The sequence below is a fragment of the Saccostrea cucullata genome, unplaced genomic scaffold, assembly GCF_032062105.1.
Source record: "Saccostrea cucullata isolate Sc308-1 unplaced genomic scaffold, CSIRO_AGI_Scuc_v1 ctg5009, whole genome shotgun sequence".
Classification (NCBI taxonomy): domain Eukaryota; kingdom Metazoa; phylum Mollusca; class Bivalvia; order Ostreida; family Ostreidae; genus Saccostrea; species Saccostrea cuccullata.
This window is the reverse complement of record NW_026938020.1, coordinates 13,347-80,782: the sequence shown is the minus strand read 5'-3', so window position 1 is coordinate 80,782 and position 67,436 is coordinate 13,347. Positions and strand designations below refer to the sequence as shown.

The following is a 67,436-nucleotide window of genomic DNA, read 5'->3' as shown; positions in this document are numbered from 1 at the left end:
ATGACAAAATCCCGCCGTATGTGTTTTTTTTAAATAGATATGATACATTGTACATTTTTCAAAGATTGACAGCCAATCAGTTGCATATAGTAAAACGTAAAAATTATAACAAACGCTGATTTATAAAAATATATATGATACAAATATGGAAAGAGCGCAAATAACAATGACCCCTGGAAATTCCACAGGAAGAATATATAGTGAATAGGAGAAGAAAACCTGTGGATCGGTTACACCCGCCGTGATTTATTATCGGCCGCAGCAGCGGCCGATCTATTTGTGGTTGTGTTAGAAAGTGCACATGGGGAAATGAGATTTTATTATTTTATTAGTTCAGTAAAATAATTCTCAAATGATAACATGTTTAAAATCATGAGTAAAATATTTTAAAATCTTGCTTTAAATTAAGTTTTAATCGTTGTTATTTTGTTTCAATTTCATTATCATTTGGCATCAGATAATTGATAATTTATGATTAAATAAAAAGAGTTTACAATAGGTACTCCCCATACAGGGCGTGCGTAAGATACGAAAGGAAATCGTTATGATTTTCCGGATAATAATGACGTGCACGTGGTAAAAGTTCATAGTGAATAAAAAATTGAAGAAAAGTTGCTCTACTAGTATAAAATTGTTGTTGAAAATCCTACAGCTGCGAATGACACAAAGATTATTTTTATACATTTTGCAGCCCACCATGCAGCATAGCCTACTCTGCAGAAACCATATAGGCATAATTATCACGTGACAAATAACGAGGGTATCAGTACGTGGTGTATCTTGAAAGGCATAAATCTTCATTTTGATGACAATAATTTCTCATTCATAGGCGTCGGAACCGGGAGGGGGGGGTTGTTAGCTCCACCCACTTTTTAAAAGCAAAAATATACATTATATAGGCATTGAAAATGGGCTTTACCATTTTTTGTTGGTTAAGCCCCCCCCCCCCCATCCACTTTCAATTAGCCAACCCCCACCCCACTTTCGATTTGTTTCCGACACCCATGCATATTCATGATAGACTTTTTTTACACCGATAAATCCATTGGATTAGCAAATGCGCTAAAAATTTCTATAGTTTAAAATATATTTTATTCATTGAATTGGATTGAACAGCAGGCATTATACTAAAATTTCTATCAAATTTTTAAAAATATTTATCTATTAGTATTTATTTTGCTTTGAAGACAAGACGGCCTGAAATAAATTTGATCACTATTTCAGCTTTGAATATCCTGTTCTTTTCTTGCATGAATGCTTTGAATTGTGAAAGTACTTTTTTGACATGTTGAATATGTTAGCGGCCGATTTGATGCTTTGCATCAATTAGCTTGTGTATATTGAACAAGTGTAAGAAACTTTCCGTAGTTAACACTGTATACAAAGTGCTAATCGAAAATCTACTTGATTTGGATCACTAGCTATATTGCTTTGGGTACTCTGATGCATTATGGGTAAAAAAGAAAATTCAGCAAGTAAAATATGGGTAAAAGTAACTTTAAGAAATTAGGAAACTTATTAAACCTTTATAGAATCAATGTAAATTTATTTGAGAAAGTTTTTAAGTGGAAACATGTTAGAAATTCGATACCGTTCTCATTTACTAAGTTCTTAATTTTTTCAAGCTATATTCTGTTGTAAAAGTTATTGTATATAAGTTTTCTCCTCAATTCACCCACGAAATATTATCTGATTTCTATAGATTACGCTTTTTAGAGAAATTGAGGTATTCTTGTTTTGAGTGAATGCTATAATATGTTTGCAATTTATTTTTGCGATGGCTACACTTTTTTCTGGTCCTTTTTGTGATTTGCATGAAATCAAGATTTATTGTTTTTTGATAAAATTATCGCGATTTTAACAGTTTTGAAAAAATATTGGCATTCATAATCACTAGAGAAACATTTATCAGTCGAATATTAAACAGAAATAAATAATTATAGAATTTAATGAAATGTGCTGTCATTGCTGGTGTTTGTGCGATACTTGATTTGCGTTTTGTCGAAACTGATACAGAAATGCTATGTTTGATTTGCCTAGAATACATGTACTTCTTGAAGAATGGAGGCGTACATAGGGGAGTATAATCCAAAGACACTTTCTCAACTTTATGTCATTACTTGATAAATACACGTTTTATATTTTCACTTATGTTTTAAAGGTATGTAAGAAGGAAAAAAAAGGCTTCACAAACTTTTAGAACTCTCTCCAAAGCTCATGATAGGCGTAAGACTTAATTCGTTAACCACTATATGCTACGGTGTCTTCTTGATGGTTGTGTGTCAGTTTGCTTTAAATAAACGAATTTGTTGAGACAAATGATATTTTTCAACCTATTATTTAATTTATCTTGGGTCGTTTTTTGGCCTACTTCTTTCAACCAAATGTAAGACTTCGTTTTTATACTAAATTTGATTACGAAATGCTCCGTTTACTTGATCAATACGTAGGGCTCACAGCGGATGTGACCGATCAACAAGGGATGCTTACTCCTCCTAGGCACCTGTTCCAATCTCTGGTATTCCGGGGAGGGGGGGGGGTCCGTATTTATGCGATACTCACATTTTGGTTGTAAATTTTCGACATAAAACAATGTTCATAATCCTCACTTTTTCAAAATTCCAGAAATATTTGACATTTAAATATTAAATAGAATGGGTTCAGACTCCATTTAGAAAAAAAAACACACAATGCAGTTACTTTTCCGTAATTTAAACACAAGACTTTGAATAGAAACCTGATCCATTCATATTCAAAAAATAAATTCTTATAACTGGAATCATTGATATAAACGTACCCATTTTCCACAAAATAACCTTTAAAAGGTAATTTTCAATCAATATGTCTTTCAGTACAATACTAGTATATGAATAAAATATGTTGAAGATGACATTACCGACATAATTTTAGAAAAGTCAAACTTTTCCGTCATAGAGCGGGTGATTGTCCTCGCCATATACACTTTTTATTTTTCTTTTATAAATCTATGATAAAGAGATTAAAATGCAACTTTTGTATTATTTCACCTATTTTCACACTATCCTCAGACATCAGAACTTTAAACTAAGAATCTGAAACAGAATCTATGAAGATTAAAGTTTAATTAAAATTTGGCATTATATCATAGACAGATCAAGAAAAGCGGAAATAGGCCAGGGGAAGACCTGATAAGTTTTTCAATTTCACTAAAATTTAAGAATACTAAAATAACCATATAAAACTAACTTTGCTCCCCCGCCCTTAGAAACACTAACTCTTAACAGTCAGTCTACAATAAAAGGTCAAATTCAAAAATATATATATATATATTTATGGGATTTGATCACGTGACCAACCAGTTTTGTATCCCAATAAAACTCAAAAAATGATACCTTATTTAATAAATTAAGTGATACTTTCAATCTATTAATCAATGATGTATTTCTTAAATGTTAAAAAATTTCCTTTATAAACCACATAGTTTTTGAGCTATTGTAAATATAAACATGTTGACCTTTGGCAAAACCTTAATATTTGATTTATTTTTCTTTAAAATAATTGTGTAAAGATAACAAAGGCCTTAAGTCGCTACTATTCGACATCGCTCTAGTGTTATATTTCTGTCTTCATAGACAAAGTTGGTCTCTGATATACATAATGATGATTGTATTTTCTGTGTTTACCAAAATGTGAAAAATAAAAACAGAATTCAGAAAGGCTACAAAAGATTAAAGTGGACATGAAGAAGGTGAAGGCCTAGTCAAATCTAAATATGGTTATAAAACAGCACGTGAGTTTTGGAATATTTTTTTTCTTTCATGTGAGAAATAAAACCAATTTATAAAGAGTCATGCCCATATAACTGTCCTGGACAATTAAATGAACCAATCAAACACTGTTAAATATTTCAGAAAATATAAAAAAAAATGAAGAATCAATTCTTCGCTTGAAATGGGAGCATGTGATTGGCTGAATAAGTAGGTTATGTTCTAATTAATAGTAAGATCTTATTAAGAGAAATCTTTGTCATGAAAAATGGCATTCGTCCCTTCTTAATGGCTAATTTCTCCTAATATGATTTTACTGACTTAGAAAGGAATCACAGTCAATAGTCAATTAAATGAATGAATCAAAAATAAACTCCTCCCATGATTATATTATATGTAATGCCTGAATTGAACGCTCGCCCGACATATGGAACACGCAATCAATATCAAGCACACGCAAACTATTCAGACTAGCAAAGACGTGAAAATATTTAAGTTACTGGGCATATGAATATCCTTGTAGCTAGTGTCTTTCAAAATAATTGTGCTAAGATTACAATCTTTACAGGTGTGGACATCGCTTATATAAATCATATAAAAATATTATGAAAATTGGATCTTAAATCTGTCCTCAGAGACAAGGTTGGTCTCTGATATATATGATGATGATTGTATGTACTGAATGTAAAAAATAGTTTTCAGAAAGGCTACAATTACAGATTACAAAGAAAATAAAAAAGTGAAGTTAGGTTCAGAAAAATTAAATATAACGTTAAACAGCACGTAGGTTTTGGAATATTTTTATCTGTTTGTGTGATAAATATAACAAATAAAGACACACCTATACAAGTTACATAACTGTCGAGTGGACGATCAATCAACAGCGTTGTGGTTTCTCCAAAGGTCAGCATATCCAAAAATGTATTTTTACAATACCTCCAAAACTATGTGAAGTATAAAGTTAAAACAGTGAATAAATATATGATAGAAAGTATTAATTGAAAAAAATATTTCAAAAATATATTTTTTGAGAAAAAATATTTTAGAATTACTGTATATGTTGCACCTGTTGAATGCTGTACTTTAAGTGATAAATATTTTATTGTAGAAATATATGTTTATCAATCAGGGCAGTCGGACATGAATGGTCTCTGAAAGGCTGTCATTGAAAGCAAGATACATGTAACCTATAAAATCCGCCATTTGCATTGTACTTTTGGTTTTAAGTCTTAACATTTGGGCAAAGTAAACAAGGAAAACAACTTTCCAGGGGCTATCGAAGTCCTACTTGCCCTTCATTGATAAACATATTTTGTTTCTGCCGTGATAAATTTACTTAAAGTTCGGATGTACTAAGGTTTTTTTTATAAAAGTATAGGTAATTGTTTAAAATATTTTTTCTCGATAAATATTCTTTTTTGAAGTAATTGTTATCAAGTAATGCTTCTATCTGTTTATCAATTATATACTTTTGGATCTATTGGGTTTTCCATCGGTAATTTCCTTACATTACTAATTAACACCTAACTTTAAGTATGGTTTTCCTACTGATTCTATAAGCAATAGCAAGCTAATATTATTTCTTACAAAAGCCTGTTAAAAAGGATTACACATGCATGTTAATTAAAGTTAGCATTTTGCAAATTCTACGGAATTTATTTAAGGAATGAAGCTAATTTCAACCTTTGTGATACGATATAACATAACTTGGGGCAGTGTACGCTTTATAAACCGCGAAAGCGTAAACTGCCCCAAGTTATGTTATATTGTATAATATAAGTTGAAATAAGCTTCATTCCTTATAATTTAATTTCAATGTACACAATTAGACAATATTCCATTTTTTTCCTTCGGGAAAACGCTTCAAATATAGTATATTTTAAAATTAACGTCAAGCGGAGTAATACATGTACGTTTTTTGACGTAATTCGTTGTGACGTAGGCAAGTTATGTTATACAAAATGGGTAAAACCGTTTAACCAATCAAATGACGTGTTACAACTGAAATTAAATTATAATAAAATATAAATTAGCATCGAATCAAAGTTTGTCTGACATGTATATTCAAATTGTAAAGCAATGATTTTAAGATAAAACTTTTTTATGCATGCATTTGAGGAATAGTAAAGCTAGCATCACTCTACATATGGGTGTATGTATGAAAAATGCATATGTCGAGAAGCACTTTTTAAATTGTAAATCATTTAAAACATTCAACAATTTTCAACTGAAAGAATAATTACCTTGCAGAGTGTAGAGCAAATTTTTGAAGGCGGTTGAATTTTTCCTTGCAATTTGGTTCTCTCTTTCACAGTATTTTGTGTCAAAATTCTTTGAACTATTTTGATTGAAAGTCTTTTTAAAAAGATTTTGCAGTAATATGAATGCTCCGAAAAAATCAACTTTCTTTTTTTGAAATTCTTCCTCCTTAGAGAAAATACATAAATTTCAAGGTTAGTTACTGGCTTTACTTTGCCTCAGCCCTAAATAAATAGACTTAGATTAAATTTAAAGCTAGTTTTGATCTGTTTGTTGTATAAGGACTTTCAAGAAGTTAATGGTAATATTAGATATTGATTTGTTTTGTTTTAGAAACAAAACCTCTATAATGGAATCCTACACTGATAAATAAACGCATGATATGAAAAGTGGACATTCATTCTCTCTGGATTAATGTTTGAATTGTGTATGATTTATTGAAAACCAATTAAAATTTGAAACTGAAATTAAAAATACTTAACAAATTAAAATAAAAATTAGATGTATTTCTTTAATCAAAAGCTGTTAAATTTTACAATTATATTATTTCTAGAAAATTAAATGTTAAAAAAAATGTGGGTTAATAAAATACATTGCATCGTAGAGGTGGAATTCCTTAGGACGACGAGAAGGTACTTTTTCTGGTCAGCGTGTAATTTCGATTCCTTTCCCCAGTCGACCTTTTAAAAATACCTGAAAGTTGTTTAATCGCTATGGGTACACCTGTTTAAACCCGCGAATCATACTACCGAAACCGAAACCCAGACATCAGAGGTGTTTTTGATTTCCTCTGTCAGCTCCTTGTAAATAAAAGAATCGCGTTGAAAATAGAGAAATATTGAAACGAAAGTACATGATGTAGAAGATCTTTTTGAAAAATAAAAGGACGATGGTTTCTTGGTTTCATCTCCTTCTTATAATTTGGATCTTACAGCAAAAGGCAGAAGGATCACATTTCCGTGGAGGAATTTTAATGTGGAAACCGACAAACAATGAGAATGAAGTGAGTACAAGGTTACATTCCTTTATACGGTCTACATGTAAAGTGTATTACATTTAAACAAGATGCGGAAAAGTATTAAGATGTGCAGCATTTTTGCACGAGCATCGCATAATTCGATCAAAAAAAAATCACGAAAAGAAATATTAAAAAAGAGAAAATGTTCAGTCCTTTCAGTGTTTATCGAGAACATAAATAAACAGAGAAATAAAAGCGAATATCTGAATTGGAATTTTCTGTCATACGATATCCATTGAAATATGCCAAGATTGCACTCAAGGACACATAAAGCTAGTGAAGGTTATGGATGAAGTAGCGTTTGTAAACAACAGTTACACGAATTAATAGTAAATTCTTGTTTGATGAGCGAGCAAAAGTACTCTAAATGAATGTAGTTATACAGCATTAAAATAATGCGTAAATGCTCATTACATGACACACGTTTACAGAGCGGTTCAAGATAAACTGTTGTTTATGCAGGACACAACTAATTTGAAAACAATATCCTCCGCAGAAATGATAATTTAAATAGGAAATATTTCAGTAAGGCTATGTCACTTCTGTTGACATAATGTAACCAACACGAACGGTGGAACCTATACACTTTATGATTTTTATGCCCCCGTAATCGAAGATTAGGTGATATATCTATTAAGTTTTGTCCTGTCCTGTCCGTCTGTCTAGCTGTTCGTCTGACAGGTGTATCTGTTTGTCTGTCTTTCCACAAAAGACTTATTCTTGTCCATAACTTTTGAGTGGGTAGAGCTATGGCTTTCATATTTCACAAGTGTATTTCTTGTGACAAGGCCTTTCTTTGGGTAGCACCAAATTTGACCTATTGGCCTTGACCTTTGAGTTTGACCTAGTTTTACAAACAAACCAAACATTAATCTTGACCATAACTTTTTATTAGTTAGTGCTAGGGCTTTCTCACTTCGTTTGTGTATTTATTGTGACAAGATCTTTTTTGAGTTCTACCAAATTTGACCTTTTGACCTTGAGCGTAAACTTAGATTTTGACCAACTTTTAAATCTTGGCTATAACTTTAAAACAGTTTGTACTTGAGCTTTAATATTTCACAAGTTTTCTTCTTATGACAAGGCATCTCTCTGGATACATAGTATTTTGGCCTTTTGATCATGACCTTGGAGTCTGACTCGTATATCAGAAACTTCAGCCTTGGCAGCATGCTGCCATACGGAAGTATCAGTGCTTCACAAACAAATCTTGATTTTTAGTTTCCTTCAGAGGTGAAATTATGCTTATGACTATTATTTCCTGGTCTGACCTTTTCATATATACATCCACTAAATATTTTCTCCTTTTATTTCCTTCTAATAAGAAGACCGTTGCCGTTTATCAGTTTATAAACAACAGTAGGTATATCACCGGTGCAGATTTCTTGATTAGTTGCTTTTCCATCAATGAAACGTACTATGACGTACATATCAATAATACAATAATAAATTAATCCTTTTAGTCCTATTTTAAATGATTATTTATATAGATTAAGGAAATTTTCAGTACCAACTTTTATTCATACAATAATATATTGCCCTTATTTCATTTTACTGTAACAAAAAAGGGAGTACCATCCGGCCTTTCAATAAACGTTTTCAACAGTAGAAGCTATGTTTGGAAAAAAACAGGGAGGCCCCCTGCCCTCTGTTGCTATGTACCTGACGTTAATATTTTAAATCTCGCTCAATGTGAAGCCATTTTGGAGGAAAAATTGTCATATTGACTACACTGAAATTAAGTTATAAGGAATGAAGTTATTTAACCTAGGATATACGGTATAACATAACTTGGGGCTGTTACGCTTTTTAAAATGTCTCAATGCATAACATAGGTAAAAATATGCTTTCTTCCTTAAATATTTAACTAGATAATGGTGGATAGTATCGCTGCTTAACTTTCTTTTCGTTTAAGTAGGTTCCATCCTGAGCTTTTGAGCAGATTTTGGTCAAGGCTTTTATTTCTTAAACTGAAATTCTATGTCATTTTTTAAGTTCTAACATTGAATATGAGTTCAATAATGCAAATTGAACTATATCAAATGAAGAAAACCACGATAAAATTCTATTCAAATAGGATTAAGCCCTGAACTATATTTTGTGTCGGAAGATTTTTTAGAAGAAAATGTTCAGTTTTTCCTTTTTAAAATATATACAGTACCATTAGTTAAGATTCTTATTATTCCATTCTGGTTGCACTCAGAGCTGATTTTGGGGGTAAAATCTTTTATGCTGGTTCTGAAAAATCTATTTCATTATTTCATATGAATTTTTTCATTATATTGTGATCAATATAGTTAATATATTTTGAAAGTCCAGAGAAAAATTGAGCCAATTTTAGCATAAGAATTAACACCTTTTAGTAGTAATACCATTTCAATATACAGGTGATAAGAATATATATTGCTGAAAAATAAAGGGAAGCTAATGATTGAAAAAGTTCGTCTTATAATAAAGCTTTTGTTGTTAGGTTATTATTATCATCTTTTATAGTAAGACATCCATATATGGATATAGGTATGTTAATTTTAAGTCATTTTCATTGTTGGGAATATTAAACATTTTCAAAACTGACATATGATTTTGAAAATTTTTCCCCTTAGAAAGGAAGCTATATGTTTAAGTTGGATAGCTCCTTTTATGATTAAATCCCAGTCTTTCCTAATTAAATGTTGAAACTTTCAAAATAAAGGTTTATTCGTCAAATATGACCAGTACAAACTGTACAAACTGAATTTTTTGTCACATTATTTCGAACAGTTTTATATCGAACAGATATTATTTTTTTTAAAATATTGTCGTTCGGTAGAATGCTTTTCATAAAATCTATGCTCTAGGTCATAATTACATTCCGGATGGCATGGAGACGTACGTACAACAGTCGAACAAGATGTGATAGGACAACTGTTGAAGACGGTGGTATCATAGCTAATCTTGGAAATGTGGTGTGCTACAATTGTTCTCCTACAACGATCTCAGATGTCGGAATTGTTTGCACGGATTTTAGTTTACTGGAAGATTGGATGCAGGGAGAGCGAAGCTTTACATATACTTTCCAGAAAAAATCGGCTGAAATTGGGTGTGTATGAAATCTATGAATAGCAAATATTGAAAGATCTTAAAAAATACTTTTATTCATCCAAAGATTTTCAGCCATAATGTATTACAATACAACACAAGTTACATTTAGATATAAAACTTATTAGATTCGAGGGAGGAGATTGGATATCGCTTGTATCTGGGGGTGGAAGCTGGCAAATGCGCACAACTGTTGACCTAAACCGGCGACGAGACACCGGTAAAATTAATTCATCCCCCGTCTCTGCTATGCCTCCAATCATACGTCTACAGCAAGGATGTGAGCACAACATAACTATACCAGGTACTGTTTTTTGTTGTTTGTTTTCTTTTTGCGTAAAAAATGTGTATTAAATGATGACCAGACCTTCTTTCACATTTGTGTGCATATTGTATGTTCTCACAAACATGTGAAAATATAATGAAATTAACTAAACAGCAAACCTTTGAAGGATTCTGATGTATATGTATATTCCAGTTTTTTGTTCAAAATTACTAGCCGTAACTATAAAAATCTCTGAATATTTCTCAAACAAATTTTAGTTTATGACAAAGATAATGACACGGTTCGATGTAGATGGGCAGAATCCTCAAAGAGTGAATGTGCAGGAGTCTGTCGTTCTTTTCCAAATTCCTTTCTTGATGAGGTAAGAATACCAGTTAAAGGTGTTTGAATTTGAAGTATGAACTTGAATATGATATGACTTAGGTATGATACTTTCTGGTATCACTGGACAATTTTTATATTTGTAAGTCTGAATTACGAAATATATTTTACAATTGTAATGCGGTCTACGTACATCCGTTTGTAATACAACATAAAATTTAGTCCTTTTTTGAAAGACAAGTATTTATGGTTTCCTTTTTAGCCATTATGGTTTTATTATTTGACTCTAGATTATTCTGTTTACTTGATAATTATTAAAGGCTTAACACAGGTGTGATCCATTGACGAGGGCGCTTAAATTCTTCTACGACCCTTTATCCCAACTCTGGTGCCAGGGTTTTAAAGGACCGTGTCTTGCTCTATTGACGATTCGTATTGTGTGGATCGAAAAGTAAAATAGGAGGTGCACAATAGCAATATGATAAAAATTCTGTGAAAGTCTCATCAAATTTCATTCAGTGGTATAAAAGGGATTGCGGATAATAGATGGGTACCACAGTACCCCAAAGCGTAACAGACGGACGGACAGATAGACAGACGGACGGATATCCCGATTACTATATACCTTCCCTCTTTTCAAGCGGGGGGAGGTATAATTATGCATTTCAATGTATGAAATAAATGGAGAAAATAACCGTATTCAAGCACAAAAGTCCATTTAACAGTACAAATAGGATCAGAGCAAACACGAACCTCAAAACTTCAGAGGTGGGATCAGGAGCAATAGAAGAGTGAGCACCCCCTGACGACCGGACACAGCAATGGTGTATTATTTGTAATGAACAGGAAATAACCGAAAATTCCGTCGACAATTCAGTGTGTAAATAATGGTCTTAAAATTAGTATGGAAAATTGTTAGTCAGCATTTGATTCGATGATAAATTTTATTTTCTGACAAGCTCATTGTATCGACCAAAGAACTTACGAAATGATGACTTTAAACGAGACTGTATATTTTCCTGTTTCATTAATTTATTTTTTAAACCTCGTTTTAGAAATTGTACATTAGCTAGATCATGTTCTTGTGTATTGAATCAACTGAGAGATATAAACCTCATATGCAGGTGAGGGACGTATATTGCTGCATAAGTAAGGGAAGCTAGAGACTGAAAAGTTAAAAGTCTTCAAGTTCAACGGGATAAATCGTGTCGACGCAAGAATGGAAAGATAAACTTTAAAACATATTTTCTCAAGAATGAAAGAGATACATTGAGACATTTTGATATATAAGCATTCCACTGCCTTGAAAACTCAGCTTATCTAAATCATAGCCACTGGGGTAGGGCAAGATCAGGGTGGTGGGTAGTGATTTTTTTTATGAAGTACTACGAATTTAAGCAGACATCTTAATTTTTTTTAATGTCCGCTAATTAAGAGCAACATAACAACAGCACGTTTATCTAAATAATTATTTCTAAAAGGTGAGGTGACTGAGGTGAGAGATGGGTGTTTTTTGTAACAACATACACCGTTATCTATGGTGAGCTAGAAAAGTTAAATGAATATTTTTATTTTCAGAAACGATGCGAAATTTCATACATTGCCAAGTACAGGACTGGATGGTACGCTGTTGCCATTCAAATTGAGGACTTCAGTCCACTAAACTCTACGCATGCGCTTAGTAGTGTTTCTCTTCAATTCCTGGTGAACGTTTTCTCTTCTGATAAACCTTGCCAAGACAAACCAAAGTTTATTATGCCAACACGACTAGATGGCGCATGTGTCGGTATTCCAATCAATTCTACTTGGACAGAACAAATCATAGCTCGGAGCGGGGCGGATGGAGTAAAGTGAGATTTCTTATCTATAAAAGTACCTTTTGTTTATAATTACTTGAACATTTTAGCTTACGTTCATCAGGTAATTTAAAAAAAAATTTCAGTTTCACAGAAAAGCACTGGACATGTACATAATTTAGCGTATTCAAAATTTAGCACAGTCTCCATGTATGGAGTTGTTGGCGTAATCATGAATTAAATATACATATGCTCGTATCTCTCTATCATGTATTGAATAAAGAAGGATTTAACGCTAAAGTCGCTAAAAATTGAAGCTCGCTTTTTCGTACACATACAGTATTTTTGGATGTAATACTGGGCACAGATGTATATATTTTTATTCTAATTCACATTCATAATTTTAAAATTATATGCCTCGTGTTTCAAAAAGGTCCACATTGATTCTCGATATAAAAGTATTGTGATGTAGATGTATGGGGTAATGGTATTTTAAAATATACTAGAGATCACCACGTTTTGATGTATATAATAATATGTTTTAGCAGTGCTTTCTTTTCTATGACTCCATAGTATCACTGAAATAACCACTGTATCACCACCTGGGCTGACGACCTCAACTCTACAGAAATACGCCATGTCAGGTCGGGAATGGTATGTAAATGTTACCTGGACCCCAACACCAAGTCAAGCCGGTGAAAAAACTTTCTGTTATACTGCAAGCGACTCGGACAGGTTAGTGTACACTTCACACATCGGTCAACAAAAATTCCACTAGTTGTTACTAGTAGAGAACCTTCTTTGTCTATGCAGACAATTTACACATGCTCTATTCTCATTCATTATTGCGTATAATTGCATCTTTGCTTCTTAACATTTTCTGTCTAGCCTTGTGTCCTCTATTTTTTTTTCCAGTTTGGTGTCAGAGAAAACCTGTGTCAAGCTTTTTGTAGGAGGTATTTCAATTTTTGTAATGGTTGCGTTTAGTAGAACATCTACATAATGGAAAAGGGTTTTTAATCCAACAAATTATGGAATAAAGAGTGGGCAAGGCTTCCATTACTGAACATATACACTAAGACTACAATTCTTTATCCACATCTGCTTTCATATTGAAATTTTAACATCTATAGCTTTTTTTCCAAACTTTTTCATAGTGGAGCCCCCTCAAATCATTTCTTATCAGCCGGTTGGAGAAATACTACCCACGCAGAAGTACTTCACCATAAGCTTTGATTTACAGGTACTTATAAAATGTTTTTCGTGATCGCTAGGTAATAATAACATGTGACATAAGAAGAATCAGTAATTATATGATTTAACCCGATTAAGTTACAAAAGTGAAATGTTTCGAAATATATTAAATATGATATGTTTAATTCTTTCTTTGACAAGTATTCATAGTTAACTATATTGGGACACCAGTCGGATATTTCATAATTCGCTTTGTAATTAAGAGTTTCATTTATATGTCAGAATAATTCTATTCAATTTCACACATCATGTATTATACAAAATAATTGGACATCATGTTTTCAGGTCGTGCAACCACTCCAAAGAGCCTTTATTTATTTCTATACTAAAAATGGCAATCTCGTCTCCAAAATCGACGTTTCACAAAGTGATTTAGCTGTATATTCCTTAGATAGCACTGGTTCAGGAAACTGGATTCTGAGAATTTCAATAGATTTTAACCTGAAAGAAAAAGAACATTATTACATCAAACTTGACCCAGGTATATTTTTTCCTTCTGTTTACAATACACCTTTATATATTAGCTTTAATACAAAAATAACACTTTCTCAAACTGTGAAAAAATATCAATGGTGTGCAAAACTCTCGTCTTTTTCTGCCCTTCCTAGAAACTTTATGAAAATCACTAGCCACTTATAGAATAGCGAAAGTTAATAATTTTAATGCCTGTTCAAAGATGATTTATAATTATTGATTTTAATAGTATATTTCATTTTTATTTATAAATAAGAAAAAGAATCATAAGGATCTAACATTTTCGTGATTTAATAGAGATTTATCTAACCATTGGTTTCTTCCACATAAATCAGCATGAAGTTTATGTGTGAGATAAGTTAAGATTGGTAAAGTTTAGTCAATGTCATACGAAGGACGAATAAATATAATATGAATCTCAATCTTTGAAATACGATCATATTCATGCTCTATATAACATTGCTTTTTTTATGAAAGATGGATAGATTAGATACTGTTATCAGTGCGGGATAAACATGTTCTCTTTACAATAAAATGAAAATATGTGATTTCTATGTTTAAAGGTCTTTATTTTTTCAATTACGTAAGCAATACTTAGCGTAATGCTCAGTGGCGCTGAAATGCCATTTTTTTGTCATTTAATGTAAGTATTATTTTGGAATATTTACCAGTGACAAAAAAGATTTGCCTTATGTGACAAATATGATGAGATTCCTCTTCGTGTGCCTTTTGACTTCGCCCTCCAACCTTATATATATATATATATATATATATATATATATATATATATATATATATATATATATATATATATATATATATATATATATATATATATATATATATATAATTTTCCTTCAAACCATAGCTTGGAAGACAATTTCTTATTTGAAATCTAAGGCAAATTATGCATTTCAAATCAGTTATATTTATTATCTTTTCATACTTTTCATCTTGTTTCTAAATAAGACTATTTTTATTATGGATAAGCACTGTACACAAAGTGCTAATCGAAAATCTACTTGATTTGGATCACTAGCTATATTTGTTTGGGTCAATCGAAGTTTCTGTCTGCACATTTAGACAAAAAATGTGCTTTTATATACGTTTTCTTACTGATAATGAAATTACTTCAACCAATATGAGACTTCCTCTTGCTATATTTGAAGATTTTCATTTTTTTGTTTCATCTACCCCTCCATAAACATCGATAGCACGCGTTTTTCACGCATCTAATGGTCATTTTTCGACAAAACATCCTCTGGAATGGACTGTTGACATTATTTCAATAAAACATTTATTGAAATGTTTAATATGAATCTTTATCAAACGTAAGCTATCAAATTCGACCCCAAGGTCTTTTTTATAACCTGGCAATTACATAAAATATGCACCTACCCAACTTTTCCAGAGCTATATTATGTTTGCGTAGAAAATATCCAGAAAGCTATCTTTGTTGTCATGACAGCTATACTTTTTTCGAGTATACATATAGCATTTAGGCCTAGTGCAATATGTACTGTACAATATTTTCTTCCCCAGACTCCTCTTACATTTCAACAATGGCCCAGTCCGTAGGAGGTTCATGTGTCATATGCTCATCTTAAGCATTTTATGCTCAATCGGTGAGTGTGATACATATGCATTTATATAAATTATAGAAAAAGTAGTGTGGCCTCTTGGTAAGTTACTTAGGAGAGTACAAACACACAGGCACCTGACGTTACTTATTTTTCTTTTAATAAAATAAATTATAGGGGTCCCTATTTATAACATTTTGAACCTTTCGTGACAGTATCTTTCTAAATTTCTAATGGAAGCAACTGTAATGACGTTTTTATTTCGTTAATTTATATGTTTGGTTCCATTTTTTCATTCCGGAATAAAGGATTGCTCAAGCATAAATTTCTTCGGGAAACGGGAGGGGGTTACATTGTTGTCCATAACACTAAAAGCAGGGGCGTAGTATCCGGGGGGCCAGGGGGGGGCTGCCCCCCCCCCTTTTTTTCCCAACCTTACTAACACTATAGGAAATGTTAATTGAAAGCCTGGTTGGCCCCCCTACTTTTAGAAATGTACCGAAAATGTAGTATAAGAATTGGTACTAAAAGTAGTTGACACTGAGAAAAAGAAATAGGATTTTCGACTTTGGGCAACTTTTAACTTCCCTTTTTTTTTGCTTGTCAACTTTTTCAGGTAAGTAAAAAAAAATTTCTCTGCCTGGCCCCCCCCCCCACTTTTAAAAACGATGCTACGTCACTGAAAAGATCTCAACACAAAAATCCTATTTTATGGTTGGGGATGGAGTCGGCTTAATTGGTGGACAAGCTACATCCTTCCATATATATTCTCATTTTACCTATCAACTTATGACAGTCATTCATCAAAAAAAAAAACATACCAAATTAAGAATTTTCATGTTGCTCACCAATTTACAAGTAATATTGTAAAATTTTAAAGATCGATTTCAACTCTTAGACTTTACATATACACATGGTTTTGTAAATATTTAGTGGTATATATATGCATTCAAAGTTTTGATTTGATAATTTAATGATTAATTAAAACGCATTCAACTTATCTTAATGCCGCTTCGTTCATTTACTAATTTCAATTCAGCCATATAAGCGTTAAGAAGAGAATGCATGAAATATTTTTAAAAATTTCATGTAATCCCCTAACCTTTATCCGCTTTTCTGGATCTGTCTGTGGGAATATAATGCCATATTTTAATTAAACTTTTATATTCATAGATTCTGTTTCAGATTCTTAGTTTTAAGTTCTGATGTCTGATGATAGTGTGAAAATAGGTGAAATATTACAAAAGTTGCATTATAATCTCTTTATCATAGATTTATAAAAGAGAGAAAAAAAGTGTACATGGCGAGGACAATCACCCGCTCTATGACGGAAAAGTTTTATTTTCTAAAATTATGTTGTAGGTAATGTCATCTTCAACATATTAGATTCATATATTGTTCTGAAAGGCATATTGATTGAAAATTGTTTTTAGACTTATTTAGTCGAAAATGGGTACGCTTATATTAAATGATTCTAGCTATAAAGATTTATTTTTGAATATGAACGGACCAGGTTTCTATTCGAAGTATTGTGTTTAAATTACGGAAAAGTAAATGCATTGTGTTTTTTAATGGCGTCTGAACCCATTCTATCTAAAAGTTGAATATTTCTGAAATGAAAAAAAAAAGTTAGGATAATGAGCATTGATTTATTTCGAAAAATATACAAACAATACAAACATGTGGGCAGGGCATAAATACTCCCCCCCCCCCGGGAATACCAGAGATCCAGAGATTGGAACGGGTGCCTAGAGGAATAAGCATCCCTTGTTGATCGGTCACACACGCTGTGAGTCCTATGTATTGATCAAGTGAACGGAACATTTCGTAATCTAATTTAGTATAAAAACAAAGGTCTAACAGTTGGGTGAGAGAAGTAAGCCAAAAAAAACAACAACCCAAGATAAATTATTTGTCTCAACAAATTCGTTTCTTTTTAAGCAAACTGACACACAAACAACAAGAAGACACCGTAGCATATTGTGGTTAACGCATTCAGTCTTACGCCTATCATGAGTTTTGGAAAAAATTCGATTAGTTTGTGAAGCCCTTTTTCCGTTTTACATACCTTTAAAACATAAGTAAAAAATATATTACGTGTATTTATCAATAAGTTATTTAATGACATAAACTTGAGACAGTGTCTTTGGATTATACTCCCCCTATATACGCCTTCATTCTTCAAGAAGTATTCTACTCAAATCAAACATACCATTTCTGTATCAGTCGTGACAAAACGCAAATCAAGTATAGCACAAACACCAGCAATGATAGCACATTTCATCAAATTCTATATTTATTTATCTCTGTTTGACTTCTTTCGACCGATAAATGTTTCTCTTGTGATAATAAATGCCAATACCTTTTTCAAAACTGTTTAAATCGCGATAATTTTATCAAAAAACAATAAATCTTAATTTCATGCAAATCACAAAAAGGATCTGAAAAAAGTATAGCCATCGCAAAAATATGTTGCAAACATAGTAAAGCATTCACTCAAAACAAGAATAGCCTAATCTCTCTAAAAAGCGTAATTTATAGAAATCAGATGATGTTTCGTGGGTGAATTGAGGCGAAAAGTTAGATACAATAACTTTTACAACAGAATATAGTTAGAAAAAATTAAGAACAATTGAAATAATTCAAAATGAGCGAAAATCCCATTTTAACTTAGTAAATGAGAATGGTATCGAATTTCTAACTTGTTTCAACTCAAAAATTTTCTCAAATAAATTTACATTGATTCTATAAAGGTTTAATAAGTTTTCTAATTTCTTAAAGTTACTTTAACCCATATTTTGCCTGCAGCATTTTCTTTTTTACCCATAATGCATCAGAGTACCCAAAGCAATATAGCAAATGATCCAAATCAAGAAGATTTTCGATAAGCACTTTGTATACAGTGATAAGGTTTTGTTTTTTGTTTTGTGATTTGGTTGTCTTATGCTCATTATGTCAAGTGCAATTTGATATTGATATAGTGTAACAAGCTTTGTAAAATGATGTTTGGAATGTTAAATGGGGAATATGTTTTATTGCATTTTAACAAGATTCACGCTCAGAGTTGAATACTAGTTCCATTGAATGAGGTCACGATTCACTGGATTTAGAATATTAACAAAAAATAACATATACAACTTGCACAAAGATATATAGTATAAAACCCAATTTTTTGATGGGTAATTGTCATGTAGTAGGCAGGTTAGAATTCTATTATGCAGAAATGAGAACTTGATTTTCCAGGTATTGCTAAAGGCGTTTCTGGCTGTGGAGCTGAATCGGCTGCCCTTTGGGATCCTAATAACTGGACTTTCCGCGTCAGTAAGTTCTTATATTTTTACTGGTTTTATAGGATTTTTAAAAGTAACCACTGCGATATATTTCTTTTCTTTTATTGTTTTAGCTGTATTCATATACATCGTACGCGTGGACGTCACTCAAATGTTTGCAGTTAGGAATAGCGATAGGAAAAATGTCTTCGGAACAGACAACTACGTGCTCTTCATACGGCAATGATATTTATAATTGCCACATCATCTTGACAATTTTGCGTACATTTTAATTTTTAAATTTAATGAATGTTTGGATAATAACTGTAATTTGTGTTTGACGGTGTAAAAAATTATACATCGTTTAAGAAAAAACATAATTTTTAAATCAAATCTGATCTGATTTTCTTACTCTCTTGGTTAAACTGACAACAAACAGTCACCTATCCTAATATTGATTAGGATAAGAGATAACGGAAGTCAGAGTAGTGGATTATAATACGTTAAATGCATTAAAATGATGCATGTAACAACTTATATTAAAGAATAACAGATTTATTCTATAAAATATAAGTTGTTACATGCATTCTACACTCAGATACCAACCCGAACAGAAGTTACCATCATTTCTGCAAAAGAAGATTAAGGATTTTTCAATCGCTGTTAATAATCATCCGTTTGAACGATTGATTTTTGATTAAACAATAAAAGTGTGTTTCAAATTGATTGGTCAAGGGGGTGGCGCAGTGCTTAGAGCGTATGCTCTAGGGTCGCTGAATACTAGTAAGGAGCTGAGGGTTCGAATCCAAGAATGGAACGTAGATACCGGTCCTTCCGACAAGACTGTACTCATAAACTAAGATCCCTTGTCGCAGTACGTGTTGGCACGAAAAAGATCCCTCATTGCTCAATAGCTGTATGTACCTAGTGTAGGACTAAACTTGCAGCCCTACGCTGGCAAATGGTGACTTCTCCATATGACGAAAAATAGGCTGAGGGACATTAAACAACAAATAAGCAAACAACACAATAAGTTTGTGTGTGCTATCACTTTTACTATATTATTTTGTTGTTGATCTTTTGATTGATTGGTTGATTGACTGATTGTTGTTTAACATCCCTCTCGAGAATGTTTCACTCATATGGAAACGCTACTACTTGCCGGTGGAAATTTTATCTTATTATCTGCACTAATAGCACTTAAGGAGTGAGGTACCTTTATCGTGCCAGTTCCTACTGCGACTAAGGACCTTGTTTATACGGCCTCATCCGAAGGACCTGTCTTCATGTCTCACAGTTATATTCGAATCCGCGCCTTAAGGATCAACTCCAAATTTAACCACTTCATCACGCGAGCGACTGTTGATCTTTTTTTTTAAAATTCCAAGTTATTGTAACTACAAAGTACATAGAAAAAACAGGCATTGATAATTATTAACTGCATTCCAATCTCCTTTCCGGAGTTTCCATAAAAATCACAAGAAAGGCATAATTAGATAAGGATAAAAAAGACCATCTCTGATTAATCTACTTCGCACTACTCGTATTCTACATGACATGAAATAATCAGAGATGGAACAATAAGACTTTTAACTTTTCAACTGCTTAAATACAACAGCATAAGAATCATTCTGATACATAATTATGTTTTACTTCAAAGGAGATGTCACACCACCAGTTTTGACATTTTGTGCGTGTAATCCAACCGTGACGGGTGGTAATATAACTGTGAAATGGGATTTTGATGAACCTGTCTTGTATGTTAATTGCACTCTACAGAACGAAACACATTTCTCCAATATTAAATGCAACGAAACATCGTGGACATCTGAAGATTTCAAAGAAGGATTTTACACTTTATTTGTTCAAGGAACAGATTTTGAAAATAATACAGCTAATTTAAAACCATTTACATGGTTCGTTGGTAAGGAATTTTAATTCAAACATAAAGCTAAATTAATCCAACAACTAGATGTACAGACACAATCATTCTTCATTTTCCATTTCAAAACTGAAATCCATTATTACAATTTCGTGTTATAATTTGATGTTGTAGATAAAACAGGTCCAATTTTAACGATGACGAAAACCCCATCAACGTTAAGCAATCAGAATACGGCAGTTTTTGAAATGAACTGCAACGAGCGCTGTCGCATATCTTGCAGTCTCACACCCAAAAACAGCTTATCTTCATTTACTCAATGTAGTGCTCAATTAAGAACTCATCATTCCATTACCAAACCTAATCTGGTTAGTGGTACTGAATACAAATTCGAAGTTATGGGCATTGATGAGTCTGGAAACAGAGGGAAAACCTTATTTTATGAATTTGAAACAGGTTTGTAATTATTCGTTCCTTATTTATCTATATTCATTTAAATAGAGATATACCCTTTAAAAGTTTATTCACTAAGAAGTTCCCATATCAGCATCCTTTTGTTTCGTGAAGAAGGTTGAAAACTATTTTGACAATGTTACACTATAACGTTACACATTTACCTTCAGATTTTGAACTACCATATATAGAACAATTGTCTGATCTCTCTGTGGAATGTCAAAATGCACTTACCCTGAACATAACCGGAAAACCAAATGCAACAGACAACATTGGTATTAAAAACCTTACCTACACTGATCTCATGCTCGATAATTGCAAAGTAAGAAGATCGTGGACTGCATATGACCTTGCAGGGAATAAGTATGTGATGGCCCAGATAATCAGTATCATATCTAGTAGTGGACCAGTTGTTGTTTTACCCTTAGATGTTGTGATTGCATGTGGATCTTTAGTGCAAATTACAGAGGATGTTCTAAAACCCTCAGTTCAAGTGTACCACCCTTGTGGTCTCGAGGTATCCATTGTTTTTAAGGATCCGTCTGAAATAGGAAATGGCTGCGGGTTCACTTTCGTGAGGAATTGGACTGTCTCTGACAATTGTGGTAAAACAATTGTTGGGTTTCAGACAATAACAGTTATGGATCCTCAAGACCCGATAACTCCAAAAAGAGGCGAAATAACGGATTTGCGACCTCTTCTTAGCTGGCCCGAAGGCTTAAAATCTGCAAGATATAGATTATTTGTATGGAATGCACGAACAAATAGACCGAAGATGTATAATTACTTCGGACCAAATACGTGGTTTCAATGCGTTGATCTTCGACAAGGTGAAAAATATTATTGGCAGGTTGAGTATGTCACCAATGACAATACTACGCAGTATAGCCCCCGATGGAATTTCGTTACAAAATCTTACATTGATCTTTCTATAATTGAAATCACGATTCCTCCCGTGGCCCACTCAGGACAATCCTTTGAAGTTCGTTGGATAGTTCAAAACATTGGCAAAGCAGCAACTTCCTACGATGAGTACTGGTATGACAGAGTATATTTCGGATTCACCGAGGACATAAGTAGCGCAAGACGGGTCGCTTCAATTATTCATCGGAAGATAATTGCAGAAAACGACACATACCAAGGCATAACAGAGGTAAGTGAAGAAGTTTGTAATTAAAAGGGACAGTCTAGGTGTCTTTAGAAGTAAATTGAAATAATATGCAAAAAATCAAGAAATGAAACAATATTTTTCAGGTCAGATTACTTGATGATGACATTGGAACAGCATTTATATTTGTAAGCGTGGATACCTTTCGTTATCTTGAAGATTACGACAGATCTAACAATTTTGTTAGAAGTAGAAAAACTGTGAATGTACAGCTTACACCTCCACCAGACCTGATTATCGATAAAATTGATATTCCGTCATCAACGTTCTCTGGTAAACCTATACATATCACTTTAAAATACAAGTTAAAAAAAGATTTTTGAATGTCTTTTTTATTCTTGCAAATTATGTTTTAGGACAAAATATCCAACTACAGTACGTGGTTAAGAATGTCGGTAAAGGATCAACAAAGTCTGGCAGTTGGATCGACTCCGTTTATTGGTCAAAGGATGCTATATACGGTATTTTATTAAAAAAGATGACATGATTGGAAAATATGATTATAGTTTACACAAATTTTGTTTAGCATATTTTTTTGTTCCTATCATATAGTTGAATATTTTTGTTTTGTCATTTTCCTGATTGTTGATAATTTTATTTTGTCATTTTCCAAACAGATGGATCGGATATATACATGCTTTCAACAACTAGAAATGAAGTTCTGTTGGCAGGGAGTTCATACCTGACAGAGAAACTTCTGAAGATTCCTCAAAATATCTATGGAGTTTTCTACATTCTTATTCGAACCGATGCAAACGATAATGTGTTTGAGCACACTGACGAAGACAATAATTTGTTGGCATCGGTATGTACTGACACTTCATGAATATCCAACATAAATTCAGTTGGAAGGATAGGAAACATAATATAATTCCTTGACCTACACTTGTTCTTTCAAACTTTCTTGTTAAAATGTATCGGTATGCAATATTGCAATTCTCTTTACAGAAACCTCTTGACGTAACATTATCACCTCCTCCAGATCTTAGCGTAGTAAGCCTAAAAATAGTCAATTTTAAATCTACGTTCGTAACTGGAGAAATTGCACAAATAGAGTGGATAGTAAGAAATGAAGGATCTCGTCAACCTGATGTATCCACGTGGATCGACGCAATCGTGAGTTTAGAAAAAATCTTTTTTGAATCTGAGATGTGAAACACCGATATTTATTATCAATAAATCGAAAAGTCATTTAAAGGGTCAATATTTCTGTATTTGTGTAATTGAGCTTTTGCTCAAAATACATGTATGTCCCTTTAATAAATAATGTACATTTTGTTTTGCTTATGTTCAAGCTTTTGATGCTGATTCTTTAAGGGGGTTGGGGAGTTGTGGCCATTTTTAGACTATATTTATCTCCTTTAGAAGAAGAGCTCCATATGACGTTTTAGAAAACGATTTAATTTTAAAACTAAAATTTTTGATTTTTTTTTTGCCAATTCATAGTTGACAGCTAAAGATATCATCTCTAAAAAATTAAGTTAAATCTAGTGGTTAATTTGTGGTTAATTTGTTGACCCCCCAGCCTCCTTCAGATGTTCATCCAGTTTTAATTTTCAGGTTTTAGAAACCAATTCGAAATGGAGAATGATCTTAGAAGAAACTTACATTCATCACAAAGTGAAGCCGTATCAGCAATACACGGAATCCATTTTCTATGTTATTAACCCTTATATTGATAGTGGTCGATACAATTTATGTGCTATCACTGATGAAAGTGAACGAGTGTTTGAATATCAATCTCGAGACAATAACAAGCAATGCATTCATTTTAATGTATCCCAATTACTTCCAGACCTACGAGTTGAAGAAATGTCTTTAGGTTTACATGTTGATGAATTCGGTTATAACGTTTTAAATGTCAGTTGGACTGTTCTGAACACTGGAAGTGGACCAACACTAACAAATACATGGACTGACGGCATTGCCATTCAGAATCAGAATTCCAATTCTCTGAAATATACTTTTGATGTCCCTATACAATTAACATCTTTGAATCCTAGTCAAAAATACTCTCAAAAAGCGTCACTAAAACTGGGCGAAAGAATATATGGACAAATATCTGCCGTTCTTTATACTGACAAATTTGGGCAAATATATGAACATGACGAAAACAACAACCAAGACAACCGTGAAATCGTTATCCCCTTAAAGGTTCCAAATCTGAAAATTATAGCCTTTCAAATATTAAATGAAACTGTTTATAGCGGTGAAAAGATGTTCGTAAGATGGACAGTTCTTATTACAAATATTGCAATATCAGACAAATTATTTTGGACAGATATATTGAAGATTAAATTTGAACCAAATGATTTCATGATTGACTCTTTTGTCAGAAAAATGAAGGGACCTTTATTACTTGGCGATTCTTATTCTTGGACTGTTGAGGTACAGACTCCTCAAAATTTTATTGGATTTGGACATTTGAATCTGGTCATAAACAATAATAGAGGAGTATTTGAAGGAACTAATTTGTTTGATAACTCGAAAATTTTATCAGTTAAAGTTTTATCCCCTCCATCGCCAGATCTAGTAGTTACGGACATAAATTGTTATCTTGTACCGAAACAATCCCGATTGATAGTAGTTATCTGGACTGTTAAAAATACTGGAAATGGTATGAAAGAAAAGAGAGATTGGAATGATGATATTAGTGTACAGGCAGCAGGAGGTAGCGTGAGCAAAATCAGTATAGCGTCGCAGAGACAATCTTGGCAGCTTGAGAGTGGTGCTGAGTACTTAGTGAATAAGACTTTTATAGTTCCTTCGTCATTAGTTGGACGTTTTCACGTAAATGTTACAACGGACAGTAACAATGTCATACAGGAGGTGAATGCTGAAAGTAACAACTGGAAATTAAGTGATAGCTCAATTTCCTTTCCTGAACTTCCAAAAGTCGATTTGAAAGCAACTGTTACTTCCTCGGGCGCATGCCAGTTGAATGACATTGAGTCTTTCTGCATTTCGTATACAGTTGTAAATGAGGGAGACATAGCTTCAAAAACATCGTGGAATGACGCTATATTTATATGCAACAGCTATGTGGAAGGCAACCAGAAACTTGAAAAGCTTGCTCTTGTTAATCATATTGGAAAATTATCACCTGGAGAATCTTACTTTGTGAATACATCTGTTGTTTTGCCGTTTGATATAAGCGATGACGAAAACTTTATTATTGTATTACCTGATTATATGGATAACTACCAGTCCAGTAACAGACTTCAGACAATTGATTGCTCTGCAACAGAAGGACATTTTCCAATAAAAGATCTTCTAGAGTATCAAATGCGTACATTTTGTGCAAATCTTCAAGTAGATATGGATTCAAAAGCGTTTTCATTTACAGCGGGTGAACTAATTAATGTTGAATATAACATAAGTAATTCGGGTTTCTGTGATGTAAAAAGCGGATTCTATGTTGCGATTTACTTAAGCAGTAGTATTGAAAACGATCTGTTTGAGTGGAAAATCAACACCACGAAAATATCTGACTTTATAAACAAGAATGGGACAAGATCTGTGTCATCCTTTATTCAACTTCCTTTTGATATGGAGAGTAAAGACTACTTTTTGGTGGTGCAAGTTGATTCACGACACGAATTAATTGAATTAAACGAAAACGATAACATTGCAATTTCTGTGTTGAAAGTAAAGCAAAACATTCGGACAGATATCGTGGTATTTAATGTGAGCGCACCAGAAGAGACTGAATACGGTGAAATGTTAACTGTGCAGTGGTCAATCATGAATAACGGTTCCCAGCATGCCAGTGGATACAAATGTGATTCTGTTTATCTGTCACAGGATAGTCAGTGGAGCGTTACTGATGAACTTCTCGGTAAAATGCAGTGTGGACGTACGAGCATTCGTAATAGAACCTTTGGGGGAATTGTTGAGACGTATTCAGCTAAACTACCACCGTTAGCATCAGAAAACTATAAAACGATTGTAAAAAGTCGCACAAATTTTGAAGACTTTAACCAAACAAACAATATTGGCGTATCCATAAACAGAACATTTATTCGATTTCCAATCTGCAACCTTGGACAAAATAAATCTTTTTCTATCTCTCCAAATCAATTAAAAATCTTTGTAATACCTTCTGTTCCTGCAGCACAAACTATGCTCATCCGTACAGAATGTAATGTCTCGTTTGTGTTTCACGAAGTTTATGTTAAATATGAAAGCGCACCGAGTGAGTATGATTTCGACTTCTCAGTTGAAGATCCGTTTAAATCCCGCCAAGAAATCGTTGTGACAAATACACGTGGAGGAAATTACTATATTTTAATGAAGACTTCAGGTTCAAGAAATGTCAACAGCCCTGTCTTTCTCTCTTTTCTACCTAAGCTTGCTAAATTTGAAGTAATTAATATTTTTCCAAACACAGCTACAGCTCACGGAAATATAACTTTGAAAATAAGTGGAACTCTTCTTCCTGAAAATTTTTCTGCCTGCTTATTTAATTCCAGTTTCAGTGTTCAGACTAATAAAAAATACTGGTATTCATCATCGCTAGTTGCTGCAACATTTGATGCCACGCATTTGAACAAAGATTCTACTTACAGCTTAAATCTGACTGATCATGATACTCAAAAAGTATCCAGTATTCAAAATGCCTTGTTTATTATGAATGGAAGAGATGGATATATTACAGTAAAAATATCTATGCCAGAAACTCTCTTCCTTGGGCAAAAAGACACTATGCATGTTGATATCAAAAATTCTGGTGACTCTGATATATATTCTCCATTGGTTCATATTAAAGCAATTGGTGGACAATTAAAGTATATTCATGATTTTGAAAATGGTGATTGGACCAGCGGTAGGACAATTGTATCTGGATCTTCCGATGGTCCAGCAGGTATATTATTACCATCTGAAGCAAGCAGACTACAATTTGAAATCAGGTCAGCCACTCCAGACGTACCAAACGAAATGAAGGTAGTCGTATCAAGGATGGGGTTTTCTAACGAAAAACATTCATATATGAACATGAAGTTTACGATGAAACCAACATTTCTAGAGGATGCTGTTTGGGACGATATTTGGCAAAATTTCATTGGACTTGTTGGCGAATCATGGTTTTCCCTTCGTGATAAAATAACGGAGGTGATGAATGAAATATCTGTTTTAGGTCATCGGCAATATAGTTTGGAAAATGTAGTTAAATATCTCCTGTACATATCCGAGGGTCTTTGTGAGGAAAAATACATGGTGAAAGCTTCTGACTTTGGAAAGACAAGTCAGTACGGAGTAAAACTAGATGTCGTCCGTTTATATCCGCGACGTTTTGGTCTAAGAAGAGGAAAAGGCCCAGTAGGCATAGGATGGCTGATGCCCTATTGGTAAAAATCCAAATACATTTCTAGAAATATATTTAATGCGAGACAATAATATTCAAATTAATTGAATTTACTATTTCGTTTAGTACATCAGACTGACCTTTGGATATTGATTTAAATTAGGGAAACATATTTGGTTGGCTTAGACGAAAGTCTTGCAGTTCTAAATTGGAAAAGAGAAGAGATTGTGTTCGAAGCGTATGGAATCGGGACGTACAGTAACGCAGAATGGGGAAATCTTACGCTTTCGTTTCAGGGTATTACATTTATCTTAATTTATCCTAAGTCGAGATTGAAAAACAGTTGAATTTTAGATTTGAATTTCATTTCAATTTTACATGAAGTGTTTATTGCCTTTGTATAATTAGATACTATTTAGGACGATAGACATGCGTAAATTTTTCATTTTAGATACACTATTATTTCTGGATACGGAATCAAATGATGTTTATCACTTCAACTTCACAACTGGAAAGATTGAATACGTCATCCATGAAAATGAGAAAATTGAGTTTGCCTACGACACAAACGATCGTCTCTCTGCTCTACACTCGGAGTATATGGATGTTGATGTTATCTACAATGAAAATAACAATATAGCTGAAATGTCCAAACGTAACAATCTGACATCTGAATATGAGAAGTGGTAAGTGAAGTGTCGAACATTCTTAATCAAAATTATTTCAATACTATCTGGTCATTTTTGTAAAAACTTACCTTTCTGAAAAAAAAAAGAAATTAAAAAATTTTAATAACATTATTTAAACGTACTACATGTGTTTTCAAGTTCCTACGGCTATAGCGAAGGAGGCTTTCTATCTTCCGTTTATTGTGGCAATGAGTACCTGTCATATGAATACAACGAAAATGGGGATCTTGTGACAATAAATGAAGGCAGAGGTATGAGAAGAGCTTTCCAGTACACCCCAAACCATCATCTTAGATCAGACGAAAACTTTATTAATGATTATCTAGTTTCAAAGAAAATTTATCAAGATTTCCAAAACGGAAGGCTTGACATAATGCATGTACCACAAAATACTAAAGAATCGTACTGGGTATCTCATGAAGGAAAAATCATAGGACATAAGAAGAATCGGCATCCAATCGTGAAAAATGTAAGGAAACAAAATGTTCAAGAAACGATTGAAGGCGATTTGGTGAGTACCGATGTTATTCTATCCACCTGAAGCTTTAACTAGTTTACCTCACTTGCAAAAATGAAAACAAATATTCTGATACATAAACTTGGATATATTGTTTTCTTTCAGGTCGTAAATAGAATTATAACAAGTGGAGAAATAACAGAAGTGCAAGATGCTAACAGCGATAGTATTGGATATTTGGATAACGACTATGGATATCGTGTTATTTATGTGGATGGTAATTTAAATCCGTACTATCTGTTCAGGTCACTCAACAATTCTATACATACGATCATATATCCTGACAATTCCAATGAGACATATCTTGACTTGGGTGATGCTGTTGTTCACAAGGACCAAAGAGGAATAGAGAGTACTTATTATTATGATAAGCTTCAGAGATTGACTTTGCGTGAATCAGGAGACCATTATGTTCAGTTCAAATATACGGATAATGACAGGATACAATCTATCAAGGATTCACAATCCCAAATCAACTTTATGTACGACGAATTTGGACGACAAAAAGGGTTCACTAAAAAGGTTAATGACACAGTATTTCAAACTGTCGATGATTCGAATCGTCTGAGGAACTTGAGAATTGAGTCCGACCCTTATGATATAGCATATAACTATAACTTGTATGGGAACATAAAATATGTGAAGGACAACACTAATGGTAAAATCATTGTTAAAGTAGATTATAATGAAAATGGGTTAATAAAGACAAAAATTCTTGGAAATAATGCTACCACACACTATGAATATGATGAGAAAACAAGACTTCCTAAAGTGATATCAAATTTTCACCCAAATGGCACAGCATCTTCGGAGTTTAGATACACATATGATATGAGGGGACGGCTTTCCTCTATGCAAACATTTGATGGCACCTGGAGTTTTGCTTACGATTTATCTGGACAACTCATATCGATGAAGAATCCACGCAATGAGACGACCCTCCTACAATATGACCAAGGCAAAAATCGAGTATATGTCATTCAAAATGACATTTCAAAACTCTACCAAGTAAACAGTTTAAATCAGTACGTTTCTATCGATGGCGAACAATATTCCTATGATGAAAATGGAAATATGGTCAGGAAGTCAAATCTTTTAATGGAATATGATTTAGATAATAGACTGTCTCGATTTGTGTCTGAAAACGCAACGTGTCAAATACAGTATGATTCACTTGGCCATATAAGAAGGAAAAGGTGTAATAACAGTGATGTGATATATTTGACTGATGTATCTGGAAGAATATTGAAACAGGTAATTTCTAGTAAAAGAAAAAAATAAATAACAGGCATTGTGGAACGTCTTTATTTTTATTAATTATACGGCGGTAGCATATATATCTAAAATAATAAACTTATAGCTTGTTTTCTTTTTTAAGATAAAAATAAAATCATAACGTGATACTAAATCAAAATCATAGAAATGTACGCACATACGTTACCAATATATAAGTTAAATGTTTCCTAGTTTTTAAAAAGACTTTGAATGTTTCAGCGACAGGCCTGGGGGCCATAAAACTTAGACGAGCTCACTTTTGATCTAAGTCTCACTTTTCCGCTATATATTCCTTTGGAAAAAGTGAGCGTGAGCTCGTCTAAGTTTTATGGCCCCAAGGCCAGATCTCAAAAAGTTATTGAACTGTAAATTAACATGCATTTTTCTTTATTTAGTTAGAAGAATCCCAAGGAGTCCCGAAGTACCATATCTATGCAGATGGAATAGGCCTGATTGCCACAAAAGAAAATAACGAATATTCTTATTATCAATATGATGGCTTCGGGTTGGTTCTTGTTTCTAACCTTTCTTTATTTTGTTTTTTTTTTCCTTTTTCTCTTCTAATCATCAATTTTCCTTTGTTTCAAATTGTATGTCTTTTCATCATTTTTTAAAACTTCTTCATATGATTTCTTCAAATTAATGTATTTCTGTGTTCCTTTTCAATATTTGTTTTATTTCTTGTTTCATATACATCTGTTGCACTTTTAAAACAATTTGTCTTGATTTTAATTCGCTCAGAAAAAGTTGTATTTGAGAGAAAAAGTTGTCTTTTTGATTGACATCGTTTTAGACCTTTTAGCAACGTGAGCACGAAAATTGAAATCAATTTTTTTCCTTAATTTATTATTTCTTTAATTTGATTTTCTATCATTTATTCATATACAGTGGACTCTCATTTATCCGGACACTTTGGTTCCCAGTCAATTTGTTCGGATATGTGAAGCATCCGAATATCTGAATCACCAGTTAAACAAGACAGAATAACATTTTAAAATTTCGTTCCGATGAAAAATCGTCTGGATACTGAAGCATCCGGATATCTGGCGTCCGGATATCTGAAGGTCCACTGTATGTTTATATTCTTGATTGAAAAATAGTGTTTAATACTATAAAAGTCTGAAAATATTTTTTCTTGCTTTAGGTCTGTTGTGAATATTTTGGGTAAAGAAGGAGAAGCTGTAGATAGTTTTATTTATGAACCATTTGGGGCTGTATTAACGTCATCCAAAGGGACACAAGGTCACTTTCGATATCTCGGACAATGGGGTATGCTTACATTTGTTGAAATGCCAAGCATATATTTCTTGGGTTCAAGACCGTACGATTCCAAAAGTGGACGATTTTTCACCAAAGATCGAGAAGGCATATTTTGTCAACAGCCGAACCTTTACATGTTTAAGGGAAATAATCCTTTAAATATGGATCTTGTGTTAAACTATAATGAAAATCAACGCTGTACTCTGAAAGACTTAGGTAAACGTATTTTACTCCATATTATTAGAAATATAAGTACACTTTTAATGATTTGTGATTTAGTTAGTTATTGGTTAGTAATTTGAGAGGTCCTTCTACCTTTTTGTAGTTTTATTGATAAAGCTAAGTCCACATAGACGCATTTTAATGCATAATTGGGGGGTTACTTTGTCATTATTATCTCTGTTTGCAGATGTGGAAACAACAGTGGATCATTCTTACAGAAAAGCTGTGTCCAGACTCTACGATGGCAACCATGCATATTTACTCAAAATCAGGAGAAGAAAGAGATCAGTGACCGAACCCCAAAAAACAAACCAAAACCAAAATCCAACAAGTTCAAAAATTCAAAAACCTCGAAGAAAACGTTTTAACGAAGGGAATGGAATTAACAATTTTATTGATGAATTTAAGGAAAACAATAAATATTATCAGGGCCTTTCGGACTGTGGAAAACATCTTGTAGATAAAGGAATTAATAAAGTTGTTGATTGGGTAAAAACGGGACTTAAAGCTTCACCTTTGGGCAGAGTTGCCATGGGAATCATTGATGTGGGAGGATTTTTATACAAACACAGAAAGTGCATTCTCTCACCATGTGATTGCTTAGACAATGCGATACAGGTTATGATTAAAAAAGTATTTTATCCTTACATATATTTTTCAAATTCAGTTATCCCTTTTCCTGGAAATTCAGTAACGCAAATACATCATACTGATGTTAACGAATGTTCAGAAATGATATGCTAATGTTCACAAAAGGATGCTTTTTCAGAAATATCATGATACCAAGAAGAAAATAGAGTCTCTTTTGAATGATGCAAGTGCTCGACAGGATGCAATCAACAAATTCTGTGATCGGTGGAATCCTCCATGTAGACTTATAGACAGTCCAGTAAGTATTCCCAATTATTTAGGTATAGGTATTTTAAGGGCTTTAATCATGTGATAGAATTTAAAATTGTTAAAGTGATTAATGAAAGAGTTAAAATTGAAGTGCAAAAAGGTTAACTTTATTGTACTGTAGCTATGTAAGATGTACACTGACCCCCTATTTTCTATGTGACTTTGGGTCACACTATATGAGAACTTATCAAAATATACTTCTCAAAAATCTTTCATATAACAAATTTCACGAGCGAAATACATTAAATAACACAAGTTTGTAATCCAAGACGTTATTTAAAATAATTTTTATGTTTCTTTTCTTTTTTTTTTTTGCAGCCTGCATTCCTTTGCAAAGCCGCTGGAACTGTTATCAACAGTCAGTTTCACCGTTTTCAGGGTGGATTACAACGCATGTATGACAAAGTAAAACCATACACCGAAAAATTAGACAGAGCGGCGGACTTTGCGTCAAAGGCTTGCGATGATCCTTCAGAGATAGGGGATGCATTAACCAGATGGATTGGCTCTTTTGACCCGGTATTTTTACTGTTTCAACAAAATACATAATTTAATAATATTAGTACAATGTAGAGCATTAAATGAAATTTTATTCACACATCGATTGTTGAAATAAATATATCGGGAGGATTTGATTTAAAGCAATTTATATGATGTTATTGTTGTCTTAGAATGATATACTGGGACCAGCAGGATACGGAGCAGCCAGATTTATAACTTCCAAGGCAGAAATGGTTTACAAAATACGGTTTGAAAATATGGAAAATGCAACAGCGCCAGCCCAAAGAGTTTTCATCGAAATAATTTTTCATGATAAACTGAACGCGAGGACATTTCGTCTAGGGGGCTTTGGATTTGGAGAGTTCGTAAAAGAATTGAGTTTCAAGCAATCTTTTATACAGGTATGCACATTACTACCCTCTTTTCTTTATCAGTTCTTATTTTTTCAAAATCTTTCAAAGGCTGTAATGAAATATAACAAGTTAAAAATTTCCCCGAGGATGGCTTCATTTATTTGCTTTAATTTTAAACTGTTACAAGATACAGTTTGGAGTAATTTTACAGGAAACCGTGAACCTGACGGAGGAGTATGGCGTTTTTGTTCAAATGAGGGGTGGATTAGACATCATAAACAACAAAGTAACTTGGGAATTTCAGGCTATAAATGGAAGCACAGGTGAAAGGAACAATTCAGCGAATCTGTTTATTTAATCCCTATTTCTTTTAAATACATGTATACAAAATCTCTCTCTCTCTCTCTCTCTCTCTCTCTCTCTCTCTCTCTCTCTCTCTCTCTCTCACCTTTATATATATATATATATATATATATATATATATATATATATATATATATATATATATATATATATATATATATATATATCGTTTTTCAGGACTGCCTCCTTCGGATCCATCAGTCGGGTTTCTTCCCCCAAACAACGGAACAACAGGACAAGGCTTCGTCACCTTCTCCATTAGACCGAGCTCCGATGTCAAGTCTTTGGATAAAATAACTGCGAAAGCTGTCATTATATTTGACCAAAACGAACCTATAGATACACCTGAAATATTTAATACAGTAAGTTTCAAAGGAAGTCATGCATATATTATCATGAACTGAATAAAGGACACTAATGATATCATCCTTATGAAAGAAAGATAGAATTATGTAATTACGAGGTATACTTCTCATAATCTCATTATCTTAATATATCATTTTGTATTGTAGATTGATGACGATCCTCCACATGTTAGTAATGTTTCTGTTAATAAGGAGGCTATGGTGTATGGATCATTAATTTTAAATCTAGATGTTATAGACAACGAAAGTGGCTTAGACTTCATTGATATTCTATATGCAGGTTAGTAATTCAAATTATACAATGTTTTTTAGACAGAACTTGTGTTCCTGACAAAACTGTAAAAGCAGAGTACTTTTAGCACATTCTGGTTTTTCTTCAGATTCGGAATCGGTACTTTTGGTAAGTGGTGTACGTGAAAATGCAGTGTCCCTCCCCGTGGATCCTGGAAAGAACCACACTATTATTATTTACCCCGTGGATAAGATAGGAAACTCTGAGTCACTCCAAACCATTTCATCTGACAACATTTACACCTTATTTTACCCACAGCCAGAAGGTAACCGTTCATATAAATAGATCATGCATATCAATTTTTTTCCTATGTAAAAAACATTATAAATTACAACAATTTTTGGTTTCCTTACAGTTCGATGTGATGATCTAAACAACTGCTCTGGGAATGGGCGTTGCGAAGCACTCAACTTTTGCTCGTGTTTTGATGGATTTTATGGAAGAAATTGTGCGGAAAGTGAGTTTATAACGCATCAGTAGTTACACACACGGATTTCTATATAAAGATACGTTTTAACTAAAATTTCCCATTGTAGCTACGCCCCCCTTGGATCCGCCGCTACTGGATGTGTTTTCTGGAGATCAGGGCAACTCTACTTTGCCAATGTACCTCTCTTCAAAACTGATCACTAATGTGAAAAACGCGGACATATCCATTCAGTGCAAAGGTTTCCCCGACCAATCCCTTTTCTCAGTGGGCACCATCAAGGGGGATACACTTCATTTAGGTCCAACAGACTTTGGTGATGTTCTATATATGCCCCCGGCGGGATATGTTGGCAATTTTTCCTTGCAGATTTCATCATTTGTATCAGTGGTTGATTCCTCAGAAATAAGTAAAAGAGAAACTATAATACATGTCACGGTCAAGCACAGCGTCACGAATATCGACAGGCAAAAGTTTAAGGAGACGCATTTTGGTAGGGAACTGACTTTGATCCAAAAGCACTTTTATCATTAATTTTTAAATTTTATTGAATTTTTATTTTGCTTTTTTATTTATTGTCATATATTTTATTCTGTATAATATTTTAGTTCTTCTTCCTTTTATAAGTAAATATACGGGAAATTATGTGATATGATTTTATTATACCTGTATCTCAACCATGTTTCCATAAAAATATCAATCAATCATTTTATCCATTTCAGGTCCTACAATAACTGACATAGCTCCCTTGATGACTGCGAGTGTAACTACAAGTGTTACTAGTCTAATCACAACAATTATTCTCATGTGCGGATGAGTCTCCAAAGTGCAAAAAAGACACATATTTGCTGTGCTCTAGACGTTATGCTAATCGGTTCACATTTTAGAAAAAGGATAGAATCACATCATGAGCGTCTCCCAAAGCACATTCATGTAAAATCATTTTCTTATTCAATGTAGAGATAGAGATGTCCTAGCTCGATGGTTTCTGTTCCTATATACATGTATCTAGAAATTGTAGTTTGAACATAAAGTATAAATATTTTATTTGTTTATAATAGACAGGAAGTCTATAAAAATCATTATAAAGTCAATTAATTATTACAGTGTTTGTAGAATACTGTTTAGATACATTTTGTATTTGTTTTCATATTCATTTATTCTCTAATGGAAAGTGTTGCGATAATTTTCACAAGGAAATGAAGACAAAACCAACTAGGTCCGAAATGATTTGTTATACAATATACTGTCCAACATCCAGTTTATATCTATGTGAGATGGGTTTTCAAAACAATCATCCTCAAAACACCCATCCTATTACTTTATTTTCTTTTGAAGCAGAATATAATGCAGAGGATGACTTTTTTATATGTCTTATCTTAATGTATACATTTAATATAAGATTACGTTGATTAACATTTAGATTACGTGAATCTTAATGAAAAGATTTTGTATATATTGTAGAAGATTGTACGAGTATTTACAAGTAACCGATAATTTTTATCCTGTCTAAAACTGACATGGACCTTTCATGTTTAACTAGATTTTTCAATCTTCAATCGTTCTATGATAAGTATACTGTATATTGTCTATTCGAATTATTTCATGTAATTAATGAATGTCTAGATCTATATTAATTTTCATTCATTCTAGTGATTAGAACTATATTGTTCTATTTTCTCGTATTTTATAGCGTGCAATCAATTGCTTTATTTAGTCTGATAGTATATTTCTATTTTTTTTTTATTTAAATTTTGTTTTGTTTTATATATTTTTGTAATAAGATCTGATTTAGTATCTTTTTCCATGTGTTGTTTTTTTTCTTCTTTGATATTGATTACCATTACCAATCTGCACGGACTCTCTGGTTCAAATTTCTTTGTCGTTATTCACCGTTTATGCCCATGTGATATTTTCTGATATACTCGTTTATTTCGATATTGTAAGTTGAGACCCAAATAATCAAAATTTTCTAAAAACATCTCTCACATAAGAAGTGGGCTGATATTCAAAGTCTAGGTTAAATGCTAGTTCATTTTTTAAAATATAATTTCCTTCATGTTGTGCAAATGACACAAAGGGCATAGATACGTGTATATACAGAGAGGGTTAAATATAAGGATTTATTTAAATTAATATATGCATCAAATAATGTGTCTGTTTGATCCAATAGCATACACACGTTGGAAAAGGACATGTGATATTCAAGTCAGAAAAGGTGATTTTGATTATTAGGAAATTCTAATGATCTTACTAAATTTTAAAAATGTACCTTTAGCATGTGCACACGTTTCTCATATTCTATGAGGAAAAAAGGGTATTACCCCACTCACATACCTGACACATGCAAACACATTAAAAAATCATCGGACAATGACCAAATTCAAACTAAACCTGCGTATTCCTATGTCAGTGTGTACAACTGTTGCCGACATCATGGACAGAAAGTCAGATAACGGAATGATACAGGGTAACACTGTATGATTTGACCATTTAATGGCGGGGACATAAAAAGTATATTGTAATTGTAGTCTGCCCTCTTTATACGCTCGTATTTAAACCAAAGTACATTTATTACAGTGATGAATATCATCTTTCAAGAAAAGCTGGAACTTCCTATTAAGCAACCCAATCTTTGATTAGTGGACGATTCCTTATATTGCAAGTCAGTTCGGATGCCGTGCAATTTCATAGGTCAATTTTGAATTAAAATTAACTGATTATAATTATCCTTCATATGTCACCAAAAACGTTTCAAAACGCACCGAAGATTTATCACAGCAACACTAAATATTTTACAATCTATTATTATTTTAATAGACATTTCATTCACAAATAACACATCAACATTAAATTAAGTTATAGATTCTGAATTTATATGTTTTTCCTCTGACAAAAAGGAAGCTAACTGATCAATATAACACCCATGCAATAAATAAGTTATAACTATAACTTTAATACGGGAAGCATAAAAAGAGATCCTACATGTAATAAAATGATTAATTAAAAAAATAAATAAGTGAAAAAAAGTAATTGAACAAAATATCCTTGAAAGAAAAATAACAATTAGCTTAAAATAAAAAAGATGTATGTTAAAAAATCATAACATGATAAAAAGTAGTCATGTTCATAGCTGCAATGACGCAAACAGGGAGGTTTTAATTGACCTTGAGATCTCCACTTTATGTTATTCCTCTAAAAAAATGAGAGAGAGAGAGAGAGAGAGATTACTGAACAGTCATTTTCACTATCCATCTTTGCCAGTAAAAAAAATTTTTGCTAATTTAAATAAAATAAGATAATTTTAAAAAAAAGATCTAATTATTTTAAAAAAGAAAAAAAGTGAAAAGAACATCATTTAAAAAAAAAAAAAGGAAAATAAGAGAAAGGCAGAAAAAAAGAAAGGAATATTCAATAAAAGAATCATGAAAGAAAATGAACAATGGCAAGAAAATAATGAAGTAAGAAGATTAATTGATTGATTGATTGATTGTATGTTGTTTAACGTCCCTCTCATTTGCTTATAACATATCATATTTCATATGCATAGCTATAATAAGTATTGAGGGAGGATTTTTTAATAGCCCTTAATTCTCCTGTTATGCTATTCCTCTGAAAAAATAAGAGGAAGATTTTATGACCAATACTTTTTACTTAAATTCCCTGACAGTAAAAACAGATATTGCTAACTTACATGTAGGTAAAAAAAGAGAAAGTATATAAAACATCAACCACTGTTCGTTATCTTTGCAATTTTCATTTTTGTAGAATTGCTTTAATAAACAATAGTATTGCCGTTGAATAACACAAAATTGCAGAAAATACTGCAAATATGAAACACAGAAATTACCCATAATATGGTAAAAAAAAAATATTTATAAAAATCAAAGCATGCTTGCTAAAAAATTGAGCAGGCGTGACTTCTTTTGCTTCTATAAAATATCATATTTCATGTCCATAGCTATAATAAGTATTGAGGGAGGATTTTTCAACAGTCCTTACTTCTCCTTTATGCTATTCCTCTGGAAAAAATTAGAGGAAGATTTTGTGATCAATACTTTTTACTTAAATTCCCTGACAGTAAAAAAAAAACAGATATTGCTAACTTAAGTAAAAAAGAAAGAGAAAGCATATAAAACATTTACTAATAATATATTTTAATAAAACAGAAAGAAAAAAAAAAAATGTAAGCATCATCAAAAAAGAAAAATAAGAGAAAGAAAGAAAATAGATAGAATATTTAACAAACGGTACTTAAAAGAAAAGGAACCATTAACTTATATAAGAATTTCTTTTTAAAAAGTTCTTTCCTTAAAAAAGATAGTCAGAAGAAAATTAGAAATTGCTTTTAGCTTTAGAAAACAAAATAATAAGAGAAAGGAAGAAGAAAGATAGATTATAAAACCTTAAATAAAACACCACATAATGGGTAATTTCGGTGTTTATTATGACTGAAATATTTCACACAATTGTCAGAACTTTGATTTTATACTGAATTTGGCCACGGAATATTCCGTCTATTTTATCAATATATGGAGCTCATGACTGGTGTGACCAGTCTACATGGAATGTTTACTCCTTTAGGCACCTGATCTAACCTCTGTAATTTCCAGTGATCCTTGTTTATGCCCTGTTCACATATTTTCATATAGTTTATAGCGATTTTTTTTGTTTTGGATCAACCACTGTTCGTTATCTTTGCAATAATCATTTTTGTAGAATTGCTTTAAAAAAACAATAGCATTGCCATTGAAATAACACAAAATTGCAGAAAATACTGCAAATATGAAACACAGAAATTACCCATAATATGGTAAAAAAAATACTTTCATAAAAATTAAAGCATGCTCGCTAACAAAATGAGCAGGCGTGACTTCTTTTGCTTCTATAAAATATCATATTTCATGTACATAGCTATAATAAGTATTGAGGGAGGATTTTTCAATAGTCCTTACTTCTCCTGTTATGCTATTTCTCTGGAAAAAAATTAGAGGAAGATTTTATGATCAATACTTCTTACTTAAATTCCCTGACAGTAGAAGCAGATACAATCGCTAACTTAAGTAAAAAAAGAGAAAGTATATAAAACATTTACTAATAATATATTTTAATAAAACAGAAAGAAAGAAAGAAAGAAGAAAAAATGTAAGCATCATCAAAAAAAAGGAAAATAAGAGAAAGAAAGAAAATAGATAGAATATTTAACAAAAGGTACTTAAAAGAAAAGGAACCATTATAACTTATATAAGAATTTCTTTTTAAAAAGTTCTTTACTTTAAAAAAAAGATAATCAGAAGAAAATAAGAAATTGCTTCTTTTAGCTTTAGAAAGCAAAATGATAAGAGAAAGGAAGAAGAAAGATAGATTATAAAACCTTAAATAAAATACTATATAATGGGCAATTTCTGTGTTTATTATGACTGAAATATTTCACACAATTGTTAGAACTTTGTTTTTATACTGAATTTGACCACGGAATATTCCGTTCAGTAAACAAATGGAACTTTTGACTATAAATGACAAGTATAAATGGAATGTTTTCTCCTTTAAGCATCTGATCCCACCTCTGTAATTTTCAGTATTCCATGTTTTATGCCCTGTTCACATATTTTTATATAGTTTATAGCGGGTTTTTTTTGTTTTGGATCAACCACTGCTCGTTATCTTCTCAATTTTCATTTCAATTTTTATAGAATTTTGTTTTTAAAAAGACATAGTATTGTCGTTCAAATCACATAAAATTGCAGAAAACGCTGCAAATATGAAACAGAAATTACCCATAATATGATTAAAAAAATATTATATAAACAATAAGACAAAGCATGCTCGCTAAAAAATTAAGCAGGCATGACTTCTTTTGCTTCTAAAATAGTATACATGTATTTCATGTTCATAGCTATAAGTATTGAGGGAGGATTTATAAATAGCTATCAATTCTCCTGTTGTGCTATTCCTCTGAAAAAATAAAGGAAGATTTTGTGATCAATACTCTTTACTTGAATTTCCTGACAGTAAAAACATATATTACTAACTTAATTAAAAAAAGAAAGTATATAAAGTATTTGCTAATAATTTTTTTTTTAAAGAAAGAAAATATGTAGGCATCATTAAAAAGAAAATATGTAGGCATCATTAAAAATGGAAAAAATAAGAGAAAGAAAGAAAATAGATAGAATATTTAAATATTTAACAAAAGGTTCTTGAAAGAAAAGGAACCATTAACTTAGATAAGAATTTATTTTAGAAAAGTTCTTTACTTAAAAAAAAGATAGTCAGAAGAAAATAAGAAATTGCTTCTTTTAGCTTTAAAAAATAATAAGAGAAAGGAAGAAGAAAGATAGATTATAAAACCTTAAATAATATACCACATAATGAGTAATCTCTGTGTTTATCATGACTGAAATATTTCACACAATTGTTAGGCCTTTGTCTTTTATACTGAATTTGACCATGGAATAACCTGTTAACCATAGCAATATAATTAGCTCATTACTTTTGTGACCGGTCGACATAGATTGTTTTCTCTTTTAAGCATCTGAGCCAACCTCTGTAATTTCCAGTGATCCATGTTTTATGCCCTGTTCACAGATATGCATATTAGTTTCAAGTTTTTGTGTTTTGGATCAACCACTGTTCGTTATCTTCTCAAATTTCATTTTATTTAATTTTTGTACAATTTTGCTTTTAAAAAGTTTTGCCGTTAAAATAACCTAAATTTGCAGAAAACACTGCAAAGAATATGAGATACAGAAATTATCCATTATTTGGTAAAAAAAAAAAAGGGTTCATAAAAATGTAACAAGACTTGCACACTAAAAAAATCTGAGCAAGGGTGACTTCTTTTGTTTAAAAAAAAATCACCAAACTATTTTATGTTGATGGCTATAATGAGGTAAAGAGGGAGGTTTTCTATAGCACTTGTCTCTCCTGTTAGGTTATTCCTCTGAAAAAATTAGAGGAAGATTCTATGATGAATACTTTTTAATTTAAATTCCCAGACAGAAAAAACATATACTGCTTACTTAATTAATAAAAGGGAAAATATATATTTAAAAAACCTTTACGAATAATTTACAAAATAAAAGCAAGAATAAAGACGTAGGCATCATTTAAAAAAAAAAAAAAAGAAAAATAAGAGAAAGAAAGAAAATAGATAGAATATTTAACAAAAGGTTCTTAATTAAAAGAAAAGAAACAATTAACTTTGATAAGACTATTAAAAAAAGTTTTTACTTAAAAGAAAAAGATAGTCAGAAGAACAAAGAAATTGCATTTTTTAGCTTTAAAACAAAAAATAAGAGAAAGGAAGAAGAAAGAATATCCAACCTTAAAAAAATATACACCACATAATGGGCAATTTCTGTGTTTACTATGACTAAAATATTTCACACAATTATTAAGCCTTTGTTTTTATACTGAATTTGACCTCGCGATATTCCATCTATTCTATCAATGGAATGTTTTCTCCTTTAAGCACCTCATCCCACCTCTTCTAATTTCCAGTGATCCAAGTTTAATGCTGAGTTCAAATATTCGTATTGATTTAGCCTCTTTTTTTGTTCTGGATCAACCACTGTTCGTTATCATCTCAATTTTTATATAACTGATTTTTGTAGAAATTTCCTGGTTTAAAGAAGTGACAGCATTGCCATTAAAATAACTTAAAATTGCAGAAAACACTGTAAACAAAATGAGACACAGAAATTATCCATTATTTGGTTTTAAAAAAAAGTTTATACAAATAAAACAGGACTTGCTCATTAAAAAAATCTCAGCAAGGATGACTTCTTTTGTTTAAAAAAAAATCAAACTATTTTATTGATGGCTATAATGAGGTATAGTGGGAGGTCTTTTTATAGCACTTAAGTCTTTCCTACTATAATATTCCTCTGAAAAATGAGAGGAAGGTTTTATGATCGATACTTTTTACTTAAATTCCCTGACAGTAAAAAATATTGCTAACTTCAATAAAAAGAAAGTTAAAAAAAAGTTTTTAAAAAGTCTAATAAAAAAATAAAGAAAGAAATAAAAAAGAAAGCTTCAATCAAAAAAATACAAATACGAGAAGGAAAATCGATAAAATATTTAACGAGGTCATTGAAAGAAGGAGAACAATTAACATAGATAACGTATAAACCTTATAAAATAAAAAGTTCTTCACGTAACATTAGATAGGCAGAAGAAAAAAAGATTGCTTCCTTTATCTTTAGAAAAAAATAAGAGAAAGGAAGAAGAAAGACATATTATCCAGCCTTTTATAAAAATAACACAAAGCATGCTCGCTAAAATAATTGAGCAAGAGTGGCTTGTTTCTAAAATATCGAATTATTCATGTTCATAGCTACGTATAATGAGGTATTGAGGGAGGATTTTAAAAATAGCCCTTGAGATCTCTCCCGTTTAATCATTCCTCTGAAAAAATGAGAGGAAGATTACTGATCAATAATATTTTATTTGAAACCCCTGTTGGTAAAAAAAATTTTGCTAACTTTAATGAAAGAGAAAGTAGAAAATATCTACAAGGAATCAAAAAAATATATAAGAAAATGAACGCTTTATTACCAAAAAAAAAAAAATAAGGAAAAAAAAGAAAAGAAGAGAAAGAAAGAACAGATAGAATATTTAACCAAGGGTCCTTGAAAAAAAAAAAACAATAAACAAAGATAAGAATGTATAAAAAAAAGTTTTTAACTTAAAAAAGGATAGCCAGAAGGAAAAAAAAGAAATAGCTTCTTTTACCTTTCGAAGAAAAGAGAAAAAAAATAATAAGAGAAAGGAAGAAGAAATAAAGCATATTCATCCTACAAAAGAATACCACATAATGGGTAATTTCTTGTGCTTAATCTGACTAAAATATTTCATTACAGTTGTTAGGCCTTTCTTTTTATACTGAATTTAACCACGGAATATTCCGTCTATTTCATTAATAAATGGAGCTCATGACTTGTGTGTCAAGTCTACATGGAATGTTTACTCCTTTTAGGCACCTGTTCCCACCTCTGCAATTTCCAGTGATCCAAGTTTCATGCCGGGTTCATGGATTTTCATTGTATTAGCCTTATTTGTTTTGGATCAATCACTGTTCGTTATCTTCTCAATTTTCATTTATAAAATTTTTGTAGAATTTTGCTTGTTTAACAAAGTAACAAAATTGCAGAAAACACTGCAAACAATATGAGACACAGAAATTATCCATTATTTGGTATAAAAAAAAAAAGTTTATACAAATAAATAGGACTTGCTCACTAAAAAAAATCTGAGCAAGGGTGACTTCATTTGTTTCATAAAAATCAAACTTTTGCATTGATTTTTATGATGAGATATGGAGGAAGATTTTAATAGCCCTTGAGATATCTACTGTTTATTCCTCTGAAAAAAAAAATGAGAGGAAAATTTTCTGATCAATACCTTTCACCTCAGTATTCCTGACATAAAAATATATTGCCAACTTAATTAAAGAGAAAACGCAAACAAATATTCTAATTAAGAAAAAAAATTAAGAAAGAAGCAAAAAGAAAACTTGCATTTAAAAAAAAGAAAAAAAAGAGAAAGAAAGAAAAATAGATAGAATATTTAGCAAAAAGTCCTTGAAAGAGAGGGAACAAATAACTTAGATACAAACATATAAAAAAAATGTTCTTAACTTTAAAAAAAGATAGAAGAAAAAAAGAAATTCCTTCTTTTGTTTCAGAAAAAAAAATTAACAGTAGAAAGGAAGAAGAAAGATGGAATATATAACCTTAAAATAAACACATAATGGGTAATTTCTGTGTCACTATGACTGAAATATTTCATAAATTATCAGGTCTTTGTTTTTCCGATGAATTTGACCACGAACTAATCTGTCCACTTTATCAATATATTGAGCTCATTACTTGTTTGACTGGTTGACATAGAATGTTTTCGCCTTTGGGCACCTGATCCCATCTCTCCTACTTCTAGTGATCCATATTTAACACCCTGTTCACAGATTTCTATAGTTAATCGTTTTTTGGGGGTTTTTTTTGTTTTGGATCAATGACTGTTCATTATCTTCTCAAATTTCATTTATTCAATTTTTGTAGAATTTTGCAATTTAAAAAAAGCAATTGTGTTGCTGTTCAACGACTTCAAGTGCAGAAAACACTGCAAACAATGAGACACAGATATTACCCATTATACGGTTATTAAATTTTAAAAAAAATATAACAAATCATTGCTTACAATAAAATATCTTAGCAAGGGTGACTTGACTGAATACATCCACTGCATTTGAACTAAAATGTAAATACTTAGGCAAGCACTTCATGAATACCTCCCTCATTTTTAAAAATCACATTTTGCTTCCTTGGCTGTCAGGCTTTTATATTTTTACAAACAAAAATACCTCCCTCATTCTTAAACATAAATATTAAAGCAAGCGCTAAATACCTCAATCAAAAATAATGTAAATTCTCAGGCAAGCACCAAAATCCCTCATTTTTAAACTGACTAAATACTTTTTTTTTTAACTTTAATATTGAAGCTAGCAAAAAACCCCCCCTCATCTTTTTTTTTTTAATTAAATATTCGGGAAAGCACTAAATACCTCCCTCATTTTTAAACTTTCAATATTCAGGCAATCGCTAAATACCTCCTTCATTTCTAACCTATAAAATAGTCAAGGGCCAAATACCTCCCTCATTTCTACCCTTTAAAAAATCCAGTCAAGAGCTAAATACCTCCCTCATTTTTAAAAATGAATATTTAGGCAAATGCTAAATACCTCCCTCATTTTCAAACTTAAATATTAAGACAAGCATTAAATACCATCAAGCACTAAAATCCTTTGCATTTAAACTTGGATGTGAGTATAAGCACTTAAAACCTTCCATATATTAAATCTTAAATATTTATACTAGCACTGATTAAGAAAAACCTCCCTTGTATTAAATCTTAAATATTTATACTAGCACCATTGAAGAAATGTCTCCATTGTATTAAATCTCAAATAATTATTCTAGGACTAATTAAGAAAAACCTCACTTGTATTAAATCTCAAATAATTATACTAGCACTATTGAAGAAAAGCCTCCATTGTATTAAATCTCAAATAATTATACTAGCACTAATTAAGAAAAACCTCCCTTGTACTAAATCTTAAATATTTATACAAGCACTGATTAAGTAAAAATTCTCCTATTTTTAAGCGTCATAAATGAAATACATCCTTTGCTTTTAACTAATGCTTTTAATACCAAGAAAAAAGCTGATAAAAGTTACAAAATCCTTCCTTGCTTTTCAGCTTAAATAACTTGTATATAAAAAAAAATTGTAATGAACTGAGAAAAAAGAAAGAAAAAACTAGCATATAGTTATCTAGATCTCCCTAGGTATAGAAACAATCTAAGGTTATCTTAAAAATACAAAAACTAATTAAAACGCATACACAGAAAAGCACTGGTCAACATACCTCTCTCGCTTTTAAGCTTTAAAAAATTACCTTTAAAAATCTTGATACATGTATTCAAATAAAAAAATATTTAAACTAAGAAAAATGACATTTAGAAACAAAGATATACAAATAAATGTAGAATAAATCTTAAATCATATTAGGAATTTAATTAAAAAAAAGAAAGAGTAAAAAATAAAACAAGTATAATCATTAAACCTTATTACTTTTTATTTGTTGGGTGTGTTGACTTATTAATTAAGAAATGATCAATGGCTTTCTAGAATGAACCACACTTTTTCAGGTATAACAGCAAACTTGAGTAATCTTGATTAATAGTAGATCTTTTACTCCCAATGCACTTCTTTTGATGTATTTAGCAATCCATTGTTTCTTTAGTCTGTTCTCTTACAAGGAATTTGGGGGGAAATCTTTGAAACATTAGGTACCATTTTCTAAATTTTTCAAATCACATTATAAAAAATTATCTGAACAATTGTCATTTTCTTGACAAATTAATTCACAGTTTAATTTGACAAATCCATCATGGATATATCCACCATGTTTTTAATGGTTCAAAAATACACAACATGGAATTCTGGTCTGTTGTTCAGCTTCCTTGTCTGGTCTTTTGTTCAGCTTCCTTGACACACATTCCAAGTTATAGCAAACACTTGAAGTATACAGGCACTGAGTTCGTTTCTCTTTTATCCAATAGTTAGTGCATGATCGCTCTGTCTTGGATGCCATTCAGTTACATCTGGTGGTTCACTAGTGGCTTGATTCCTGAATCTGGTTGACCTAGGATCTGGATGATGAATGTTACATTTCAGCAATGAAGAATTGATGAAGTTTATTGTAATATAAAGAACAACTTTTGATTTCAGCAGCCTTGTTGACTGTTGTGTCCATTTGGAAAGGAAGGTAATGTATATACCTCTCCTTTGCTTTCAGACTTCTCTGTAGGTTCAGTAAGATGATGCGCATCCCCTTCATTCTAAATGGATTGCCTATAGCTCCCAATCCTCTTTCACTTCCTGTCAAAAAAAAAATAAAGTAAACTCCAGATTGAACCCAGTAAGCGCTGAAAAGATTATCAAAATTATTAGATTAAGCTGACATTACCTGCATTGATGCCCCCAAAAGTTTGGAATAGTTAGTTCACCAGGCTGTAAGGCTCCTATTGTCTATTTTTCTTAGTCTATCAAATAGAAATTAAAAATGGTCATAAATGGTGCTGTAGTTGTGTTACAAGTTACATTTATCTAAATAACTTAAAAGCCCTATTGCTAAACTTTTCAAAACTTTATTGCATCAATGCATTCATCAATTCTGTTTAACAGTACATGTACCACTATTAATGGAGATTTAAAATGTGAACCAGGGGCATCAGATATTGTTAACATTAAGGAGGTGATTCTATATATGGAAAGTGGTTCAGAACTGATTTGACTTGAAAAGCTCAATCGAACTATGTTGATATATCTTTCTTTTTGTTGTAAATATCACAACACCATTTAAGATAATAAAAATTAAATTGTAAGCTTGGTAAAATGCAGTTTTGCTCAAATCATATATTTTCAAATTACACTTCAAAAAGTTTCAAAAAGAATGGGATTTTTTTGGATGCAATCATAACCTCACTAAAAAATATTTTTCTTTAAAGTGTTAGATTAAAAATGGTCATGTTAAAATTTGACATTTGTACCCCATTAAAAAATATTAAAAATTACATTTTTTTTTAGAAAATCTTTCTTATTTTCCCTGAACTATTTCCTTGACCTTAAAACTATTTGAAATAAACTTGGGTCATGGTCAATACATACTCTCAGATCATATGCAATATTTGTGATAAGCATGAGTCTTAATACTGTTTGCCTTTACAAAATATGACCAGATAGAAATTAAATATTTTTTCTACAGTGACCTTGAAAACTTCATCAAATGACCTTGGTTTAAGATCATAAGGTAATGAGCAATCTTAGAATGAAATTGGAAATTCTGGTGTTTTTTGCTGCAAAGTTATAGCCCTGGAATAATTGTCATTGTCCAATGAACTCACATTGTTCTTAATTTTTTTTTATATTTCAATAATCTTAGGTTTTTTTTCAAAATGTTAGGAATGGCAAATGCTGCCTTAGCTACTTCTTTTGAAATGTTTTCTGAAATTTAATTCAGCATCTTAATTTCCTTACCTGTCTGAGGAACATGTCAAAGGTTAACAGAAAAGATTGGTGGAAATACAGGTGTTCAAGTACTCAACTCTTTAAGAACAACACTGCATTGTCAATTCTGTAACAGGGGAGATCACTCCTGAAATCAGAAAAATTGTTATCAAAAGAAAACCTACCTATAAATCTGAAGCCAATAAAAAAAAATTGCAAAAATTTTCTATTATTTACCAATGATTGTAAACATGGACTTCAATGCAAATTTGAAGAACTTCATCAGTTTAAATTTCTGTCAGAGGTTAATCTTAGCTCAGCTCCCAGTTTGTATTGCTTCAGCTGACTTTTGATCTCGTTTACTGTTCATTATTTTCATATGGATTTTTGTTAAGGACAGACAAGACATTCCTTAATAATAGATAAAATTTTCCAAGATTTTGTCATTGAAGTATTGCTACTTTAACATGTTTACTCACAAAAATTTGAGGTACCTTACCAGGCATTTCTGCAAGATACCAGGGGTAGTTTTTCTTATATAATCCTTTTGGGAGGAAAAATAATTTTCCAATTTCAAATGTTTAAGTGTTTGGATTCTTTAAAGACGTTTAGAAACTGGTTTAGAAATCAGAATGTAATTAAAATTTTGAATATTTTTCATACATTACGAAGATATACAAAACGGATTTTGAGGAACGTCTTGTCTGACCTTAATATCTATAACATTAATCAATATGAACTACAACTATTCTGTTTTGCTCAAGTTAAATTGAAAGCAGGGCCTAAAAAGATAAAACAAATGCATCTTTTACCTTTTTGGCCAATGTAGGCTGCTGATCTAATCTGGGCAATGGCCTCCTCTTCTGTTGGAAAGACTTAAGTTCTCCTCTGTTCCACTTCAAAGTTTCTGAAAAAATACAACAGTGCAAGAACCTAATTGAAAGGATTCAATTCACCTACTTTAGCAAGATGTGAAATTAACTATTCTTTAAAATTAGGTATTTAATTTCAGTAATTCTAGCAATTTTGTAATACCTTAAAAGATAACAGTAGCCTCAAATGTAGGAATGAGTTGATAGTGATATTTAACTTAGGCGATCTCAACACCCTTGTTTAAAATGCAGAAACTGAATCCTCAATAAATTTTCTGCTTAAACAGTAATAAGAAGATTTGCTTAAACATGGTCTGATATTTATTTGGTCAGCATAAACTAGTGAGATCATTATGGAAGTATGCAAGAAGTAGAGCCTTAATCTTACTATCCTTCAATGATGGCTATCATAAGTGAGTGGTACATTTCTCCTCAACAAAGGCTTCTGGTCAGCTTAAACTTCTTTGTACTATCAAAAAAGACATCAAAGGAATATTAAGACTTGAAATCCAGTGAGAGAAAAAATTGACAAGAGGCTCATTGGCCCCAATGCTAACCCAAGTCACTTGGCCCAACTGTTTATTTCGTCGTATATAAGGGTATCCTTCACAAATATTCCTATACCAATAATTTTTAGCATATTTTGTAGCTCAACCCTTAACACCTGGGGGTATAAACCAAATTGAATCTATGCTAATAGAGAATGTTTATGCATATAAAATGGCTAAGCATGGATGTCCTGTTCTTGAGATTTTTATATCATTTCCTATAAATTCCTAATATGTAAAACAGTTTACTATGATCAAGTATTGTGACACACTTTCATCATAGAGGCCAGGATTTACACACATTATATTATTTACATAACCTAACTCACTCACTCAATCCTCTCTGTGCTATAAGGTGCTTGAAGCAGCTACAAGAGATTTCCACCTGACTTAGTCTGCAGCTACTCACGGTGCTGTCTCCATGGTTATATAGACCTCTGCTCTTCAGGTTTCTGATGACAGTTCTTCATTCATAACCTAAGGGAGCTTTTAAATAAGTTCATGTTTTCCATCTTAAATCCAAAAGATTTTTATAGACTTTTCCAATATATTTCAATGTAACTTTTATCCCCTATTGTATTGTATTTTATTGTATTAACCCCCCCTTTACTACTGGCTCTTCAATAGAAGTGAAAAATGTGTAGTTTGCAGACAACAGATGGATAAACAACTCCAACAATGGTTGTTAATTAAGATCAAATAACAAATAGGAATATTATTGTATGTAGCAAACAAAAATTGAATCTACCATCTTCTCAGGGCTAGTCGTGGTTGATCCCTCCATTGATGAATCTTCCTCCGTGTGTCCAATCCCTCCATATGTCCGATCCTTCCGTATGTCCGATCCTTGCGCATGTCCAATCCCTCCATGTGTCCGATCCTTTTGCGTGTTCGATCCCTCCATGTGTCCGATCCTTGTGTGTGCCCGATCCCTCCGTGTGTCCGATCCCTCAGTGTGTCTGATCCCTCCATGTGTCCAATCCTTGCCTGTTTCCAATCCCTCCGTGTGTCCGATCCTTGCATGTGTCCGATCCCTCCGTGTGTCCAATCCCTCCGTGTGTCCGATCCCTTCATGTGTCTGCTCCTTGTGTGTGTCTGATCCCTCAGTGTGTCCGATCCCTCCATCGATAAATCTTTCTTCGCATGTCTGCTCCCTCCACTGATGAATCTTCCTTCAGTGTCAATTCATTTCATGCCTGTCATCAACTTAGCCTTCTTCCTGGTTGAAGTATAAGATAAATGATCAATTTACTATTTTCTTATGAGAGGAATCCTAGCATTCTCTCAACAAGCACCACTTGTGATATCATTTAGCACTTATATTTTCATGGTACCAAAATTTCATGTAAAATTTTTTCCTCTTATGTTCAGTCACAAATTAATGTTTCATAATTTCGCATATAAGACTTAATTTGTGATATGAGTTACTTGCATAAAATAAGAGATCTAAGTAATTGTTGAAGCTTAAAAGAGTAAATAAAAAGTCATCAAATAGGAATCCAAAGGTGCAACAAATACAGCATAATACCTACTACAGTAGAACTTCGGTATCTCGAACACTGATACTGGTATCTTGAATACCATGGATATGTCAAAGTGATTTGGAAGTCCCAACTACTTATTCTTTAGGTATTTCAAATACCCTGGATATCACAGATCCTCGGTTATCACAAAAAGTTTTCTCGGTCCCTTTGAGATCGAGGTAACAATATTAAGGTTTGACTGTATTCAGGCAATGTTTGCCACTGGTATTATCTGGGCATTGGACTTCTCTTTTTCTTTCGACTGGCTTCACTTTGTGTTCATATCATAGTCCCTAAAAATATGGAACTGACAGATGGTTAGAAATTATTCCAAACAATTCATGGAGAGATATAAACACAAGAGAATAAACACATCTCACACTAGTCATACTTTCTAGATATTCCCGACCGATAGAACTCCTGGTACCATCACACCTGAGGTATACTTTCATTATCATTACGAATATGAAGTGGCATTTGCTCATAAGATACTGTAATTTTAACTTTTAGCTTCCTCTATTATATTCACAGGCACTTGTTTGGTAATTAATAAATTTTTAACCCATACACTCTCATAGCATAATAATACAAGGTATCCAACTCCATATTACATGGAGCACCCCCCTCCCCCAGAATCGCACTCATTTACAATTTCTGAAGAAATACACTGACAAAGCGTTTACACTTTCATTTGTCCTCTAAGAAAATTTACCTACACAATCATATATAGCATGCTTATCTTTATTTCCCTTACTGTCCATAAACAGTACGTGTCAAAACTCTGTTTGACAAGTGGAAAAGTCAAACTCAACCATGAATTTTTTATGGGTTATATTCTTTGTTTTGATATGGTTAGATTAAGGAGTCTGAACCCATGTCAGAAAGGCAACATATTCATGCTAAAAATTTTCAAGAACACTTTTAAATTCCATAAAAACAATAATAAGCACACACCGTTTTAGCATCCAAGAAAATTTCAGCGCAAAAATATGTCATCTCACTGTCCCAGGTTTGTAATCCTTAATAGTTAAATATTATCCTTAGTGGGTGAGTTTACTCAAAGTGAAGAAGGTCATTAAGTAAATTACTTAATGAATGCAACAAAAAGCCTAATTAATGTCCCAAAATATTTCAACTGTCTAAGAGCAAAAAGGTCTTGAATTGCTATAATAACTTGTCTAAAGTATTGAATGCCATAAAAACAGTTCATTACGACCTACAATATTAGGTATATATACTTACTATCCATAGGTTTCTCAAGACAGGATCCAAATCTTACAGTGAAAATCATAATCCAAACTGGCAAACAGCAATTAAGAGCTGTGCAATTTTAGAATGAGAAAAGCCACTGTGACCTTCTTACAGGGGTGTTATGCCAATTTCAATATATGAATAAGGAGTATAAACCCTTGTCAGAAAGGCAACATAATTTATGCTAACTAAAAATTTTCAAGAACACTTGAAATCCATAAAAACAAAAATAAGCACACACCGTTTTAGCATCCAAGAAAATTTCAGCGCATAAACATGTCATCTCACTGGCCCAGGTTTCTAATCCTTAATAGTGTACACAAGTTCCATAGTGGAAACTGGCAATTCAATATACAGGAAACTTGCATAACAAAGTCCACGGGACCGAAAGAACTGAGAGATAAATTATTTTCAAGAGTCCGGGTTTTTCCGGGTTTGTTTGACAGGTTTGAAATTTAGTCTTACCGGATGTAATGATTTTCATGAAGTCCTTACGTTTTACACGTGGTTTTTATAAAACAACGAATTGTTTTCATATTTTAGATGAATATTTATTAAACTGAGTAAAGCAAAAATTGTACATCGTCAGTTCGTGTATATTTTATTAATTTTTTATCATACGGACATCATTCTACGCGTTCGTTATAAAAACGGCATTTTACCAGTGTGGCTTAATTGGTACATATAATTTTCCAAACATGTGCATTGAACGAAATTCTGTATGTATTTGTCCAACAATAATCGTCATATTGACAGCGAGGCTGTTTCTGAATTTTCATATTTCGTTAAACTTTAAAACCGATTTGAAATAAAAATTAAATTTATTAAGTGTTTCGTCTCTAAATTATCGTTATACAGATGATAATAATTATTTTAATAGCATATATGAACCATGGGATTAATTATAAATCAATTATCACCTTGCAGAGTAAGTGTCACCTGAATAAACATCCCGTTTCACGAGACCCACGTCTTCTGCCTGGGGTCATTAAATGTCCAGGTAAAGTTGCTAATTATGTAACTTTGTATACACATAGCCACCTCGAGGTATCGAGGGTAAATTTCAATTGAATATGCATAGCACTGCATTTTGAGCTTCGAGGGATCAAGGGTTTCAGAGATCAAGAACATTCGAGACATCAAGAGTAAATTTGCTTAGTTATATAGGGGGAAAAATGTACACAATTTCCACAGAACTGAGAAACTGGCAATTCAGCCATCAAGAGTTACCTGTATGAGGATAGTGTATGAAGATACTAGCTGCTCTGCTTTACAATAGCACAACATAGCAAAAGACTGTCCTTCAACAGGTGCTTGATGCCACATCAGGGCATTTGGTTTCATGGCAGCTTCAAAACAGTACCTCACAGTGCACTTAAAGCACCAACTGGACTTGTTGACAATGATTTGAAATATGAGAACACAAGAGATGTTCAAATAGACTGGTTTACACCAAAACCAGGCATACTCTTACATGAATACAGCAAAGTATCTGTACCAGCACAAGTGCACGCTTATAGAATTTGATAAGCTTAACACCATATAATACTGTTATGTTAACTATACTCTCCCCTAAAAGGAATAGAGTAGTGCACAAAGATGGATATTTTATCGGCCAAATATTAATTATTAAATACTTTAAGTCCCCCTGCAACAACGAGGCAAATGGGTACATCAAATACTCAACAGTTACTTAAATGACCTTTATATTAGTCCTCTGTACCTAATGGGCCTCATAACCATGCTGCATACAATTGGATTTCATCGTATGTTTAAGGAATCACTGTATAGTTTTGAGAGTATGCCAGGGCATCAACAATAGTGGGAAACATGGGATAATTAGCCCGTTATGCTAAAATTATCCCATGTTTCCCACTATTGTTGATGTCCCTGGCATACTCTCAAAACTAGACAGTGATTCCTTATATTTCCATTTCATTGTGAAATAAAATTGTAGACTTAGACATTAAGAATGTAGACTAATCGATTTAAATTACACGAGGACTTCCATGCCAATTTCAATAGTCCTCGCACACTGACGTCAAACACAAAGCCGCACGAGATTTACATGCATATTTGGCCTGCTTAGCATCAGACACAAAGACAGATGCGAACGAGATTTGCATGCGTATTAGGCTTCCTAAGCTGCTGACCTTTCGACCTGCCTAATTTACATTCCGGCAGAATTATCAGGAAATCAACTCCGCTTACTTTCAAAGGGTTATCATAGAGAAAAAAAATTAGAAATGGAAATATATAGTGAAAATCAACTTCCAGTGAGATGCTTTAACTCGTTAAAGACATTTTTGGAGATCATTGTGATAAAATTCATTATGTTATGACAGCTTTGTCTCCAAAATTTAGTGACAAGTTCATTTACAGTAAGACTGACAAGTTAATTTACTAGATTGATTGATTGATTGTATGTTGTTTTATATCCCATTCAAGAATTTTTCGAAATCTTTATCGTACCAATGCCTGCCATGACATGTGCCTCGGGTTTTTAGGTCTCATCGACAAGCAACTTTCACTAAAAGTGATGCGCACATTGCGAAGGAACAGTTGCTACCCATTTTTTATCAACTTAGGTCAGTCTCAGCCAAGATTTGATCTCAGGACCGAAGTGAGCACTCTACCGACTGAGCTACCATGAATGGTAATTTACTAGATGATGTGAAATGGCTGTAAGAGCTTCAACTTAAATCAATGCAAGTCATTGTGACTTAATTTAAGGATTAATCATGACCCCCTATATTTGACTTCCATATAAGAACCCAGTCAGAAAGGCAAAACATTCATGCTGAATTACTAAAAATTTTCAAGGACACAAACTCAAATCCACAAAATAATAAATAAGCACACACCGTTTTAGCATCCAAGAAAATTTCAGCGCACAAACATGTCACCTCACTGGCTCAGACTTTGCACAATTATTTCCTCTGTGGAAATTTACATTCAAAAAATATGATGTATATTATGCTCATTTAATAAATACTGTGTCAAGAATACAGAACAAAGCCAGAGAAAACCAAAACTAATGATGTCCTCAGAGAAGTGATGAAGAATCAGGGCATTATTTCAACAAAAAATAGTGTGCAGCTTTTGTGTACATCTATACCAATTATATTTCTAGAGATGTTTGAATGGGAATGGTACCATTAAGATGAGGTGCATCACTATCAGGGATACTAAATGGTATCAGTACTTTAACCAATGGTGCTTTAAGAGTTGCATGTACCATATAAATATACTGTAATTTTTTTATGCCTTAGCTTTCAGTTATGCAAAAATACAGAAGTGTATATTTTTGATATGCCTACCGCTTAACTACAGAAAAAGTGTAAACTACATGTATTCATTTGAACACTTACTTAGCTCAGATTCATACCACCTCCCAATATAAGATTGTCTTGAATACAGCACAGAAAATGCACATATCAAACACTTAACACTTGTAGCAAGACCTTTCTTTGGATACCATCAAATTTGACCTTGATCTTAAAGTTTGACCCACCTACACCAAAAATTTCCAACTGTAACCTTGGTTAGAATTAACTTTTAAATAGATGAAGCTTTCATGCTTCACATGTATATTCACTGTGATTACATCTTTCAATATATATCAAAATATTTGACCATTTGACCTTGACCTTCAAAGTTTGACCAATTTTGAAAAAACCAGAAGTCTCTGTCGAGACTGTAGCTCTACTGGTTTATACAGCAATAAATGGAGAAATTATTCTTGCTGCTCATCAAAATAAAAACCAATGCACAGAATTATGTATCTTAGTATAGTCTATTTGTGTGACAAGTCATACTGAAATCGGACCAAACTGTGGGAGGAGTAGCATTTTGAAAGCATTTCACAGAAATTTCTATTTTTAGTAACCACGGCAACATCGTTCATCGAAATCAAAAATTGATGCATAGAATTATGTATCTCAGTGTAGTCTACTTGTGTGCCAAGTTATATTGAAATTTACATTTAAAAATATAGGAGGAGTAGCATTTTGAAAGCATTTCACAGAAATTTCTATTTTTAGTAACAACGGCAACACCTTTAATCGAAATCAAAAACCTATGCACAGAATTATGTATCTTAGTGTAGTCTAGTTGTGTGCCAAGTTATATTGAAATCGGACCAAAACTGTAGGAGGAGTAGCATTTTGAAAAAAATTCACAGAAATTTTTATTTTTAGTAACCATAGCAACACTGTTCATCAAAATCAAAAACCGATGCACAGATTCTATGTATCTTAGTGTAGTCTACTTGTGTGCCAAGTTATAATGAAATCAAACCAAAACTGTAATTAGGAGTAGCATTTTGAAAAATTGTTTACATACAGACAGACAGACCTCCCAATTCAAGATTGTCTTAAATACAGCACAGGAAATGCACTTATTAAAAAATTTTTAACAGTTATTAATTTTTATGCCCTTGTAATCCACGGATTGCAGGTATATAACTTTGGTCATAACTTTTGAACCATTAGTACTGTGTATTTCTTGTAAAAAGACCTTCCTTTGGATACGAACAATTTTGACCTTTTGACCTTGACCATGGCATTTGACTTGCGTTTGAGAAATTGCAACCCTCGACATAAGCTGTCATATGGAAGCATCAAATGTTCAATTGGACATATGTCAAAGCAATATTACTGGTTTTCACCTTGTTATAACTTTTAAATTGAAACAACAGCCCATATCCTTCTCACAGCCATAGCATAAAACTTGGCAACTACAAAAGCAAATTGCTGTAAAAATATTTCCAGCACTTTGCCTTATAGGGGAGAGCATTACATGTTTTTCTTTTGCTTTACTTAAATGCCTTTAGGTTATGTGATACTTATTAATGCAAGAAAATGCATAGAACACCTCTTTGAAATAAATCTCATTATGGAATAAAGTATGTGCTAACTTAATTAGGGTTCATAAACAAGCCCTAAATAACTTATGTGATCCAGACATGGGTGAAGCAGTGATTGCAGAGGGATCCCGAAAGGAGGTGCCCCCCTCTCCCCTCCCCTCGAAGTATGAGGCATTGCATCAAAAGGTATCCTTTTTAAATTTTTCAGTCTCACAGTGAATGTCATGAGGTATAAATATAAATTACTTATCTTCAAGATGTATAATGTCCAAACATAGATATTTTCCATAAAGTCCACCTCTTAGCAGTTATTCTTTCTTCAGAGTTCTGCGAGTCTGGTATTTCTCTCTCCTTCCTGTACTAAACAACAAATCGTAATCACTAAAGGTTTAAACCCCCAAGTAGGAATTATGGTACATGTACCAACAGTGATTTAATTGACAGAAATAGCAGCAAAATATGCATATCATATTAAGAATGTTCTATCAATTAACATCCCAAAATTAAAACAGGATCAAAATAATCATATATTAAATTCCAAGCATGTTTTATCTATATATAACATAAAACTAATATATATCATGTACCAACTAATTAGATGGGTTGAGTATTTTTTTCTGCAACAGCTGAAATTTCAATCCCCATACTTCCAAAATTTCATTGTCTAAATATCTCTTAATTTCATGTGTTTTATGAATTGCAAGATGTACGTAAGACCCTTGCAATATACTGCAGAATCATCAAAATTAATGTGGACCAATTTTTGGATTTGTTCAAATTTTACAAGTTTGTGGGGATGAAATTTAATGTATTCTCTCAATATTTACTTCCAGAAATGGAAGCTTTTTCATATTTAATGAATTACAATGAGAAAACGAAGTTTTTAATTAGATGGAAATTTCTGTTCTCAAAATTTTGGAATTCAATGTTTTTATGGCATTGTGAATGGTACCATTTATCAGCATCAGCATTGGGTGGCCTACAGGTGACTTTTTGAGAATGTTTGAGTATGGACTCAAATGACCTACTGAGATATTCTGAGTATAGAGTAAAATGTTAATCTCACCATCTGATGTTCTGGTCAATCCACCAATATGAAATCTTTTGTCCTACAAGTTCTTCTAAGACTGGTGTAGAAGGCTACTCCAACTAAATGTCTGTAAACAAAGACCAAAGGATGGTTAATAACAAAAGAATATTATCTAAAATAATTAGTGAAGAAAAATAAAATTTCAAACAGAAAAATGGGGGGGGGGGGGGGGGGGGGGGGGGGGGGGGGGGGGGGGGGGGGGGGGGAAGCGTTATCTTGAAACTCATTGAAATAAAACATGAATTCTCTTGAAACAAGATAAGGCTAGCCTCACTCTAAAGAATATAAAGAAATTAACTTGTCTGTTAACATAGAATGTGTACAGATAAAGAAAGGTACATAGAATAGTGAGAATTGGGACATCAATTAACACAAGGCAAGTACTGGATCTTACTTCTTACTGTCTCCAGTGAGCCAGAGTCAATTAATTCTGACTGGCACAGTATTCCTTTGGCTGGTGATTAACTTTACCAAGAGAGTGGGAGAATGCAATCAGAGCTTGTCCAACCATTATTCTGTGAACATGATTAGAGAGATTAGAAGACAGAGAAAAAAAAACAAAAATTTAATAATCCAACAAATACAGCTTATTTCTTACCACATTGTCTAATAAATGGCTGCTGGCAGATTGGAACCCTGTCCTCTGGCAAAGTACTCCTCTCTTCGATCTGTGTGGGCCCCTGGTGTCCAGCTTCTTGGTACCCTATAATGCTGGCAGATGTTGTCAATCTTCCAGACCTTCCACAGTGTAAGAGTTTGATTGTCCTTGTTTCTTTAAGACAAGAGATCTTGCATCAAATAAGGACTTTATCATAATCATGTATGAAAGAGCAGAAACAATATGGATTTAGCCTATAAGATTTCTATCTTACCTTTTCATCCACAGTTTAGCTGCAGTGGATCTCTGTTCCCTAGACCCCTCTTAAAGAGTGATAGTTGTGTTTTCTGCCACAAGATAGAAGCTTGTTCTACCATTATTCTGTTAATACAGAGACTCAAAAGGTGTTAGTGTGTCCCAAATGTATTTACTAAGAATAATACATTGCAATCCAAAAGTGTAACACATGCAGATCGTTTCTTACCACTTCTGTCAATGATGGCCTGTTGGTTCAGTGAATACCCTTTATCCTGGCAATGGTTTTCTCTTCCCTGTGTAATCCTCTTCTCTGGGTGGTCCTCCTCTACCTTTTGTGGTCCTCTTCCTCAAGTGTGGTCCTCTTCTTTTTTGACTGGTCTTCTTCTTTGTGTAGTCCTTTTCTTCCTTGTATGGTCCTTTTTTTCTTTGCGTGGTCCTCCTCTTCATTATGTGGTCCTCTTCTACCTTTTGTGGTCCTCTACTTTGCATGATCATCCTATTCTTCGTGTGGTCATCTTTTCCTTTGTGTAGTCCTCTTCTTCTATGTGTGGTCCCCTTCTTCCTTATATGGTCCCCTTCTCCCTTGTGTGGCCATGTGAATGCTGTCCCTACTTTTCGCATGAGTGATAGAAATACGGAAAATCAGGCTGAGGGTGTTGCAGTAGCCCCACAGAGCGTGTATGTCCTGACAAATATCCTGTTAATTACCAACAAAACTCAACATCCGAGGCGACTTGGCTACAATGGGTATGGGAGAATTAGAAATTGCTACAGGACTGAAAGAGAAAAACAATGAACTACATGTAGCCTTTTCAAAAACATCCTTAGGCGCAGAGGCATTCGTCGATTTACGATGGTCTTAAGTTTGAAAACAATTAAGATCGGAAAGATATCATCAAAGTACTACAAGAACTAGAAGACTTTTGCATAGGTCTGATGAATGCCCTATACTTTCAAAAAAAGAGAGCAAGTTATGAATGAAACAATTGACAGCTATGTTGCTTTGTTACGCATGCTTGTGAAAACCTATAGATTTGGAGGTCTGGAAGAAAAAATTATTAGAGATAGGATAGTGCTCAGGATAAGGGACTATAATTCAAGAAAGAAACTGTTACACAGAAAGGCTTAGACTTACAACATTGTGTTGACATTTGTTGAGCTAGTGAGAAGTCAAGTTCACAAATTCGATTGATAGAGGAAGTGCAGTTTATAAAGAAAACTAAACCAGTGTCAGGCAAACAGAAGAAGGGTCCTAGAGAGAAAGAAGACGCCAGGTGTAAGTACTGTGGTTTAGGACACCATTAAGATAACACAGAGTGTCCAGCTTATGACAAAGATTGTTCATCATGTGGACAAAAGAATCACTTTGCTGGTGTGTGAAAACAAGGGAGCACTAAGCAGAAGAAGTCTAGACCTGGCAGACAGGCATACACAAAGAATTCATGCATGATGTGAATTATTATTCATCATCCAGTGAATGCGGATATGTTCTCACTGAGAAGAAAGCACACAATGTCAACAAGAAAAAGAAATTACAGCCCCAATGGTTATCAATTACAAACCCGTACAGTTCCAGTTGGATTGTGGATCCAGTGTAAATGTTCTACCTGAGTCGATGTATAAGAAGCTGTGTAAAGACCTGTGAGAACCTGACAGAAACTTAAATATGACAGTAGTGATTTAAAACTGTTCAAGAGTGAGACGAAGCCATTGGGGAAAAGACTATTGACTCTTTGTAATCCAAGAAATAGGAAAAAGTGCAGCATTTAGTTTTTGATTGTTTCCAGAACAGAACTTAATTTAACCCAATTCTTGGAGTTTCAGCTATACAATCGGTGACACTGATCATTGTAAATGAACAGAACTTTGTTGCACAGATTGCAGGAAAGAGTAATGACACTACAGAGCCTCTTACCAAAGAACATTTGAAACAAGAGTTTCCAGCATTGTTTGATGGGCTTGGAAAACTTGAAGGAGAGTTACACTTTAGGATTCTTAACAGTGCAGCCAAGAAAGATACCCATCAGGAAAGTGCCACTATCGCTCAAATCAGATCTGAAAAAAGAACATGATTGGCTCCAGAAACTAGGAGTTATTGAACACTGACAAACTGAAACTATGACTTACACCAGAGATTTGTACCCAATCTTTCAGAAGTTACTTGTACACTTCAGGACTTCAAGAAGAGCGACACTTATTTCCACTGAGATGAAGTCCATGGAAAAGCCTTCAGCACTATTAAGAAGATTTTGTCAGAATCACCAGTCCTGAGTTTCTTTGATCCAAGGAAGGAGACCCTACTGCAGTGTGATGCATAACAGAATAGATTAGGGGCATGTTTGCAGGACAGACATCCGATTGTTTATGCTTAGAGAGCATTGACCCAAACAGAGGGCAATTATGCAAAAATTGAGAAAGAATTGCTGGCTGTAAGTTTTGGACTGGGGCGTTTTGAGAACTACTTATGGTTGTCATGTCAAAGTAGAGTCAAGAGTATGATTATGAGATAGTTTTCAAGAAGGGTGCGGAGATGTATGCAGCAGATACTCTAAGCAGGGTGTGTCCACCAGCCTCAGATGAAGATATGGAGAAAGCAAGCATATTTGATATTGATCAGAGGAGCTACATATCAATATCTGAAGCAAAGGTCATGAAAATATAAGAAGCATCTGAGGAGGATGAAATGATGAAGTTGTTGAAACATGTCATCAAGTCAGGATGGCCAGATTGCAAGGATGAACTTCCAGATAAAGTTCAATGTTACTTTACATTCAGAAATGAACTTGTCATCCAGAACGGCCCTGTATTCAAACGGGAGAGAGTCATGATTCCTGATACAGTTCACAAAAGATTCGCTTAACACATGTTAGAACACAAGCCTTGAGGATGACTGAGAAGGGCACAAAAGACAGTGTATTTGCCCAATATGAATAATGACATTGAGATTTTTATACAGTGCTGTAAAATTTGTAGTTCATGTCAGCCTGACCAGCTAAAGGAACCAATTTTATGATATTCCAAAGAGATCGTGAGAGAGAGTTGGTTGTGACTTATTTGAGTTCGATGGAAATGACTTCCTTATGGACAGATGATACAAACAAAAAATAGATGCTTGGATAGGTATATATTTTTTGACCAAATTTCATTGCAAATGATGCAAATAATAAATAGCTAGAATATGAAGAAATTGTAAACCTTCTGTGATGTTCAAAATTCTACCCTTCTGAAACCATCCTTATTATTCTATACACATATTTTTCACTTTAAATTCTATTTTTGTGCAATTTTGAATAAAAAATTAAAAACTACGTGGTGAAGCTTATTCATTTTATTCATTAAAACATGACCCAAGTTGCTATTATCAAAACTTTTGGCAAAAGTTTGTTTGTATCATCTGTCCTTATTTGTGCAGACTATTTCTCAGATTTCTCAAAATAGACAGACTACCGTACATGGAAAGACTGGGAAATAATTAAGTCATCACAAGGATAAAAGCTCAGATAGCTTGTCATGCATTCTAGATGCAATTATATTGGATAATGGTCCACCATTTAACAGTACCAAATTTTTAGATTTGGTGAAAAGTACCAATTCGGGCACAGAACATCATCTCCTTACCCGCAATCAAATGGAAAAGCAGGAAACGTCATCAAGATTGCTAGGGCCCTAATGCACAAATGTGTTCTAATTGACAAAAAAGATCCTTTCAGAGCATTTTTAGACTGGAGAAACAAACCAAGCGAGACCATTAGACTTTCAGCTGCAGAAAGACTGTTTGGCAGGAGAATCAGAACTATAGGATTACACCATCCACAAGGCAGTTGCAAACCCATAATTCCAGTGGGATCTCCAAAAGCTGTAGAAGAGAAAGAAGCTAGCTACTATAACCACAGCACAAAGGAAATGCATAAATTATATGCTGGAGACTCTGTATGGATTCATTCATTTGGGAGAGACTCAGAGAGAAGTCATGGACAAAAGCACAATTTAGAGACCAAGTGATTATTGCAGGGCTCGAGCTGTGATTCGCCATTGTCGCCAATTGCGAATTTTTTTCAAAAGTGGCGAAAAGAAAATCATAAGTAGCGAAAATGAATTTTTTAGATGTACCATGTACAAAATTTGTGTAGACCTGATTAGCTCCTTTGTTTATTCAATGTATACAGATAAGTCCCTCTGTTTATTTAATGCAGCAGAGGTGTGAAAACTGAAACCTACATGTAGGAAATCACGTCTCGCTTGAACGAACACAGCTGACTAGGTAATTAGCCTGGAGCAATTAAGGGTTACAAAATTGCTTGAAATAATATAATTTGGATTAAACAACGGGGATAAAGTGTTATAAGGAGATGAAGTTTGTAAATAAAAGATTTTTTAATCAACAAAATATGGATCTATTTAGATCGTATTTTTAAAATCGAAAGTAGGGAAACCTGACGAATGTTGTAAAGAATGGCTTCAAATTTTACCTAATGAAAACTGAAAAATGTGCACATTATACCATAAACTGACATAGAGTGAAAAAGAAATTGGTTTGAAAACAGAATTATCTAAGAAGATTACACTGATTTATGTACGAGCTTGCATATTAAACCCTGGAGTCTCCAAGTTGTTAAAATAAAGTCAAGTTTTAAACCTAATTTTTATTACTTTTTGATAACTTTTTTTCACAATTAATTAATGAAATGATGAAGATTTCCATTTCTAAAAAAATGTCATACATTTTCTATTAGGTCTGTACCCCCCCCCCCCCTTTCTCAGGCAAAACAAAAAATATAATAATCATGAGGAGATTTTCTGTCAAGAGTTGGCTGATATCAATTCAATATCAAATTAATTGTATAATTCCAACAGTAGTTTTTTTTTTTTTAAATGGATACTATCATAAGATTTGAACATTACAATTTTAAAACAATGTCTGTGATATATTTAATTTAAAAAATTGAATAACATAAAGTGCATTGCATTGTCGAGAAATCACATGTAAGTATGCCTTTCCTTTTGTCGCGAAAAGTGGCGAAAAACATTTTCGGTCCAGTGGGAGCCCTGGATTATTGGTTCCAATGAGGTCTGTAAAGAAGGTAGACGTGTATATAGAAATAATCAAAAACATCTACGGCTTAGCAGGGAACCATTTTCTAAGGAAGACATACCCAGAAACACTAGTTTGTTCCCTGTTGTAAATTAAGACAATTTGGAGACTAGTGTGTTTACTAACAGAGACTTGGACAGAGTGGAAACCCCAGTATAGAGTACATTACAATCACAGGACACACTGGTAGCTGACAAGAGTGCCACAGCACCAAAACATGTTCTTTACCAAATGCAACATCTGAAGTATTTTAAACATGTCATACAAAGAGTGGACAAGAAATCGAAACTCTAAAGAAGTATCAGGATTTTGTGTGAAATGTTGAGTGTTTTGTGAAGAAGAGGTAGATAGTGATCAGATCATAATAAGAGCTATATTTAACATCATAGTGTTGCAGTTGGCCTGTTGGTTTTGTGGATATCCTGTATCTTCGCAATGGTCTTCCCTTCTTTGTGTGATCCTCCTCTTCTTTTTTGTTTGTAGTTTTTTTCTTCCTTGTGTGGTCCTCCTCTTCTTTGTGTGGTCCTCCTCTCCTTGCATGGTCCTCTTCTTTGTGTGGTCCTCTTCCTTGTGTGGTCCTCCTCTTCTTTGTTTGTGGTTCTCTTCTTCCTTGTGTGTGGTCCTCTTCTTCTTTGTGGTTCTTTTCTTCCTTGTGTGGTGCCCTTCTCCCTTGTGTGGTCCTCTTTTTATTTGTGTGATCCTCTTCTGTGTGTGGTGTGTGTGGTCCTTCTCTTCTTTGCAAGAGATCCACTTCTTTGTGTGATCCTCCTCATCTTTGTTTGTGGTTCTCTTCTTCCTTGTGTGTTGCTATTTTTATTTGTGTGGTCTTGTTTTTTTTTGCATGGCCCTTTTCTTTAATGTGTGGTCCTCTTCTTCATTGTGTGGTCCTTATTTTCAATGTATGATCTATTTGTCATTGTGTGGTCCTCCACAATTTGGCATCTGTCCATATCTGCTGTCACCTGAAAATTTGGACACAGTTTATTAAAGCTTGTAAGATACTGATTTAAAATCAAAGGAGTCTCATTCTACATCTGATTCAGTAAAGATGAGGACACAAAATAGCCTCAGTCATTATCATATCATAGAGCACAGGCTGTGGACTCCGCACATTTTCTTTGTGTATTACCCTTTCCTCCATGGCTTGCTGCTGTGGATCTATTGTTCCCAGTGCTCCTCCTTATAAGTGATGGATGTGGTTCTACCATGAGATAAAAGCTTATCAAACTATTATTCTGTTAATATTGAAAGTCTAGTTGTGTGTCTTACTTGGACAGAGTAAGAATAAAACATAGACATTCAAACACTTAACATATGCAGCTTGTTTCTTCCCACCTTGGTCAATGTTGGTATATTGATATAGTGGATACCCAGTATCCTGGTAATGGCATCCTTGACTTTGTGTGGAACTGTGGTCCACAATTTGGCATCTGTCTACACCTTCTGTTATCTAAAAGGTTATATGCAGTCTGTTTAAGCTCTTGGTACTTAAGTTGGTTGAATACTGAGATTCCAGATCAATGAGAGCTCAATTTACAACGGTTAAAATGAGATCAAGAAATGATATCAGTGATTTTTATACCATACCTTTTATTAACTGACTGGATTCTGAGTTGATCCCAACCCCCAGGACTCATCTTCATAAGTAGTGTTGTCTTTTTTTGTAATGGGATTCGGGCTAACTATTATTCTGTTAACACAGAGAGTTGAGAATCAAGCGAGTAATAGTGCCAGGCTTGAATAAATAGAAAAAATCAAATCTAATCTAAAATGCAACAAATGCAGTCTGATTCTTACCACTTTGGCCAATGTAGGCCTGTTGTTATAGTGGATATCCTGGCAATGGTCCCCTCTTCAATTTATTGGTGATTGCCATTTGTCCATCCCTTGTCCATGCTCTTTGACAACAACAGAAACTGACATATGATTAGTACTGTACAGAAACGATTAAAGAAGTACCTTTTTATGCATCATTTATAATCAAAAACTTACAACAAATACATATATGGTAATGACACAAATAATTATAAATGAAAAGGGTATGAAAAGAGGTTAATTATGTTAGTTATGGAAGTAAAAAAGGAAAAGGAAAAAGACGTGCAGGAAACGAAAAATACAGCTCACCTTATTTCTGGCATACAATATCAAAAATACAACCTTATCTTGGGGTCTCTCAGGTTAGCATTGGCTCCAATACACTGAAAGGTTCATAGAAGGTATATGTACTTGTACTTTGTGTCTGACCTTAAATTGAATATATATACTGGTATCTGGATATACGATTACTTTTTTCATATATATTAAACTGTATTTGTCAAAACATCCTAGCTATTAATTATGACCTTAAATTGAATATACTGGTATCTGGGTATCAGATTACTTTTTTCATATATATTAAACTGTATTTGTCAAAACATCCTAGCTATTAATTATTATTAGTCTTTAAACCTATAATGAATCATGCATGTTCTAATATCTTATAGATTTTATATTTCTCTTGTTTAGAAGTTGTCTTCTTTTTTTAATCTTTTCTAAGTTCAAGGGACATAACTCTGACCTATATTTTTTGGTAAAATATTTGCTATGCAACATCAACTCTTTATATACAAATCTCTTCAAAAGTTGGAGAGCGGAAACTGAAAATTTCTCATTATTTTTCCAAGTTCAAGAGGCACAAGTCCGTCAAAAATCATCAGACCTGGACTAAAT

General features: G+C 32.8%; 1 protein-coding gene across 1 annotated transcript; it reads left to right on the top strand.

The window, feature by feature from the left end:
- Window positions 1–6,769: 6,769 nt before the first annotated feature.
- On the top strand, window positions 6,770–37,174 carry LOC134249283 (uncharacterized). Its single transcript, XM_062731652.1, has 35 exons — window positions 6,770–7,008; window positions 9,861–10,102; window positions 10,230–10,405; window positions 10,645–10,748; window positions 12,287–12,558; window positions 13,078–13,239; window positions 13,420–13,460; window positions 13,662–13,747; window positions 14,044–14,239; window positions 19,056–19,133; window positions 20,742–21,005; window positions 21,138–21,419; window positions 21,587–22,569; window positions 22,671–22,857; window positions 22,941–23,045; window positions 23,202–23,389; window positions 23,533–23,700; window positions 24,145–27,932; window positions 28,053–28,186; window positions 28,341–28,575; window positions 28,717–29,089; window positions 29,201–30,349; window positions 30,766–30,875; window positions 31,515–31,846; window positions 32,040–32,470; window positions 32,622–32,741; window positions 33,071–33,271; window positions 33,424–33,654; window positions 33,818–33,929; window positions 34,147–34,331; window positions 34,482–34,614; window positions 34,715–34,891; window positions 34,982–35,083; window positions 35,163–35,546; window positions 35,776–37,174. The coding sequence occupies exons 1-35, from the start codon at window positions 6,895–6,897 to the stop codon at window positions 35,868–35,870; spliced, it is 11,940 nt and encodes a 3,979-aa protein (XP_062587636.1). The 5' UTR covers window positions 6,770–6,894; the 3' UTR covers window positions 35,871–37,174.
- Window positions 37,175–67,436: the final 30,262 nt, after the last annotated feature.

What these genes read in the sequence shown, in the direction of transcription:
- LOC134249283 (XM_062731652.1), top strand. Translation starts at nt 6,895, where the DNA reads ATGGTTTCTTGGTTTCATCTCCTTCTTATAATTTGGATCTTACAGCAA. An exon ending in GCACAACATAACTATACCAG is followed by an intron (nt 10,406 to 10,644) that starts GTACTGTTTTTT and finishes AACAAATTTTAG; the next exon opens with TTTATGACAAAGATAATGAC. An exon ending in TTACATCAAACTTGACCCAG is followed by an intron (nt 14,240 to 19,055) that starts GTATATTTTTTC and finishes TTGATTTTCCAG; the next exon opens with GTATTGCTAAAGGCGTTTCT.